This window comes from Cnephaeus nilssonii, assembly GCF_951640355.1.
Source record: "Cnephaeus nilssonii genome assembly, chromosome: 1".
Classification (NCBI taxonomy): domain Eukaryota; kingdom Metazoa; phylum Chordata; class Mammalia; order Chiroptera; family Vespertilionidae; genus Cnephaeus; species Cnephaeus nilssonii.
In genome coordinates, this window is record NC_137072.1 from 84,165,574 (window position 1) to 84,235,938 (window position 70,365).

Sequence of the window (70,365 nt, forward strand, 5' to 3'; positions counted from 1 at the left end):
CACATAGCAAGCACATTGAAAAAGTAGATATTTGAATGTAGATCCAGGGGCGGGGGGGGGAGGAGTGTCCCAGAAATGACAACATCAGAGTAGTATCTAATAAGCGGCACAAGCAGCATATCCAAAGGAATATCTCAGTAGGCACCAAATCCTGCTGAGGCAAATTCTGCTTCATGTGGTCAGCACCTACAGAGCAGATGGCACACCATAGGTGGGGTTTGAGCCTCACAGTCAGCCAGGTTGAGGGTCGATCCATGCATAAATGCCAATAGCAATCAAGACTCAATTACAAAAGAGGGCTTACATAACCCACACAAGGGATATTCCTGGATCAACCAGGTCAGTGATCAAGGAGACTGCACCACTGGACCCACTGAAGTCATATCATATCTATCTAATACATACAAAGAAACACAAAGAGGCAGCCAAAATGAGGAGACAAAGAAACAGGCCCCAAATGAAAACAGAACAAGAGAGAGAGAGAGAGAGAGAGAGAGAGAGAGAGAGAGAGAGAGAGAGAGAGAGAATCTCCAGAAAAAGAGCTAAATGAAATGAAGGTGACCAATTTATCAGATATGGAGTTCAAAGTAATGGTTATAAGAATGCTCAACAGCATGAAAAATGACATAGAATAGATAATAAAGGACAAGTTAGAAATGAAGACTATAATATCTGAAATGAAGAATATACTGGAAGGAATTAATAAGTACCACAAGCCAAGGATTGAACCCATTCACATACAGTTCAGGTGTTCAAATGGTACCAGCTCCCCCTCCTTTCTATACTATTACCCTGGCTCATTATGTCATGCTATAATTGTTGGTCACATTATTTGCCTTCTAAATGGCACTATGAATTCGTGAAAGAACTGAAGACCAGAGAAAAGTGTCTTGGCCAAGGCTGCACAGCTAGGAAGAAGCCAGCATGGACTTGAACCAAAGGTTCTCCAGATTTGACCCTGGGATATTTTACTTCTATTATAGTCGCTGTCTCCATTCCATCATTCTACTTCTTTCTCTATCTAGGAATTGAAACATATTTTTAAAAATATACTTTTTACTTTGGAATAAGTTTAGACCCACAGAAAAGTTGCAAAGATAGTACAGAGAGTTCTGTATATCTTCGTTCAGTTTGCCCTAATGTTACCATATTTCATAACCATGCTACATTGTCAAAATTAAGAAATTAGTAGTACTATTATTATTAACCAAGCTCCAGACTTTATTCAGATTTGATAGGTTTTACCACCAATACCCAATCTAAAAAACTACCTTTAGTTGAAACTATCTTTCATATACTAAAACATCAAAACCCACTCTTTAATTCCAATAGAAAACACTGCACAATTCTGGCTGTGCTTTTCCAAGTCCTCAAAGAACTTTTTGCCTTTTCAATGACCATCCTCAGGGACATGCAGTCTAGTCAGCTCTTTAGAGTACAAGGAACAGGGAACCCCTCAGACTAGCTGAAGTAAGGCAATGGGGAGAGCCCACAGGAAGTTATGCACAGGAAGCAAAGAATCAAGAAATCAAGAACAGCAACTGGAATTTTTGTCAGGAATGGAAGCTATGCTCTCAGGCTTGTCTCTGAGTCTCTCTCTCCTCTCTCTCTCTCTCTCTCTCTCTCTCTCTCTCTCTCTCTCTTTTCTTCCTCTCCCTCCTCTTTGCTTCCCTTTGTACCTCTCTTTTTTCTTCTCTCTCCTAACCTAGTTTCTCTACTTAATTACCCTACAATGCCCACACTGGGCACCTTAGCCCACAAACCACATAGTTTAATCATGTGCCACCATCTGCAACTTTACTCTGCTTAAAGCCCAGCTCCTATATTTCAGCCAACCCCTAGTCACATGGGTGCTAGTCATTCAATAGTCAGTCAATGGATGGTAGTAAAACTTGGGTCTGTTTTCCATCCCAATCAACCTTGAAATATATCTACTATATTTTTTTTTGTTTTGTTATTGTGGCAGAAAAATCTATCTTGATGCAGGTTATCACTAATTTTTGACAATAGCATTATTAAAGTCTACTCATAAAAATTGGAGGAAGGAGATCATCAAAAATTGAATTTGTAATTGTTGAGGGGGAGCTAGAGAAGAATGAAATCTCTAGGCATTATTAAACACAGGGTTGCAGAGACTCTATCGCAAAGGATTTGGAACAATCCATATGAAATTCAAACATTTCCCAGAATTTCAGTGGAAACAGAATTTATCTAATGCCCTAAAAAGGAAAGTACACAGCTAATCCAAATCTGCTAATTCATAGAACACACTGGCTCTTCCTGGCTCTTTGCCCTTTGGGAGAGAAAAAATAACCCTGCTTGTCAATTCATGTTTCCTTAAACAGACAGACTGAAATTTACTATAGTTCTTCAGGGAGTTCAGACTTTAATTAACCAATGGGAAATTTCTTTGAATGCACACACACTTCCTCTTCCCCCACTGCTGCTTTCCACCCTTCCTCTCCTTCCTTCATTCCCCCCATAAATATGCACAGAACACCTACTACCAACTTCTAGGTCTTGATGAAACAGCAGTTAACAGAAAGTAGTGAAGGGGTTCAGAACACATCACCCCAAATTATGCTGCTTTGACATATTGATTATTTTGAGCTAAAGTCACTTGAGAACAACCGGTACAAGAAGAGCATTCTGACCTCCCCTCTTCCTTCTGAAAACAGGAAATGCAACTCCCATCTGAAAGATGCCCTCCCTGTACCAGAAGAAAGACAACGTTCTTATCACCAGAGATGAGGAGTTGAGACAAAGAGAAATGTGTACAAATAGGCCCTGTTAAAATAACTCTCTGTTCCTTCAGTTCCCCATATATTTTAGTTACTCTTCTATAATTGCCATTCTTTGTTCAACCTAGTGTATAAGATTTAGGCCTAGACATTTCTTTGATTCTTCATTTTCCCCCTGAGGATGTCCATGACATGTAAATTTTTAATGAAATAAAATGTGTACACTTTTCTTCTCTTAATTTGTTAAGACGGTTTCAGAAAGAAACCCTAAGAAGGTAGAGTAGAAATTTTACCTCCTATACAGTAGTAAATAAATAAAATAGAATATTAAATGTGCTTTGGGGAAATATAAAGCAAGCTGGTGAGGGAGGGGGTCAGGGAGTGCTGGTGAGGGACACTGCAATTTTAAGTAAAGTGTCAGGGAAAGCTCATTGTGGAGGTGATATTTGGGCAAAGACTGAAGCAGGTGAGGCAGGAAGTCTTGCAGCTATCTGGGGCAAAAGCAAATGGAAAAGTGCTGCTGGTGGAGTGTGCCTGGAAGTTTGAGAGCACCAAGGATCAGAGACTGGGGGGTGGGGGAGGGTGAGTTGTACAAATGCAGGGTTGGATTCTATTTTTATATTTCCAAATTTTTATATTTTTGTATCTTGGTTTATTCTCTGAGTAGGATGGAAAGTTTCTGGAGGGTTGTATTCATTTTCCATTGCTGCCATAACAAATTACCACAAATTCACTGGCTTAAACAACATAAATTTGTATCTTACAGTTCTATAGATCGGCAGTCCAACACAAGTCTCACCAGGCTAGAAATATGAAGCATACGTATTGTAGCCCTGTCGGCAGGGCTGCATTCCTTACTGGAAACTAGGAGGGAATCTGTTTCCTTGCTCATAGGCTTGTTAACAGAATTCAGTCCATGCAGTGGTAGGACTGAGGTCCCCTTTTCCTTGCTGTGGTTTGTGGCCCCTTCCTCCATTTTCAAAGCCAGCAGTGGAGGGTCAAGTCCTCACAGCACATCTCTCTGACCCACTCTTCTGCCCCCCTCTTCCACTTTTAAGGACGCATGTGATTTGATTACTCCCACTTGCATAATCCAGGATCATCTCCCCATCTCAAGGTCCGTACTGGAGGCACATCAGCAAAGTCCCTTTGTTAAGTAAGATAACTATTCACAGATTCTGGGCATTAAGATGTGGGCATCTGTGGGCAACCATTTTTCTGCCCACCATGAGGGCTTTGAGCAATGGAGCAATGGTCACTCTAGCTGCTCTGTTGAAATTGTTGGGGTAGGGGTGAAGAAGGGGTAGGGAGGACAAGAGAAGAAACAGGAAAGCTAGTAAGAGGCTAAAGCTATGGGGAGAAAAGGTGCTGACTTGGACCAGGAGAGGGCCTGTGAAGGAGAGATGAAGTTAGATAATGTGATGGTACATTTTATGGGTCAACTTGGCTAGGCTACAGTCCCCAGTTATTCAATTAAACACTAATCTGGATGTTGCTATGAAGATATTTTGTGATTAAAGTCTCTAATTAATTGACTAAGTGAAAGAAATTATCCTTGATTCAAGGGAGGCCTGATTCCATCAGTTGAAAGGCCTAATAAGCAGAGCTGAGGATTTTTAATGAAGAAAATCCATGTATTGAAAGCAGCTCCAGCTTGTGCTGAGAATTCCCACCTGCCTTTCTTGAGGGCCCACCTTATGGATTTCAGACTTGCCTAACCAACCCCCACAATTCTATAAGCTAATTCTTTGTAAGAAATCTCTGAATGTGTATATCCTACTGGTTCTGTTTCTCTTCTTGAACCCTATATCGATATACTGAATAAATCTTGTGATTTAGATTGTTAGAGACACTGACTGATATAGATACTGAATAAATTTTGAATGCAGTCCAGCAGGTGGACTGGAAGTGGGATGTGAGAAAGAGAGGAGTCAAGAATGACTCCAGCCCTAACCGGTTTGGCTCAGTGGATAGAGCATCGGCCTGTGGACTCAGGGGTCCCAGGTTCGATTCCAGTCAAGGGCATGTACCTTGGTTGTGGGCACATCCCCAGTAGGGGGTTTGCAGGAGGCAGCTGGTCGATGTTTCTCTCTCATCGATGTTTCTAACTCTCTATCCCTTTCCCTTCCTCTCTGTAAAAAATCAATAAAATATATATATTTTTTAAAAAGAATGACTCCAAAGTTTTCACTCTGCTCAGCTGGAAAGATAGTTCACTTGTCTCCCTCTCATGTAGGAATCGCTTCATCATGAAAGCCACCCGAAAGAGCCCATTCAAGTAACAGTGAGTTACTTACGCCCAAGGAACCCCCTTGGACATGACAAGCAGGAATGGGTGAGTTAGCCTGGCCAGGCCTGACGTAGGCAGGCTCCAATCCAAGGGGCAAATAGATAATAAACACACTACTGTGCTCCAGACTCATCCAGACTATTGTGGTTTTCCATTCTTTCTGGAAAAGCAGAATTTTTTACTGTTCTCTACTCTGAACCCCACCTCCCCCCATTGGTCCACACTGTGTGGGACCAGTTAGCTGAACCCTGCCAAAACCAAGCAAGGACAGTTGAATAGAGACTTTATGAATAACTGTTGCTCTGTGGCTTTTTTTCCTTGTGAAGGAACAGGGTGTGCTTGAAAGTAGAAAGTGAAGTGGTTCTTTTGTTTGTTTTTTTAAAAAAAAATCTTCCTGGAAGGCAGAAAAGAAAAAGAAAAACTGGAAAGAACAGTGTTTGTCACTTGTACTGCTCTGGTTTACACAGTGGTTGGGCCCCTGACCCCTCTCTAGGCCTCCCAACCTGGCACTGACTAAAAACAAGAAATGAAAGGAACTTTTCCATTAGTCTGGCAGCTATGACAGATGCTGAGGTGGCAGAATTGTGTGGTACCAGCCCACACGTGGAGGCCTGCATCTCCTTGTGCCTTCCAGAATGCAGCAACCAACTTTCCACAAACCTTCTGTCCTGTTTAGGCAAACCTCAACTGCACATCAACTTCACACACAGAATCTCAAACCTCCACTCTTGAAGGGGACAGGGTGCGCTCCTCAGTTTCTAGCCTAGTCATTTCTTAAAAAAATATATATATATAAATTTATTAGAACATCTGGAAACCAGATGGGCTAAGCCCCCAAATGGCACCCGCCTAGTCTAGTCATTTCTAATGTAAGTGTTTGAGTGGCTCTTGGATAAATAAATCAACAGAGCAACTTTAATTTGAAGGGTGCCAAATATTGTGCTTCTTTGGTCTCATATGTCAACAAAAGTTCCTAATCTGAGATACTGCAAGAGGAGAAACTTTATTCAGGTGAAAAGGTTGCAAACCTGGGAAACTCAGCCACCGGTGGAAACCAAAAGTGTGCTCCATCTAGAGTCTAGACAAAGGGGAGCTGCTTTTATTGAGAAAGTGCCAACCCTGGTTCCTGATGGGTCAATTTTTATGCAAATGAGGAGCCCAAATCACATAGCTCTGATTGATCTAAATTGCAAGGTCCTGATTGGTTTGCTTCCTGTGTTCTGATTAGTTGTTATTGAGCTATTCTGATTTCTCAGTGTAGATTAAATGAGGATATACTGTGGCTGCACAGTTCTAATTGGACAGGACAGGTCTCAGTCCACTGGTGGAAAGACAATACCAGGAGCTCCATTTATAATGATCAACTCAGAATGCAGGAGAACAGTGCAGGAGGTTGGACGTTCAGTCTGGCTTTTCCTTAAAATGCAGTATGCGTGAGCGGCTTCTGTCAGCAATGGCTGCTAGCTTCTGGTTATGAATGTGGGCCCAGTTAATCACGAGAAGTCCTTCTTGGCAGATGTATTCTTTCTTGAGGTTCACACATACAAATGACAAAAGATTTCATACCAGGAAGTACTTTGTTAAGCCAGCTAGTTTCCAGAGCTTTCTTCTTTCCTGTCCTTCTATTCTACATTGGACCACCAGTTAGAAGTCAGAACCAGATCCTGTACCCTGATAGGTATCCAGTGTTTGTTTTTCCTTCAAAAGCCAAACCCTCAAGTTTCAGGTAGACTTTTAGTGACTTCGGCAGCGTCTTTGCTCTCCTTCCCCCTGAACTACTTACTGCTGAGGTCAAACTAGACAAAGTCCAGATGGCCTCAGATTCATACTGTAAAGAAAGTGAAGTATTTTTGTCCCTCTGCCCTTGATCTCTGCAGGAAAGGGAAAAAAGGTCCCCAAGGACTCTGCTTTGGAATGGAAACATACTCCACACAAGATTTTTGTGAAGATTAAATAACTTAGACCAAAGTATTTTGAGAGCTGCCAAGGACTCCAAAGATAAGATATAAAGAAGCATTGGCTGAAACCCAACCTAGATTGACAAGCATAATGCAGATGTAAGAAACTGAAACAGCTTCTGCAGGCCCTGGGCATGGTAGTCAGACAGGGATCTCCAATCATCATTGATGGGAAAAGGGGTCTCCCAAGAGAAGAAGAAAAAAAAGAGATTCTTGGGCCAACAAAATGATAAAGAAAGTGAGAAATGGCAGGCGGAAAAGTGAAAAGTGATAATGATGTAAGAGGATCTGTGGGGTTTTCCCATTTCTATTCACTCAGGTTATAGAGGTCAGTGCTAAGGGCACACCCCAGAGACCTGTGGGAAAACCAATTCTGAGGAGCCCTTGTCACCCCTGTCTCAGTGCATGGGGTGAAGGACACCCAGCGCATGGGATCTGAGGAGTGTAGGGAATTTTTGTCTGGTGCTTTCAGACAAAATATTTGTTACTTTCTGTTAGTTCAACTTCTTTTCCTGATGATCTTGTGGTGTGCATGCTAGGAAGAGAACTGAGCTGGCCATGCTCGTCCCGCATTTCAGCTATTCCCAGGAGTGCTTGGCAAAGGAGAATGTGGTTGGAAAGTGTGACGAATAAATGCTTGGAAACATACAGAAGGGCGCACTGCTCAAGAGGATGAAAATAAAGCTGATATAAATGGACTGATGACTTGCTATAGGCCAGGCACTGTTCTAACTATTTGATATGTATTCACTCATTTGATCCTCAGTACAATCCTATGAGGCAGGATGGTTATTTTCCCCATTTAATGGTTAAGGAAATTGAGGTACAGAAAAGTTATTTGCCCAAGGTCACACAGGTAAAGCCACGATTCAAACTCAGATTACTTAGCTGTATAACCTTCCATTAAGTGGATATAGCATTTCCCTAGCCCAGTGGTTGGCAAACTCATTAGTCAACAGAGCCAAATATCAACAGTACAACGATGGAAATTTCTTTAGAGAGCCAAATTTTTTTAAACTTAAACTTCGTCTAATGCCACTTCTTCAAAATAGACTCGCCCAGGCCGTGGTATTTTGTGGAAGAGCCACACTCAAGGGGCCAAAGAGCTGCATGTGGCTCGCGAGCCGCAGTTTGCTGACCACAAGCCTAGCCTGTCTCCAATTAGAAAATGGGGGAAATAACATGCTAGCAAGGTCAAGAATCATTTGTGTTGACTAGGATGGCCTATAAAGATATCGCACTATAGCCTGGCTGGTGTGGCTCAGTGGTTGAGTGTTGACCTGTGAACCAGGAGGTCACTGTTGGATTCCTGCTCAGGGCACATGCCCAGGTTTTGGGCTCGATCCCCAGTAGGGGGCATGCAAGAGGCAGTTGATCAATGATTCTCATCATTGATGTTTCTATCTACCCCTCCCCCTCCCTTCCTTTCTGAAATCAATCAATAAAATATATTTTTAAAAAGATATAACATTATAGCCTAGAATGTTAAAATGCATTTGGCCACTGCATCAGTAAGGATGCTTTTGCTACAAGTAACAGAATATCTAACTAAAATTAATTAAGCAAATAAGGACATTATTGCACAGAGCAATAAGCTGGATTCAGTTCAATTGAGTTCGATCAATTTTGTCCTCAGGACCCAGATTTTGTCCCTCTCCTGGCTCTGCCTTCCTCAGTGTATCAGCCACGTCTCCCTCCTACTAAAAAGATGGCAACAGCAGTTCCAGGCACACATGCCAACCAGATTAAACCCAGTGAAGAAGGAATTTCCCATAAGACCCTCATCAGACTTTACAGGTCAGTTAGATCAAATTGGGTCTCGTATCTATGCCTTAGCTGCAAAGGAATCTGAGGATATGAATAGCTAGAATTCACAGCTACCTTAAAAGGACAAGCTCTGCCATCAAGAAGGGGGTATTGTGTCACTGATTTATCACCTCTCTGTCTCTCTCTGTCTCTCTGTCTCTCTCTCTCTCTCTCTCTCTCTCTCTCTCTCTCTCTCACACACACACACACACACACACACACACACACACACACACGCATTCTTCATTCTCATATCCTCCTTCTCACTCTAAAGAGTGAGATTGAAATTGGGTCATTCCCTGTTAGTAGAATTTGTGTAAACTGCTAGAAATGAAGTTCCTAATGGCCACTAAGAGAGAATTTCTACTATTTCCAGCACCAGAATGACAGTAATCATGCCTGCTAGAATTAAGTTCAGCTGCAACAGGGACATTAAACATGGCCTAAATGTGATTGGGGTATATTTCTCTCACATGTAAAAGTCCTGATTTAGCAGTTCAGGGCTGGTTATGGCTCCATAGCGCTGACATCCTATTACCTAATAGGGTTGTCATATAAATTAAATAAGGTAATTTTTGTTTGTTTGTTTTGTTAATCCCTACCCGAGGATATTTTTCCATTGATTTTTAGAGAGAGTGGAAGGGATGTGGAGCGACATAGAGAAACATCAATGTGAGAGAAACACATCACATCAATTGGTTGCCTCCTGCACATGCCCTGACCAGGGCCAGGGATTGAGCCTACAACCGAGGTATGTGCCCTTGACTGGAATGGAACCTGGGACCCTTCAGTCCAAAGGCTGATTCTCTATCCACTGAGCCAAACTGGCCAGGACTAAACAAGGTAATTTTTGTGGAGTCTAGACATCATAAACTTTCTCTTCTTATTTGATAATGAAGGAAATAATAACTAATATTAATTGAGATTTATTTATATTCCAGGCCCTGGGAAAGGGCTCTCTACATATTAATTCATCGAATCCTCACAACAACATTTCCCCTCCCCCCTCCCCCCATTTTACAGATGGGGATGCTGAGAAATAAGATGTCTTGGTAAACATTGCTTAGTCAGTAATTTAGTACAGAGCTGTGATTCAAATCCAGCCTGTCTGATTCCTGAGCCAACAAGTATAACCACCAGGCTGTTCAACCACCTCCCATGTCAGAGCCCTCCCAGCATCTGCCTCCTGCACTCCTTTGGCTGTAGAACAGTCACAATGTAACAGGGAAAGCAGAGCATATACCCAAAAGGGTGAATTTATAATATAAGGCAGTGTCAAATGAATGGTATAATTTAGATAAGGGAGAAGTTCCATTTCCCTGGAAGCGAGGAAGGAAGGCATCAGAGGAGGGAGGGTGACCAAGTTGGGTTGTAACGGACATACAGGATATTGAAGACTGGAGGAGGGTGTGCCAGGCATGGGGAATGGCGTAGGTAAAGGCTGGGAAGTGGGAAAGGAGATAGCATGGCTAAGGAATAACAAGGACACAATTCTGGCTAACTCTTGGTTTTCTGAGAGGAGTCCTAAAAGAGCAGTGTGTCAGTGAAGACAGGAATTCGATAAAGAAGGGATCTAAATGTCATTCTAAAAAGCTAACTGTATTCGGTGGACATTGGGTGGTTTTGAACCGTGAAATTATGTGGTGGAAGTCGTTTTTTTTAGGAGTCATGTGGTGGCTACAGAAGGGGTGGCTTAGCGACATGCAGGCTGAGAGACAAGTTAAGAGGCTTTTGAAATGATCTAGACATGAGGTAATGAGAACTTGAAGTGTTAGCACAAGGCATGAGCGGAATGGAAGGGATGTGAGCGACATCACTAGAGCAGAACCCAGGCCTTGGTGACTGGATCTGGGAGCGAGGGAACTGGAGGGGTCGTGGATGACTGCCAAAGCGTGGTGACTGGAGAATATTGTTATAAACAATCTCTGACTCTCCATCCTCCGCAGGTCTCTGTAGCCCCTGAGCATCTTCACGTGCTCACCATGCACCAAAGGTTCTTGGACCAGCTGACCATCTTCTCTCTTTTCTTTGCTGCAAAGTATTCCCTGTAATAAAACAACTCTTTCTTTAAAAAATATATATTTTTATTGATTTCAGAGAGAAAGGGAAGGGAGAGAGAGATAGAAACATCAATGATGAAAGAGAATCATTGATTGGCTGCTTACTGCACACCTCACACTGGGGATCAAGCCCACAACCAGAGCATCTTCCCTGACTGGAAATGGAACCTTTACCTCCTGGTTCATAGGCTGACACTCAATCACTGAGCAACACTGGCCAGGCTAAAACAACTCTTTAAAAAATAAAATCATTAAGCTATGGGTAAATTATAAACATTGTGAATGTAAACATATTATACCTGAAAACCTAACATAAGAATGCAAAGTAAAACTGAGCACTAAATTTGGTTCTGAGGTTCCTAGAAGCCAAGATGAAATGAGAAATAGAATGTTTCTTGGAAATGATTATGAAAAGAGACCTAAATGCTTACATCCTTGTGCTTAGAATTTAAGTGTGTAGGATCAAAATAGCATTTTGATGAGAAAAGAGAAGCTTCAACTTGTATTCTTGCTCACATGTTGCTCCACATGACTATTATACAATCAAAGTGAAACATACCTTACTAGCTATACGTACACTGAGTGGAAACCCAACTTTAAAGCAAATAACTAAATTAAAAAAAGCAGGGAAAAGGATATGCTTGGTATCTCAGGAGAGGAGAACATTATTTGGGTTTGCTTTTTGCTTCTTTGGCCTGCCTAAGGGTAAATGCTATACAGGATGGCATCTTAAAATAGACTAAATCAAATAATTTGCATGTCCTTGATTTCCCTCTATTCAAGTATTGAACCAAACAATTACATGCAATTTTTTCTCACCAGAGAAAAAAAAATAGAACTTTGTAAATAATAGAGGGCATCATGGTGTCTCCCATTCTTCCTGGGAGGCAGCCATATAAGATATCTGGGATTCTTTCCTATAGCACCTTCCTAGAATGAAGCAAAGTCCTTAAAGGTTGTAATTATTGTTTATTGGGTTAAGACTCCACCAAACACTACACCAAATTTCAGGGGGCTTCTTTCTAATAGATCCTATGATCAAGAAGATTAGTTTTCCAGGACTAGAAGGAATACCTTCTATACCTTTTCCACTATTGTTCATGTGACCGGAATATCTCAGATCTCATCTTGTCCTTAGCCTGAGAGCTGGCCCTGGGACAGAGCCCAGTGGGTACAAAAGAGATTCTGCTGGGATGTCCAGCTGCTGACTCAGGGCTTCAGATTTTAAAGGTTCCCCTTAAGATTTCTGGGACCCTCTAGGGAGACCGATAGCAGGGTCGCCTAAGACCATCGGAAAACACAGATATTTACATTACGATTCATAACAGTAGCAAAATTACAGTTATGAAGTAGCAACGAAAATAATTTTATGGTTGGGGGTCACCACAACATGAGGAACTGTATTAAAGGGTCGCGGCATTAGAAAGGTTGAGAACCACTGCTCTAGGGAGTGTTTTACAAATAATAACAAGCCTGCTCCCAGTGGGTATCTGCCAAGCATCATCCGAGTTTGCTGGGCACCTGTTAACTCCTGCCTTTCCTGCTGCTCCCTTTGCAAAGCAAAGGAAAAAGTAGACGTTTGGCTTCGGGAAAGAGGGGAAAGGGATATGGCTTGCACAGGACAAAGTGCTTGTTCACGAGACAGCTGACACCTGGGCCTGCTCCTGATTTATTATATCACCCTGCGCAGGTCACTCTGGTGCTTTAATGATCGAACAGCATTTTGAAAATGTCAAATGCAAGGTAAGTGCTAGGACAAGAAAGCCAAAGCCATGTGGCTTCCTTAATGAGGCAGCAGGATGTGCCTTTTTTCCTGTTCACTTTAAACCTCCAACAAAAGTAAAAATTTGAATGCCTATATAATACTGAGAGAGGACAACCTTGAATCCTCAGAGTCAATAAATTGCTCTTTGAGCCTCCTTAATGAACTAGGTTGCTGGCTAGGTGAGCCCCAGGTTACAAGGAGGATAAAGTCTTGGAAAATCCTAGCAACTTGAAGATATATAACCAGGGGCATTAGGACTATAGAAAATTTGGGAGGGAATGTGACTCCATAACCAACATTTGATAATTACATTTTAATACGAAGGGTATTTAATCCTAAACTACTCTGATGGCATTAATAGCCTTTATGAAAATCTGTGCTTAATTTTTAAAGAAGGTGCTTGGTAGGTAAGAGAGAATGGAAAGGAGAAGACAGACATACATTTTGAAAATTTTAGCTGAGATTGGGCCCTGCTCCCCCATTCATTCTCTCAGAAACTGTATCAAAAGAAGCTCCTTCCATCCTAGCTGGTATGGCTCAGCCAGCCTGTGGACTGAAGGGTCTCAGGTTCGATTCCAATCAAGGGCACATGCCCGGGTTTCAGGCTCTATCCCCAGTAGGGGGCATGCAGGAGGCAGCCAATCAATGATTCTCTCTCATCATTGATGTTTTCATCTCTCTCTCCCTCTCCCTTCCTCTCTGAAATCAATAAAAATTATATATATATACATAATAAAATTATATATATATACATAATATATACATATATATATAATTTTTATTGATTTCAGAGAGGAAGGGAGAGGGAGAGAGAGATGAAAACATCAATGTATATATATATATATATGTATGTATGTATATGTATATAAGAAGCTCCTTCCTTCAGGAAAGAAGAAGCATGTTATGGCTTGACTTGTGTCCCCTCAAGATTCCTGTGTCGAAGTCCTAATCCTCAGTACCCCAGACTGTGACTTCATTTGGAAACAGCGTCATTGCAGATGCAATTAGTTAAAATGAGGTCATTCTGGAGCAGGGAGCGTGCCCTAATCCAGTGTGACTGGTATTCATATATAAAGGAAATCTGACACAGACACAGGCACTCAGGCAGAACAACAGGCGAGGTGAAGGCAGAGAGTGGGGTGATGCTTCTACAGGACGAGGAACAGCAAAGATGGCCAGCAAAGCGCCAGAAGCCGGGGGAGGGGCATGGAACAGTTTTCTCTCACCGCCTCAGAGAGACTCAACCCTGCTGACACCTAGATCTCAGACTTCTAGCCTCCAGAACTGTGAGACAATACATTTCTGTTGTTTAGACCATTCAGTTTGTGGCCCTTTTTATGGCAGCCCTAGCACACGAATCTAGCACACCGTATCCTAGAGAATCAGAGGTAACATGGAAAAGAAGAGGTTAAAGGTAGCTAACAATATTCTTTAGTACTTTTAGAGATTTATTTAGCTTAATATATTAATTTCTTAAAATACAAAAATGTCCGTTAAAGGCTGTGATCCTCAGTTATTTATACCTTCTGGCATATTGTACTTTTGAAAGGTGGCCACAAGGTCTCCCATCCTACACTTCCCTTCCAGAACCACACCATTTCTCCATTAAGTAGTAAGATTAATTCCCCTTGGATTTAGGTGGGTTTGTGACTTACTTGTAACCAACACAATGCCGTAGCAGTGACTTCTGAGGCCACATCATAAGAGTTGATGCAGCTATTGCCTTGGGAGCTGAAATGCTTGCCCTGAAGCACCTAACTACCTGTGGCTGCCATGTTGTGAGGAAGCTCAAATCAGTGCTTATGGGGAGACCACCTGGAGAGAGATACCCAGCGAGACTGCAACTGCTCAGCCCCTCTGCTGTTCTAGCTCCCACATAACAGACTCCAGACCAGAATCTTCCCACTGAGGCTTCCTAAATTCCTGTCCACAGAAATGAGGACAGACAATAAAGTGATTGTGGTTGATTTAAGTCACGAAGCTTTGGGGTGATTTATTATGCAGCAATGTCTACTGGGCATGCCTTAATGCAATACTCTGATAATCAAATTTCTTGACTTTTAAATGAGCTGTTCCAGAATTTAATTTTCTTTTAAAAAGGGTGGGAAACACAGGAGAAAAGATGATTTGGTAACCTAGAAACATCTACTTTGCAAATGTCCCCGGAGTCTGGCGGGAAGTTTTGTATGCCACCAAAACCCAGCAGTGTTGCTCTCCTTGGCATCCTGCCGCATGGTTAATTTAGAATGTAAATGTGAAGGGGGCACCATAGGAGTGGAATCCACTGATCACACTAATGTTTATGTAAATCAGTGAATTCCTGATTGGAGAGTCCTTTTTGCTCTACTCCGAAAGGTGTCCTGATTATGCAAAATTGTGCATCAATTGATTTGGACATGAGCTAGTTAGTGATCACTGGTACCAGAGTCTTGCATGTTGGATTTCCAACTTTTGAAGATTTCTATTTTCAATCAGAATCTGGCACTAATTCTAACGATTCTTACGTTATGTGTGCAGGGGGCGGGAAGACTGGGATGGTGAAGATATGTGCACTTTGAATAATCCCCAGCCCTTGGCATCTTCCTACTAAGAGCCCCCTCCTGTTGTTAGTGCTGACATAGCTCTGCTCAATTATGAAGGACCATCTCCCCCAGTCATTTCATCCCACTCAGAAAAGACCTGGATCCTTTTGAGACCTCCGTGTTCCAAATACTCCTTATCAGCCTGCAGCTTGTTTTCTATGGTGTCTTGGATTAAGGCCCTCTTCTATCGGGGCATTTGAATAAGTAATTCCCCTCCCTTTTTGTTATTGGAGTTCTTGCTTGCCACTTCTGGTCTCCAAGACAGCCCTCCGCCTGTACTGCCGGGATTCAGATGCCTGTGAAATCCACGCTTGCTTGCGCTGCAAATGCCTTGCAAGGGAGTCCTTTGGAAAATTGACTTCTTTTCCCCTTTCAGCCCTGAAGCAGTAGTTAGTGGCAAATAGTCATTCAGAACACGGCTATTAGTTAAGCATCTCTGCAGACAATAACTGAGGGGCAACAAAGACTCTGAAAAGAAAAGGCCCATAATCCCTTATTTGTGACGCCCAAGAAGTAGCTGCTAAAAGTGACTTTGGCAAGCAGGCAGCTGCTTCTGCCATTTACCCTTAATCAGATAATCATAGGGCCTGGAGAGTCCTTAATCCACCCTTCTGCATGAGCCAGGACCTGCCAGGCTTTCTGAAGACTGTTCCAGAATCCTCAAGTGCTGTCCTCACACCTACACTTGGAAAATCTTAGGGGAGGTCTCAGGAAACACATTGGGGGTCTAAAAACACATTGGGGAGAGGAGACAGCTACTCCTTTTTGAGGCAGAGGCAGAAAGACATTCTTTCCATCACCCGACCCTCCCGTTTCTTTCTGAACCATCTTTGAATAGATATCAACCTTACTCCTCAAATACCCTATGAGGGTATCATTATCCTCGTTTCGCAGGTGAGGAAATTAAGGTTCAGAGAGGTTAAATTACCAGCTGTGAAGTGACATACCTAGGACAGGGTGACCAACCAACCACCTGGGACTGGGGAGTTGGGGGGATGCAGGACTTTCAGCGCTAAAACCAGGACAGTTCTGGGGAAGCCAGGAAGGTTGGTCACCCTAGGTTTGAACCAGGTCTACACTGTCCCCAAAGCCTTTCATCTGATCCCTGACACCATCCTAACTTGTCCTGAGCCTGAGATCTGGCCCTGGCACAGGTCGGGCAGCTACTGGCAGCACCATGAAGAGTTCAGAGAACAAAGTCAGGGGCATCAGCTCTGGGAGATTAACCAGGACACCAGGGCCTCTTGTAGGTTCCTCGGAACCCACTGGAAATACTAGTCTTGTTATAGGCAGCTAGACAGACATGAACAGAGCAAGGACGGTGGGCCAGGTACAAAAACTCACCAGGGCAGGAAGCCCCAGATGCCTAGCAAGGGGCAAAACTGGGAAAACAAGAACCTCGCCCCCCAAGGTAACCTATCCTACTCTAGCAGATCACTGGTCATGCAGGCTGGACCCCTCCTCTTTCATATCCCTGGACATGCGATTTAGACCCCTGACCTATTCCTTCCTAAAGATAACACCTAGGCCGCAATTGTATTTCAGCTCCAGGCCCAGAAAAGCAGCAAAACCAGACAAGTGATGCTGTCGCTGCCTCAGGACCAGCTGCATTGACTAATGACCCCCTGCAATGGCATCAATCAATCAGTGGAAACCTGAAAAAGCACATCTGGAAAGCTGATGAATAGTCAATTGAGACCCTGTCCTGAGACCTTCCCTAAGATTTCTATCTGCAAGAGATAAATACTCTCAGGATGAAGGACCCAGCTCACGCTCTCCCCCAGGGCACACCTATGAGCTATTCCATTCCCCCTTCCTCCCCCTAAGGAACCCCACAAGACTTGCAACCAGGGGAGCAATGGGCAGTGGAAGCTCCTGGGCTAACCCCCTGAACCTGTCTCCAAGGCCCCTTTTCTCTGACTTCTCCGTGAGCCAGAGCAGCCCAGCCCAGGCTCTCCTGTTATTTCCTCTATGCCCTTCCTTGTCTCACTGTCCTAAGTATATTTTTGTTGCAGCCAATAAATTCTTACTTACTTTGCTACACTTTGTCTCTTGATTGAAATCTTTCTTTCATCTTGCCAGTAACAGCCTGGGAGCTTATTCTCCAGAGATGTAAAAGCCAGATGCAAGGGTGCGTACCACCATTTATGGAATTCACCACATCAGAGGACATTTTACAAGAGACCTCAAGTCATTACCCACTGCACTGCCAGGATCTCACTACAGAAGTCTCAGAGAAGGCCCTGAAGGAGGCAGGGTCTTCCTGAAATGCACAGAGCAGAATTGCGCTGAATTAGTCAACAAAATCAGACCGGGGCATTTTTTTTTAATTTAATAAATTTTTATTGTTCAGATTATTACAATTGTTTCTCCTTTTCCCCCCCCATATCTCCCCTCCACTCGGTTCCCACCCCACCCTCTGCCCTTACCTCCCCGCCGCTGTCCTCATCCATAGGTGTATGATTTTTGTCCAGTCTCTTCCCGTACCCCCCACACAGACACCCCTTTCCCCCTGAGAATTATCAATCCACTCCCATTCTATGCCCCTGATTCTATTATATTCACCAGTTTATTCTGTTCCTCAGATTTTTAATTCACTTGACTTTTAGATTCACTTGTTGATAGATATGTATTTGTTGTTCATAATTTTTATCTTTACTTTTTTCTTTTTCCTTTTTTTAAAGAATACCTTTCAACATTTCATATAATACTGGTTTGGTGGTGATGAACTCCTTTAGCTTTTTCTTGTCTGTGAAGCTCTTTATCTGACCTTCAGTTCTGAATGATAACTTTGCTGGGTAGAGTAATCTTGGTTGTAGGTTCTTACTATTCAGCACTTTGAATATTTCTTGCCACTCCCGTCTGGCCTGCATAGTTTCTGTTGAGAAATCAGCTGATAATTGTATGGGTGCTCCCTTGTAGGTAACTAACTGTTTTTCTCTTGCTACTTGTAAGATTCTCTCTTTGTCTTTTGCCCTTGGCATTTTAATTATGATGTGTCTTGGTGTGGTCCTCTTTGGATTCCTTTTGTTTGGGGTTCTGTGCACTGCCTGGACTTGTAAGTCTATTTCTTTCACCAGGTGGGGGAAGTTTTCGGTCATTATTTCTTCAAATAGGTTTTCAGCATCTTGCTCTCTCTCTTCTTCTGGCACCCCCATAATTCTGATGTTGGTACGCTTGAAGTTGTCCCAGAGGCTTCTTACACTATCTTCAACTTTCTGAATTCTCTTCTCTTCTTGCTTCTCTGGAGGAGTGTCCTTTGCCTCTTTGTATTCCAAATCTTTGACTTGATTCTTGTGTTCCTCTAGTCTGCTGTTGGGTTTCTGTATAATATTTTTTATTTCAGTCAGTGTATGTTTAATTTCTAGTTGGACCTTTTTCATATCCTCGAGGGTCTCATTAAATTTATTGGCCTTTTCCAGGAAATTCTTGAAAAACCTTAAAACCGTGGTTTTGAACTCTATGTCCAGTTGTTTGTTCTCCTCCATTTCTTTAGTTTGTGATCTGTTTCCTTGTCTCCTCATTTTCGCTGATTCCCTGAGTTGGTAGGGTAGCTTTGTGTACTAGGTGTCCTATTGGTTCAATGGGTCAGCCTCCCAGTTACCTGAGGTGGACACTCTTGGTGCACCCCTTTGTGGAATGTGTGTACAGCCTTGTTGTAGTTAAGTCTTGATTGTTGTTGGTGTCACTGGGAGGAATTGACCTCCAGGCCAATTGGCTGTGAGGACCCGCTGTGTCTATAACGGAAGAATTGCTGTGCTGGAGACACGTTTATGGGGCAGGACTTGTTCCAGTAGGGCTTTGGTGTTCACTGAGTCTGCCTCTTGAATGTGTCCCTTATGAGAGTGATTGAAATCTGGTGTCATCTCACACCGACCACTAGATACACTAGTTACTGTATCTCCAATGGGGTGCAGGTCCGCTACTGTCTGAGGCCCACCCAGCAGGAGCTACAGCAAGAACTACAGTTTTCTCCTCTTTGCTTGGGGTTTGGAGGTTTTGGAGCAGTCTGACTGGAGCTGCAGTTTATTTGGTTAAGCTTCCACAGAATAGGCCATTTATATGCAAAAACCACTGTGTGGAGCCTGGGCGGGTTTGTAGAATGTGCGGGGCGGGGTCTCAGGGCAGGGCGGGGCGGGGTCTCAGGGCGTCACTAGGCTGGGGCGTGGCAAACGGCGATGGCTGCCGTCAGCCGTCTCTGCCTTTCTGCGTTTCCAAGTCCCCGTGTCCCGCACTCCAGCGCAGTAAACAATGATTGCTGGGCGCACCTCTGCAAAAAAGTCACTCTCACTTTCCGACCCGATGGCCGACAGTCCAGCTTCTCCCCGTAGGCGTCTGGGTCCCCCGCGTGTCCCCAGAAACTGGATTTCAGAGTGATCGGGAGCTTGTCTCCCTTCGGGTTGAAAAAAAGCTGCGCGCCCAGTCGCCCACCACCACCCGATTCGCGCGCCTCCATACCTCAGCTTTTCAGCGTTTGTGCTCCTTTCTCTTTCCTTCTTAGTTGTAAAATTTCCACTCAGCCAGCTTTCCCGTGGTTCTGGGTGGTAGACGTTTTGTCTTTTAGTTGTAGTTTTGAAATTGTTGTGTGAGGTGGCAGTTTATTTGTTTACCTTTGCCGCCATCTTGGTTCCTCTCTCCTGGGGCATATCTTTGCCAAAAGAAGAAACCAAGACATTCAGACCTCTTTTTTTTTTCTTTTTTTTTCAGGGATAATCTACAGTTCCTTACTCCCTCCATCCCTTCCCCTTGAGTCTCTCCCTTCCTTTCTCTTTCCCTTCCCTTCAGCTGATCCATGGCTTTACCCCAAATTATTTTAAAAACTTTCTCCACTATGTCAAACATGCAATATATCCTATCTAATAATAGAGTACCATGTAAATTACCATCACTCTGCTACGCCCACGATTGGGCGGCGGGAGGCTGGGGGGTGGGACTTGGGTGGCCTATCCGGCCATTGAGAGGCACGGATCCACTGCCACTGAGCGGGGCTACGCTGCTGTTGAGAGGTGCAGGGGGCGGGACTCCCGACCCCTGTGCCTCTCAACGGCCAGATCCGGGGCCGCTGAGGGGGTCCAGCCCCCTGCGCCTCTCAACAGCAGGGTAGCCCCCCTCAGCGGCCGTGGACCATCAAAAGTGGGGGAGCGAGCTCTGGCCTCAGTCAGCGAGCCACGGAAACCCGGCAGAGGATGGAGAGCAGCGACGAGGAAGACATGGAGAAGCACCGCATCCACCTACGCCCCGTCGCTCTGCGCACACGCTGCACCTCCTGCCCTGTGAAGTCCGGGTTAACTGGCCCGCCCCTGTGGGGCGCTTTTTCACCCGGGCCATCCATCAGGGTCCCGATGGACTCGAAGTGTCGTTTCGGGGCCACAGTCTGAGGGGTGAGGAGGTGGAGGTGCCGCCTGGCCTGCTGGGATACGTGATGGTGATGGAAGAGAAGTCGGTGGGGAAGCAGGACTTTTCAGCGGGATCCGACAAGGACAAGCAGGAGCTGGTGGAACCCCCGGAGGCGCTGGAGCGGGACTTCGACTGCTTTATTCGTGCCTCCGTCAGTTTCAGCCGCTTCACCCTGTGGGGCCTGGAGAGCATCCCTGGCCCGGATGCCAAAGTGCGTGCAGCCCTGACCTGGCCCAGCCTCGCCGAAGCGATCCATAAACAGGTGCCGCAGGACTGAGAACCAGCGTTTGAAACTGGAAGCCACCGATCCCTTCACCAGCTCTCCACTTTGGATCCACTGAGTCCACCACCCCAATAAATGAGCTCTTTCACAGCAAAAACAAAACCCAAAACAAAACAAAACAAAACAAAAAAAAACAAAAGTGGGGGACCTGGGTGCCTGTCTGCTCCGGCACCAGGCCTTTCAGAAGCCTCCGGCTCGCGGAGGCTTCTGAAAGGCCTGGTGCACCAGCGGACAGGCACCCAGCTCCACCGCGAAAAGTGAAAGCGTGTAGGGGACCCTACACGTGCATGATTCAATCATGCACTGGGCCTCTAGTATATATATATTTGTTTTGTCTTCAAACTTTATATTTCTGTTAGCTCTGTTCTTTCTTATTCCTCTCTGTTCCCAAGGAAAACCATTTATAGAAATCGAGTGTCTGAAATAAAGATGCTCAGAGTTCCGGGTTGGGGGCACTCCACAGGCAGAGTGGATCCTGCTCTTCCTCTCTTGCCTGGGGCTCCTTGAGTCTTGGCACAGGTCGAGCTCGGCAGTAGTGAGGAGCACGAACTGTGCCTGGGTTTGAAGCCCCATCAAGCAAGCTTTCTACCAGAGAGCTCCCCACCCCCTGCCTTCTGAAAGCACAGGGCCCATCCCTGAAAGTTCAGGAGTGGGTGTGGGGACACTCTGTCCTCACCCTGTGTGTTAAGGGATTACAGCCAGGCTGTGGTAACCCCAACTGCAATATCTTCCCATCACTCATGGAAGAGGCAGCCTCTCAGGTGAGACTCCACCCCCACCCCTCTGGAGAATGTCACCATGCTGCTTCGGGCGCAGCTCTGCCAGCGGCAGCCAGTCCTGATGCTGAGAGTGAGAAGTGAGGTGTTCACGGTGAAGAAAGACGCCTCCCTCCTTCCTCCTTCCACAGACAGGGTGATACTCGCTGTTAGCAAAGGCCTTCTTCCCCTCTTCCCACCAATAGCACGAGTGGGTTTTGGAAGGAAAACAAGGTTTGTGACCTCCTTGTTCATTAGACTCCAGATGAAACGAAATGGAACAAGAAGAAACTGTGGTTCTTAAGTCAAAGAGCAAAGGCAACATGGGTCACACCCGATGGAGCAGCCTTCCCCAGGCACCTTCCGTAACAGCGTTGCTATGGGTGACTGTATCCTAACGCCCAGTCACCAGCTGACTCAGACGCCACCAGGACACATGGGTTAGGTCAGATGATGGAATCCATGCTTAGAATGAAATACCTATAGCTTACCGAAAGGATGACCTCATCATTATTAGATATACAAAAGCTACAAAGAATGCAGAGAGGTGATGTTAACACTTCCAGTCCCCCTCCACCAGGGAACTTGTGAAACCCTCCTTCAGGATCAGCCAAGGGAAACATCTCCAGCCTAGGCCAGGTGGCATCCTCTTCTGTGGCCCAGATCTCTGTCATCTGCTGATCCTCTTCTATTTCCCACATGGCTCCTCAGCCCAGCACGCTGGGCGAGGAAGGGCGCTCAGGGAGTCAGAATTGCCACGCCATCTGCAAAGAATTCCCAGTCTTTCTATAAGTTCATATCTTAGGACAGAATTTTCATCAACTATGCTTCTATATTCTGGCTACCCCACTTCCTAATTTGCTTCTTTACAAGTCAAACCCCCTTGGGGGTGGGGTTATATCCTTCACAGTGAGTTTTCTTAAATGCCTTTGGTGGTTTTCTGTCCACCAGGGAATGGCTTTTCTATCTCTGCACCAGTGCTTGGTTCCATGTGTTCCCCATTCATGAAGTGGCTCTCGGCACTTCAGTGATGTCCAGCTCTTGGCAGGACAAAAATAGCTTCTTCCACTGTCCAGATATCACTGCCTTCTCTGTGGCTCTACCAAACACCCCTGTTTGCTGTAGCCCTTCGGGGTTTTAGGTTTAACTATTTCATGCCTACTATGTGTGCATTGCACAAAGATGACTTGAGGAAATCTGGCTTCTTGTAACTACCATTTAGTGAGCATATACTATGTCCTAGGCATTATGCTAAGTCAGTGGTCGGCAAACTGCAGCTTGCGAGCCACATGAGGCTCTTTGGCTCCTTGAGTTTTTAGCAAAGGCCAGCTCAGGAGTACCCTAATTAAGTTAATAACAATGTACCTACCTATATAGTTTAAGTTTAAAAAATTTGGCTCTCAAAAAGAAATTTCAATCATTGTACTGTTGATATTCGGCTCTGTTGACTAATGAGTTTGCCGACCACTGTGCTAAGTGACTAGCATATATTATCTGTAGTCCTTACAGCAAACGTTTAAGATAAGCATCATGGTTCCCATTTTATAGATGAGGATGCTGAATCAGAGAAGTTACATAACTTGCCCTCGATCACAGAGATGGTAAGTGGCAGAGGTGGGACTTGAATCCAAGTCTGCATGATTCAGAAGCCTGTACTCCTTTCCTTCCCACCATTCTTCTGGTCACTCAGCAGATGCTTACTGACCACATACCATCTCCCAAGTAGTGTTCTTTCTTTGTGGAGTATAACATCTAGCTCACCTCATCCTTCATCCTAATTCTCTTGACCTGTGGCAGTGGAGGAGAAAGTTCCTGAAGCGCATTGCAAGAACAGCAAAGAGAAGGAAAATAATTATCTAACTGCAGGTGTTAATTTGAAACTTGCTAACCACCCAGAGGAAAAGAAGTATGTGAGAATTACTGTATCAGCCATATGTTTCTAGTTTATACATCCCAGGCAGTAGCTGGAGCTCCCAGGCAGAGACAGATGTAAACATGTGGGATTATGGAAGTCCACTGAAATATAATAGTCAAGAGGAGGAGCAGGAAAATGAGCCTTCAAGCTTATAGACGGTTTTGCAATCTTTTTATAATTACTTGCAGTATTGGAGTTAATGTTTCTAAGAAATCAACAGCATCATGAATCCCATCTGACATAAGAGAAGACAAGAGGCTGATGATTGTGTGTTATTCCCTGGACATACAGAAAACCAGTAGTGATATAAAGACCCAGTATCTAGCCTGGCCAGTGTGGCTCAGTGATTGAGCATAGACCTATGAGCCAGGAGGTCATGGTTCAATTCTCAGTCAGGCGCATGCCCGAGTTGTGAGCTCGATCCCCAGTGGGGGCATGCAGCATGCAGGGGCGGGGGGTGGCTGATGAATGATTCTCTCTCATCATTGATGTTTTTGTCTCTCCCTCTCCCTTCCTCTCTGAAATCAATAAAAATATCCTATATAATAAAAGCTTAACATGCTAAGTGTCCAGTTGTCCGGTCATCCGTTCAACCAATCAAAGCTGAATATGCTAATGATATGCTAAGGCTGCTCAACTGTTCTCTATGACATGCACTGACCACCAGGGGGCAGACGTTCAATGCAGGAGCTGCCCCCTGGTGGTCAGTGTGCCTCCACAGGGAGAGTGCTGCTCAGCCAAAAGCCAGGCTCAGGTGAGAGCAGCTGCCGTGGTGGGAGCCTCTCCCACCTCCATGGCAGCGCTAAGGATGTCTGACTGATGGCTTAGGCCCACTCCCCCGCCATCAGTCAGACATCCCCCAATGGCTCCCAGACTGTGTGAGTGTGCAGGTTGGGCTGAGGGACCCCCCCAAGTGCACGAATTTCATGCACCAGGCCTCTAGTATTTTTTAAAAAGAAAAGAGCTAGCATCTACACCTGCAGAAAAAAATCACTGTGACCAGCTACTTCCCTTAATTGTGGGTTGTTGAAATAGTTTTAATTTTGCTCAGAGCCAAAGCAAACTTTTTTTATTAAAAACAAAGTGCACAGAAACAGAGAACTGATATAGTGAAACCCAGTAAGTAGTGATGGCTAAATTGGTGGCCAGGCAATAAAGCAGTTAGGTTGTCATACTTTAAAGGACTTCTTGGATTGGCTGTTGGTAGCACTTTTCTACTTCTTCTCTCTTAACTGAATCCTGTGTTGTTTCACATACCACAAAATTTGTCTGGAGAAGGTGGATCCTTCTCTTGGACCCATGAAATGAACCATGATCAACCTGATTCACTTCCTCTTTGCAAATGATGGATTTGACCAATGTGGTGGTCATTTGGTCCAGTTTTCAGCAAGGAGACAAAACTGGAATTTTTTTAGTAGCTTCTAGAAAGATTTTTCTCTCTAACAAACAAAAAGAGATACTAAGGAGAAATTCCATGTCCCTTCCTATCTGTCTCTGGAGCCAGAGAGTGTGAGTCTGAGTAAGTCTGTGTACAGGCCCTTTAAGAGGAACTGCCTAGGACACTAGCAGCCTCTGTCTCCCTCAGCTTCAATCCCCACTGGTTTTTAGAGCCAGACATTATGGGAGACTTCTCTTCCTGCACTGGAACCCTAATGTGGGGCTGGAAACCCCCGCTCCTCAGGGGATACCTCTGCAGCCAAGATATCCCTCCTAATTTTTATCTGCCACATGTGGGTGTGGGACCAGCCTGTTCTGCATTTCCACCCCTCCTACCAGTCTTATTTTATTTATTTATTTTTTAATTAAATTGATTGGGGTGACATTAGTCAACATGAACATATAGGTTTCAGGTGTGGGTTTCTATGTTACAAGATACGTATATTGCACCGTGTGCCCACCACCCAAAGTCACCTTATATTAACACCCCCTTCTTCCCCCGCCACCTTTCCTCTGGCAACCACCACACGGCTGTTGGTATTCCTGAGTTTCAGTTTTATATCCCAACATATGAGTGAAATTATATGGTCCTTAGCTTTTTCTAACTGACTTATTTCACTTAGCATAATGTTCTCAAAGTCCATCCATGTTGTTGCAAATGGTGCTATTTCATCCTTTTTTATGGCTGAGCAGTATTCCATTGTGTACATATACACAACTTTTTTATCCAGTCCTCTACTGTGGGGCACTTTGGTTGCTTCCATGTCTTGGCCACTGTGAATAGTGCTGCAATGAACATAGGGGTGTACATATTTTTTGCGAATACATGATTGAGTTTTTTTGGGTATATACCCAGGAGAGGGGTTGCTAGGTCATATAGTAGCTCTATTCTTAATTTAAAAAAAATATTTTTTATTGATTTCAGAGAGGAAGGGAGAGGGAGAGAGAGATAGAAACATCAATGATAAGAGAGAATCATTGATTGTCTGCCTCCTGCACGCCCCACACTGGGGATCGAGCCCACAATCCGGGAATGTACCCTGACTGTAAATCAAACTGTGACCTTCTGGTTCATAGGTTGGCACTCAACCACTGAGCATGTTGGCTGGACTATTCTTAATTTTTTGAGGAATCGCCAGACTGCTTTCCATAATGGTTATACCAGTCTGCATTCCCACCAGAAGTGAATGAGGGTTCCCTTTTTCCCACAACCTCTCCAACACTTGTTATTGATTGTCTTATTGATAACTAGAGGCCCGGTGCATGAAATTCATGCACAGTTAGTGTCCCTAGGCCTGGCTGGTGATCAGGGCCAATCAGGTTCCCCCACCTCCCCACCTCCCCACCTCCTCTTTCCCTCGCCACCCATGCTCACCACCACCATGCAGCTCCCCCCTCCCCCCGACTCCCCATCTTCCCACCTCCCTGCCTCCTCTTTCCCTTGCTTCTTCAGTGCCCCACTACCACTGCTGGTCACCCATCATGTTCTGCACCGCCCCCTGGTGGCCAGAACACGTCATAGCAAGTGATCGAACTCCCATTCTCCCAGTTGAACTCACGAGGGGACACTATGCATATTAGCCTTTTATATATATAGATGGCCACTCTAACAGGCGTGAGGTGGTATCTCATTGTAGTTTTTATTTACATTTCCTTAATTGCCAGTGAGGCTAAACATCTTTTCATATATCTATTGACAGTTCATATGTCTTCTTGGGAGAGATGTATTTTCACATCCTCTGCCCACTTTTTTTTGTTTTAAATATATTTTATTGATTTTTTTACAGAGAGGAAGGGAGAGGGATACAGAGTTAGAAACATCGATCAGCCGCCTCCTGCACACTCCCCACTGGGTATGTGCCCGCAACCAAGGTACATGCCCTTGACCGGAATCGAACCTGGGACCCTTGAGTCCGCAGGCCGACGCTCTATCCACTGAGCCAAACCAGTTACAGCCCTCTGCCCACTTTTTGATTGGGTTGTTTGTTGTTGAGTTTTACAAGTTCTTTATATATTTGGGAAATTAAACCCTTGTTTAATATAATCTCCCATCTGGTTGGCTGCCTCTTTGTTTTGTTGTCATTTTCTTTTGCTGTGCAGTTTTTTAGTTTGATATAGTCCCATTCATTTATTTTTGCCTTTACTTCCCTTGCCTTTAAGATTATGTTCATAAAATGTTCTCTACGAGTCTCGAGCTGCCAGCTGCAGGGCTGTGTCTGTGGGCCATCCTCCCTTCTCATCTCCCCGTTTATTCCCCTATGCCCACTTTTAGATGTTTCTGTGCGTGGGTCTCTCAGGCGTGTATCTGTGTTGAGCAGGAATTTCTTTGTTGAATTATAGATGGTTAACTTGTTGAAATGTCAGGGGGAGAGGAAAAGACGCACCTCTATGCTGCCATTCCTCTGATGTTACTCTCCTACCAGTCTTGAGGTGGCTTCTTCCTTAATTCGCTAGTTGTAGGACTTTCCTTCAGCCAGATTTCAGGTGGTTCTGAATTATGGTTGTTTTGTAGTTTAATTGTAATTTTGATGTGGTTGTGGGAGGAAGTGAGTACTGTGTTTACCTACACTGCCATCTTACCTAGAAATCCCAGAATTCTTAAGTGACATAAAGCTGCTCTATGGTTTTTGCCACCTTTAGTTTCAGCTCCATAATACACTGGATAAAGAGAAACAGCTCGAAGCAAACACAACACACAAGAGTGAAAGAAATGTGTCTGAACCAAGATGAGACTCTGATAATGCTAGGCCCTCTGTCTGGGGTTACATAGCCTTCAAAGGAATTTAGAAACTGAGCAAATAGCACGTATTTATAGGGCACCTACGATGTGTCACACACTGTGCAGGGTGCTCGGGTCACAAGAGTGGACAAGTCAGGCACGGCCATTGAGATCATGGATGTCACATTCTGGAAGATAGAGGATAAACAAGCAAAGAAATAAGAATAGGTGAAAATATCCGTAGGCAACTTTCTTGGTGCGTGTTCAAATCAGTCCTGTGTGAAAACCCAGACTCTAGAAGCAGATAGATATGGATTCAAATTCCACCTCTACCACTTGCTGTGACCTTGGGGAAGTGATTTAAAATTTCTGAGAATCAGTTTCCTCAGCTTTAAAATGATGATAATAAAAAACTAACTCCTAGAGTTGTGAGGATTAAATACACAAAGAAACTCCCTGTAAAGTGTTTTACATGGAACCTGGCTTATAGTCAGTATCTCAAGATTCTAGATGACGGTCAGGGTGATGATGGTCACCCTCATCCTCATCCTCGTTTTCATTGTCATAGTAATGTGTGCCAGGCACTGTGGGTGTCAAAGGGTGAACAAGACCCTGCATTCAAGAAATCTGGGAGGCAAGAATTCAAATTTGGCCATAGAACAGTCACAAGTTAGGCAATGAATTAGGCAGGAAACAAAAGAATTCCTCTGGTAACCAGGGATGGGGTCGGCTAGGCCTCCTGTCTACTTTTCTCCCACACATGTTTTATAACCATTATCCCTTTTTGCAGGAAGGAAAGAAATATTCTGAATGATTGCTGCTCTTCTTTTACAGACAGCTGCTGTTCCCAAGAGAATCAAGTGGGCTTTTTCTTTCTCCAGTGAAGTGAAAAATACAGGACGTGTATATCTGGGTGGCACTTACCAGTCTGTGTCTGTGCAAACACTCACAGATACTCCCGTAAATGACCTCACCAAGCCCCGTCTCCCTTCCTTCATCCTCTTGAAATCATGCCGGCATAACGCGTTTTAGTATTCTGCAATTGACTATTAACTGCCATATTTAGCTAGAAACTACAGATAAACATTGACTAATCGGGTCCCCACACCCACACACATACCCTCACCCTTAGAAACATTTCCTCGGATGGTCACACGAGCCACTGAACACTCTGTCACCCTTGGAGAGCATCTTCCCACAGGCTTGCTCACACACTGGCTTTTTATTTGAGCTCTCAACTCTCAGATAGGAATTTCATTAACAAAGGAAGGGGAGGGGAAATGAGGAGGAAAGGATAGACGCTGGGGGAAAGCAATGACAATCGTTTTCAAAGGGACCTAATATTGTGTCATCCCGGGCTGGACCTCCCTTATAACTGTTCTTTATTTGTACATTCTGTGCCTGAAAACAAAATAACTTTTCATTGATTGGGCCATTATCCAGGCTCTTAGCTTGGCACCCAGCCCCCAGAACTGTGAAATCGGCCTCACCAAGCCTATGCTTTGAAATGAGAAAACATCTAACTGGAAGCCCATTCAAAGTAAGGAATTTGGCTCAAGGCTCCAGGGTCCTAAGTGTCTTCCTTCTCTTGGCTGCATCTCTCTCATCCAATCTTGGTGCAGAATCTTGCTTGGCTAGGAAGCAGATCAGGAACAAGGAGTCAGTCGTGCTGAGAACGTCCCATGAGACTCTCAGAAGTCACCGCCTGAATATCAAACCTGAATAACCAGAGAGATGTAACCTCGGCATACTTGCAGTTGTTTTCTTCCTGCCCACGCTGCAGGCTTTTCAGGTCCTTGCTTGAGAGTGAACTCACAGGCGTAAATAACGTGCTGTCAACTGCCTGTGTCAGGCAGCTCAGCTATTTAAGCAGACCAGCATCAGAAAACTCAGCTTCCCAACCCAGCCTTCGCCACTTCCACGTAAGTAACTTTCAGAGGTCTGCCTTTAATGTAGGAGGAATGAACTTTGTGTAGAAGCGACTGAAATGCTCCAGAATATTTGCTATTCTGTTGGGAAAGGTGGAGGTGTAAGGGAGAATGAAAGTTAAGAGCTGGTCCCAAGCAGGGAGCCAGAGAATGCTGAGGGATGTAAGTTGAGGTGGATTTGGAGCAAGGGGCTGGCTATGTTGGCCTTTTGGCCAGTAGGTGAGATGTTTTTCTCACTCTCTCCTATTTCTGAAAGACACTTGGAAACTAGCGCTTGTATGACTGTGCTCAGTTACACATGAGTTTATCATTTAAAGCCACTATGGCTGTGCTACGTCTCAGTTTAAAATTAGACATAATATCATTTTAAAATATTTTTTGTGTTCAATGTAGTGGGGAAGGGGAGGTATCTCTGGTTTGAGTAGAGGTGGCTCGACTGTAAATTTGCAGTGCTATTTCTTGTTACTTCTGGTTCTCATAATACTTATCAGTTATGAAAATGAAAACATTGATCTTGTTTGAGATGAAAAGGAACCCCATGCTCTGGGGTTTTGAGAAAATGTAGGTTTGTGATATTTGAGCACAATGGTATCCAGGTAAACTGTTAAGTAAAGTGGAACAAGAATTATTGGGGGAAAAAGGGCACAACATACCACAGAGCTCAGGTGAGACGATCTTAAAGAGAGGAGGAATGCAAAAAGTTCCCATGAAGTAGCACTTCACTCGACAAGGTCTGTAGTGTATTTAGTTAAGAAGGGTCAGGATAACCAGAGCAGGCAGAGGACAAAATAAAGGTACAGGGGAGGAGAGAAGGGAGGGAGGTGGAGCGGATGGTAGCGGATTTATAATTAGACACCATAGTCACAAAATGCATATAGGAATACAATAAGGATGACATTGATTCCATAGTTCCTGCCTTGGGTCAAGAACCAGTGACTAAGATTAAGAATCTGGTGAAAGTCAAGAGCCTTTTGAAGGTAGTCCCCCCACCCCCACCCCCTTATCCCCAGTACACACCATGATGTTCATTTTCTGGACCGCTAGAAGTCCAAACCCTAAATTCCATAGTTGAAACCAAGGCTTTTTTTTTTTTTTTTTAACTGAGCTGAAGCTGCTGATTTGAGACCCTTAACCTGGCTGGCAGGCACTTCTTAGCCACCAAACTGAAGCTCAGTTAGAAGGTCATAAAGGTCTGATTTCAATCGAGCAACTTATGATGAAGGGGCTTCTCTGAGCAAAGATAAGTTGGGGGCCAGGAGGAAGAGGAAACAAATGAAAGGTAGCTCCTGTTCCCACAGAGCTGACATCTAAAGTACAAAAACAAAATGATAAGAGGCCAGGCAAAAAGTAGCACACACTGTGTGATTTCATTGATAGAAAATGCAAACTAATTGATAGTAACAGAAAACAGATCAGTGGTTACCTGGGGAAGGAGGGCAGGAAGAAGAGGGTGGCAGGGTTACCAAGGGCACAGGGAAATTGGGGGATGGTGGATATGTTCGCCATTGTGATTGTGATAACCATTTCTTATAAGTGAAACTTTATCAGGTTGTACACTGTAGACACGGCAGTATTATATGCCAATTACACCCCAACAAACAATACTTGAGCAATAGATCTTTTTTTAAATAAACAATTTTTTTTATTTTTTAAAAATATTTTTTTATTGATTTCAGAGGAAGGGAGAGGGAGAACGAGATAGAAACATCAATGATGAGAGAGAATCATTGACTGGCTGTCTCTGGCAAGCCCCCGACTGGGGATTGAGCCTGAAACTGGGGCAGGTGCCCTTGACTGGAATCTAACCATGACCTCCTGATTCATAGGTCAACGCTCAACCACTGAGCAATGCCAGCCAGGCAACAGGTCTTTTTTTAACCATTAAAAGCATCTCTAAAAATCATCCTATGCAACATACTGAAAATAAAAAATGAGTATGCCTGGAAGATATTAATTCAATAAACAAAGTAGAGGAGCAGACCACCAGAATTGTGGATTTTTGTAGAACTTGGAGGGTCCCAGGGATCATTTAACTCAGTTTTGAACCTGGGACTGGGTCCCACCTCAACCAATTAAATCAGAACCCCTGGGCGTGTAGCCTGACACTGTATTTTTGAAACTCTCCAAGTGATTCTGATGTAAAACCCAAACCCCTCACTTCACAGGTGAGGATAGTGAGGCCCAGAGAGAGGAGGGGTCACTACCCACTGGACCACACACCCCAGGGCCCAGGGAAGACAGCAAACAGGACCTCAGAGGAAGAAGGACCCCCTGAGGCCATCGCTTCTGGGTCCTCAAAACCACACTTCCAGCTCTAGCTAGGATAGGGTATTCAGTGTGTTTCAAGCACATTCTTGGAACCCAGACATGCTCTGGGGCGGTCAACAGGAGGCATTACTCAGAGCCTCAGAGGTGCATTATTTAAGGACTGTGCTAGCGCATGAGAAGGGATGGTGAGGAGGGATGTTTCAAAACTAAAGCTTCCTTTTGTTCCCTACATAATACCTAGGGTAAGCCAGAGGATTGTAATTACTAATAAGAACCGTGGCTGACGCACCAGGCGCTCTGCTCTGGCGGACAGCCAAGCTGCTCTTTCAGGAACTCGCCTGAGTTCTCAGCATTGGGGTGAGTCTACCGGGCACTACAGGGTCTTTTCAAAGTGACTTCCAGATCTCAACACGGGGCAGACGCGTGAGTGGGTGACGTTTGTTCTTGTGGCTCCTGTTCTTCCTGTCTGTCCCTCACCTCAGCACCTGTGTGGGTGCAGGGGTGCCCACGGCCTAGGACACCTGGCCATGTTGTTCATGGTTTCCCATCTCTCCGCCAATCCAAACGTGCCCGGTTTCCGGGGTGTAATATCCTCAAAGCTTTACTTACTCATTTTGGAAAACTAATTAAAGTCATAATGTTAATAGATAAGATTGCTTAATGAGTTATGTCTCTCCCTGGTATAGTAAGTAGGTTCCAGCAAGATAGCGCATCTGAGAGTTTTCCGAAATGTTATATAAATGTAATTACCGTTTGGGACAATCAGGAAAATCAAAGTTTCAGGCAAAACTCATAAACCCTACCAGTCAGAATTCCAAGCACCTTGCTGGGGGAAAATATACCAAGATTGGGAGGGGTGGGGGGTTCAGTAGAATTCTTCAAATCACATCCCATAAGGAATTCCCTACAGACTATGGGCCCTGAGAGATTTCTTTTTCTGAATTGGTTTATTTATTTATTTATTTAGTTAGTTAGTTAGTTAGTTAGTTAAATGCATTCATCCTCATAGGAAGTGGCTGCATTTATCTTTCTGGGGGGGAAATGGAGCGCCACCTTAAGGTTACTAAAATGTCAAGAAATTCTTCTCTGGGGCTTTATAAATATCACCTGGTTTCTCCTTTGGAACAGAAGGCTGCCCCTGGCAGAGCAGTTTTCCCTGCCTTAGTGACAAGGAACCCCCTTCCTACAGTCTGGGGCAAGGGGTCCCCTAAGTTCCTGCGACTGTGGGCCCTTGACAGCCCTTTCTTCCATTGGGGAGCTAAGCCTGTTGCAGCTCCTGCTGGCAAGGGGCAGCTGCCTGTGGCACCTCCTGCCCCCGGAGGGGCGTGGCCAGGTGTGTAATTAACCTCCCTCGGAGCCGAAGCAGCGTCTGGGAGCCCAGGGCCGCTGGGCAGCCAGGGGAGAGGGCACAGTCTTGACTGGTGAGAGCAGCAGCGAGGAGGAGGGGCGGGGAAGGTAAGCACCACCCTGAGCCCCAGGCGACAGGGACACCGGGAGACGGGGGACTCCAGCTCTGGGGGACAGGATTAGGCTGCTGGCGTCAGGGTGGTGGCCAACGCTGTTTCATGCTGCAGTTTGGAAGCCAAATGTTTCCTCTTTTTGCCAAGGTTTCATTTAAAAATTGTTTTATTTAAAAAGTGAGTGATGGGTTTGCACAGATGATAAAACAGGTTTGTGTAACTGTGACAGAATGCCTGCCAAGTTCTCTTAGGGTGGAATGGCTTAATTTACATAGACCTTTTTTTTTTTTAAGGCCGCGTCATAACCTAACCTGGATACATTTTTAGAAAAATGTTGATGGCTTCCTCAAACTTTTAAAGCGCCAAGTGAATGGGGTTGTGGATGGGGCTATGCAAAGATGAAATGGTTAGCAGGTGGGTGAGCTGTGGCCCCGAGTGATTTATAAAAGACTCCCCTGCCCATTTAAAAACCAACACCTGAGGATCCTGAGGCAGCCCCTGGATCACACCCATCCTGCCTGCTGGCCTTGGGTGGGCTGGTGCAGAATAGCCTTGAGGCTGCAAATAAAAGGGATTCTCCTGATACACAGAGGTGGTGGTGGTGGTGGTGGTGGTGAGGTGGGGTGGGGGTGGGGGGGCAGGTTTTCTTCCTGGCCCTTGCTGCCTTGGCCGCCTCTGCCTTCAATGACCCTGGTATGGATTTGTTATTCCAGCGCTATTGATTGTGCACACACGTGGGTTTGGGGTGTGTGAGTACATGGGCAAGCAGGTACAGGTCAGCCTGTCCTTTTTATTTGCTGGGAAAGTGCCTTCGTGGATCCTTATGTTGAACACACCCTTCCACAGAACCCCAGTGTAGATACGTCCTGGCAGAAGATAGCCTGTCTTGGGGAGCAGAGTGTGTGGCTGGTGATCAGGAACCTGGGTTTTATTTGCAGCTCTAACTCAGCTGTAATGGAGGCATAGCCCATGGACACGGACAATAGAGTGGTAAAAGGCCTGGGAGGGTCGCGTATGGGGTGAGGGCGTCAATGGGGGTGGGGGGGGGGAACATAACAAATAAAGCAGGAGGGAACCCAAAAGATCAGTTGTCCAGTGGATTATTGATAGCACCTCCTTTTATTCTAAAAAAATGCATGGCCTGAGAAATGAACTATGTGGTCTCCTATGAATGCAATTCATAAGACAGTAAAGTGAGTTGCTCTAAATCAGGCGTCCTCAAACGACGGCCCGCGGGCCACACGCGGGTGTTTTTGCCGTTTTGTTTTTTTTTACTTCAAAATAAGATTATGTGCAGTGTGCATAGGAATTTGTTCATAGTTTTTTTTAAACTATAGTCCTGCCCTCCAACGGTCTGAGGTTCAGTGAACTGGCCCCCTGTTTAAAAAGTTTGAGGACCCCTGCTCTAAATGTTAGGATTTGTTGGTGGCTGAGCTGACTCTGGACACAGGCCTGCCCATGCCTCATTCTGGCCTCTCTGCCAAGTCACTCACTCCCACCATGACTCAGTTTTCTTATGGGAAGCTTTGTATCTGTCCTGCCCAGACAGAAAGCTGGTGTATTTATATTGTCTTGACAAAAATAAGTTCAGTATAAATGCTGGGGGAATTATTCATCACAAGGCCAAGTTACTTTATTTGTTTCATGTTCTAAAAAGCCCAGTGGTTGGTGTTAGCTTATGGCCATGTTTGGATAGCAATAAAAGCACTTTTAAAAGTAGAGAAGTTAATTTTTACCCATCCTCAAATAATTTCTTGTAATTTGCTTCCAGTAATTTTGATAAAATGTTGATCAAATATTAAAACCCTGCCAGATCTTTCGGAACTGCCTTGATCTTTTATGATAAAAACAAAGCTGCCCTGGCCAGTGTGGCTCAGTTGAGTGTCGTCCCATGCATTGGAAAGTTGCAGTTCGATTCTGGGCCAGGGCACATACCTAGGTTGTGGTTTGATCCCCAGTTCCAGCACCTGCGAAGGCAAGCGATTGCTATATCTCTCTTTTAAAGTGCCAAGTGAATGGGGTTGTGGATGTTTCTCTCTCTCTCTCTCTCTCTCTCTCTCTCTCTCTCTCTCTCTCTCTCTCAAAATCAATTAAAATAATAACAAAATTTTAATATATATTTTTTATTGATTTCAGAGAGGAAGGGAGAGGGAGAGAGAGATAGAAACATCAATGATAAGAGAGACTCATTGATCAGCTACCTCTTGCACGCCCCACACTGGGGATTGAGCCCACAATCCAGGCATGTGCCCTGACCCAGAATCAAACCATGACCTCCAGGTTCATAGGTCGAACCTCAACCACTGAGCCACGCCAGCCAGGCAATAAAATTTTAAAATTAAAAACAATCTAAGGCAGACATCTACCAGTTCTAATCTCTTAGGGCATACTGGGCAGGAACTAATGCCAGTCATTCTATCTATACAGATTATGATTGAAGTTTCCTAGAATTCTTAAAGACATGACAGATATGCTTAGATAGTTAGTCTTTGTTGATATATTTTCATTTCCTTCCTGTATGGTTTCTCCATAAGGAAATTTACATAAACAATCTTCTTTAGCTCTTATATTTCCTCACTCCTTTCCAAATTTCTGGTCTACCGATGCCCAGGAGTGAAATCTGTTTGTTGTTTTTTTAAAATATATATATATATATATATATATATATATATATATATATATATATATATTTTATTGATTTCACAGAAGAAGGGTGAGGGAGAGAGAGATAGAAACATCAACGATGAGAAGGAATCATTGATTGGCTTTCTCCTGCATGCCCCCAACTGGGGATTGAGTCTACAACCTGGGCATGTGCCCTTGATGGGAATCAAACCTGTGACCCTTCAGTCCATAGACCGACGCTCTATCCACTGAGCCAAACTGGCTAGGGCTGAAATCTGTTTTAGCAAAACTTTAATTCAGTAACCTATGCCTGGGAATGTTTACACTTTATTATGTATTCTTCACGCACTGCCTGGGGAGTGGCATAGCACTGTTTGGAGATGGCTAGAACTGGGGTTTATGAAGCAGGAGCATTGTACCTGATTCACATTCCACAACTTGAAAGGGTGGAGATTCCTAGGAACTAGCTCAACAGGGCTCCTAGACGACTAAATAATAATAAAATAAAATCTGTAAGGAACAGCAAGAGAACCTAATGTTATTTCACTTGGAGAAGATAAGGCTAGAAAGCTATTTGATGATGGTGTGGGAAAGTATGTAGGGTAGTCATGGAGGTCAATGGCCAGCTATTCACCTTGCCCTTTGAAGGGGAAAAAAAAGCCCAGCAATTGGTGTAAGCTGCAGCATGAAGGGTATTGAGTGAGCCATGAAGTATCCCACATCATGCAAAAAATACATTGGAAAGAATTATGTACTCAAGCTCCAAAAGATGGGGCAGACCAACAATTTTTTAATTTTTGAAGTCTTTTTCCTTTTTTTCTTCTTTTTTTTTTCTTGAAGAGGAAGTTATGCCTGCTTGCATTAGTTAGGTCACAGTCTATTTTTTTGGCACTCCTCTATCTCTTTTGCTCTCTTTAAACTCAACACCACATTTTTAAAAAAATTCTTTATTGTTTAAAGTCTTACATTAGTCTCCTTTTTTCCCCATTGATCTCTCCCCCTCCACCCCATCCCTTCAATACCATATTTTTAAGATCTACATGGCTGATTATATTTCTAATATTTCTAAAGAATTATGTCTAACTTATTTTGAATAATCTGCTATTTATATACACATAATCCTCTAGTGTTGGACATTTCTGCTGTCTCCAATTCCCATAAATAATTCCATAATGAATAGCCTCATACGTATACTCAACCACCCTTTAGATCTGGTTGTTGGGAGACAGGGGAAGGGAAGGGGTGGGCTAGATGGCCTATATTTTCTTTAAGCAATATGAAATACTGAGTTGTCCTTGAGAAATGGAGACACATGACATCACAAGTCCTAGTCTAGTATTTCAAACTTTTAGAGTTTCTCTGGGTCCTTTAGGACTTTACTAGGACTTTCATAGTGACTGAAATAATTTTCTGAGGTCAGTGATCTCCCCTTCTCAATGTTATTTTCTTAAACTTGAGCTAGTCAGTTTTAGAAGCATTTTATTTCTCCACATTGGTCTTTTTTCCCCCCTTTTAAATGCGTTTTTATTGATTTGAGAGAGAGAGGAAAGGAGAGGGAAAGAGAGATAGAAGGCTTGATGAGAGAGAAACACCAATGCCCCCCTGCATGCCTCCTGTCGGGGATCGAGCCCACAACCCAGGCATGTGCCCTATCCGGGAATCAAACCTGTGACCTCTTGGTGCACCAGTCGATGCTCAACCACTGAGCCACACCAGCCAGGCGCTCCGTATTGTTCTTTGATTACCCTGGCAAAGCAAATAAAATGTTCTAAGAAATCTTATTAGTTATAAGGTTGAGTGGAAGATTCTAAAATGTTCCCCTCTTTTAATGATTACAAAACCTGATGTCATACGGTTGCCCAATATTATGTCCTGAGTCACTGGGAAAGCTGGATTAGAACCTTAATAATGGTACTTTGTGCTTATATAGTGTTTATAACTTAAAGTGCTATTATAACATAATCCATCTCATTGACCTCTACAGCAACCCTGTGAGATACGTGGAGGTAGGATTATAGTTTCACTTGTAGCTGAAGAAATGAAGGTTCAAAGTAATTAAGTGAGTTGTCCAAAGTTACTTGGAGATCAAAGTGATGTTGCTGGAAGGAGAACGAAGGTTTTCTAAGGCTCCATCCATCCTCCTTTGGCAACATTATGTTTGATGCTCAGGGAAACAATCTACTGTAGGTTCAGCGTTATCCCCTGAGCTGGACTTTCGGTGTATCTGTCCTTTTCAATGATTTTGTGATATTAATGAGTAGGCTAGAGCTGCATAGCCAATAACAACTCAATAAGGCCCATATAACTGAGCCACATGGCAACAGACAGCATGTATGGTTGGACTTTGGCATAGTATGGGGTTCTACAAAGGACCAGGTGTGTATCATTTTATCCATTACCTAATTATAGTAATAAAATAAGCATGGTCGTTGGACCATAAAAAATAATAATTGATTCAAGTATATTTGTGCAAAGAGATAATTCCATATTTCTCAAAGAGTCTTTTTTGTACATTTCACAAAGGAAGTTATGCCTGCTTGCATTAGGCAGGTCGCAAAGACCTATGAAAGGGCCGCCTAAACATCTACTGGTCGTGCACATGCCATATTGCGAAGGTCTCTAACTGCTGTTCCTTACTAAGCAATTAGGGCCTGGGCAAACATATTGTAGAACACAGCATACATGAAAAAAAGCATGATGACATGCCCCCAGACTTACAAATGAACAGCCCTTTTCACAGGCACTCGGAATGAGTACATTTTCACAAAGAAACTCTCTTTTAACATTCTAAGGTGACTGAACGGCTGCAGAGCATTATGACAATTCTGTATTCGATTTTTAAAATACCAGGCTGATTTCTATCACCAGTATTTAAGTTTTTGAGCACCCCTTCTCTTCTCTGCAACCAACACATATATCTTCCTAGCCTACAGTCTGTGAATCTAATTAATCTAATTAATGCCTTCCTAAATAAAGTATAATTAGGAAGCTAAATGGGTGACCAAAAATTAATAACACACTCTAAAACATAAAAGGAATATTTATTAGTTGTCATTTCGACTCATTTGTGCCATTTTTTCTCTTCACTAACTGCTTAAAAAGTTGATCTTTTTGTTATTTGCTTCTAAGCTTAGTAATGCAAATTTCTTTTTGTGTTTAATGGTTTTCTTTAGAAAATACTGAGATCTCTGCCCTCTCCATAGGAAAAAAAAAATCTTTCTGTCAAATTTGTCGTTGTGTTAGGGCATCAGATATTTTCAAAGAAGAGATCTAATCATTCAGTGTACTTCACAAGTCTCACCTCTCCTGCATTATCTGGTTTGAAAAGACCTGCGCACATGGGTGTGCTCCATGGAAATCTCTAGTACAAACCGTTGTTGTTCCTTTGTTTACATTTGATCCTAGGATGGGACTGTGTTTGAGATGTAATGGATATTCCCACTTAATAAGCATCAGCACAACCATACTAACAATACCCAAAGCAGGCAGAGGCCCAAGCATTATTCATCCTACCAGACAAATTTCTACCCTGCGTATTCAAACTGCAATAAAAATGAAAGGTCAGGAAATTGGAAGCCATCCTGTATCCTCCTTACTTGTAACCACACAGAGTTGCAACAATAGGCTTTCTTCAGAGTAAAGAAAGAACCTGTTACTGTGGTTTTATTCTCTAAGATCCCAACAGACCTGCATCTTACTAATCTGTAACAGCATTACAGATGCCTAAAGTCAACAGGAACGTTTCTATCTTTCTACACCTAAGTGACAAACTTAACATTTTACCTAGGATAAGGGGACCAGCTGTCCAGGTTTGCCTAGGGCACTTGTGATGTGTGCCTGGTATCTTGGTGTAATTACTCATAGCACCTCTTTTAAACTTAAATGTTCCATGTTAGATGGCAAACTGTACGCCATGTTAATTTAACAGGTAGACTGAATATTAAAGAGCACGTTGGTTGAAAATGTTTCATGGGCTCTTTAGTTGTCCTTTGAAGTAGAAAGTTGGCACAGAGCGTTTGGCAAATCAGGGACATGGCTTAGACTGGACCCATGTCCTCCCATTTCTCAGGCCAATGACATCAGTAAACATTGATAAGGAATAACACGATAAATTAAAACGCAGGCTATTCTGATCATAGGCATTTTAGAGGAGAAATAACCTCAGAAGTCATCTGGCCCAATATCTTCACTTTTCTTTTCTTTTTTTTTTTATTGATTAAGGTATTACTTATGTGTCCTTATCCCCCCATCTTCACTTTTCTGAAGGAAGAAATAATATAACATTCTGGAAATGTCTGTATCACTTTAGTTTTCTAGGCTGTTTCATGAGCGCTATCTCACTGGACCACAACTGCAGTAAACAGGCAAGGAAGGAAGTTCTCAGCCACATTTTACAGAGAAGGGAGCTACATTTCAAATAAGCTTAAAAACCTCAGCCATGGGTGTGTGACTTTTAAAGAGGAGTTAAAATAGAAATCCAGGTCTGACTCCTTGCCTCATGCTTTTCTACTACTCCATACCAGTGTAATATTTTCATTTAGAATGGAAATTTAAAATGTATCCTCTATTGCCCTGCCAGCGTAGCTCAGTGGTTGAGCACTGACCCAAGAATCAAGACATCTGGGTTTGATTCCAGATCAGGGCACATGCCTGGGTTGCAGGCTCGATCCCCAGAAAGGGGCGTGTAGGAGGCAGCCAAACAATGATATTTCTCTCTCATCGATGTTTCCATCTTTCTTTCCCTTTCTCTCTCTCTAAAAATCAATAAAAACATATATAAAATAAAATGTATCTTCTACATACAATTTACCCATTAAAGATATACAAACATCCCCCCTGTAACTAATACTGTATATTCAAAAACATTTTATTTCTGCTTCTCTCTTACTCTTCCCACCTACAAAGAGCTCTGGCCAGCAACTAAACTGTTCTTGTCTGGCAGCGCTGCTTGGTGGCTGGCTCGGGAAATGCGACGCATAAAATCTCTCCTCCTTGTCCCTTGGGTAGAAGGACGAGGAGAGGACCATGGGAAGTAATCTCTGGCTTCCTCTTGATTGTTCATTGATTCTGTCTCAAACAACCTGCTGCTCACATCCATACTTTTCAACATTCCCCTTCTTCCTCTCTCCCCCTCTTTATTTCATCTATGACACAAATACAGCTCTGATTATTATGTCTTTATACGATAAAGGGAAGTCATACTTTTTGCAGTGAAAATAAAGTTCAATCTACAGGCATTCAGTAAGCATCCACTGGACACCCAACAATGTGTCAGAGACTATTCTGGACACTTGAAATACATCAGAGTTGTGCTATGATCCTCTAAGATCATCAAAAGTCTCCTGAAAACCTCTTCAATATCTGCACCAAAACCTCTTTCTCTAAGCCAATTTTTAACTAAAACTGCTTTTTCTTCAGCATTTGCTTTCAAAATAAAATGATTTCTTATTAAATTTCACTAGGATATTTGAACAGGATTATTTTCTACCTCCCTCTCCCCCAGTAACAAATATGTAGTATTTTAGTTACACTCCTTTTTGTGGGTTAGCCTTGGAATCTACCTACAATTTATAATGTTCTTTCGAAATAAAACTTTTTCTGACTTCCAAACCATCATCATAGAGGTAGACCTTTGGAAAAGCAACCTGCTTAAAATATGGATATCTTCTATAAGGAGATAATGGAAATGACATTGTCCTCTTTCACTAGCCTATTTATTTCTAAGGAGGTAGATTAATACTCCACTTTATCATGGCACATTCAAAAAAGAAGCCTAAAGTTTGATTATTATCTTTCACCACTTCCTTTTGTTTCCATATATAAAACTTTGGATTAGAACATGAGTTATCAATAAAAAGAATTCAGTGTAAATACAAATAATTTTATGTCCGGGATTAATTTTTTTCTCACTGCTGGTAGTCATTCACAGACACTCTCCCTTCCAATAGCTGCCATAATATCTTGCTATTTTCTGTAAGTGGCCATAGAAAGTCTGGGCCACCGAGAGACCTGTTGCAACCACAGTTTTAAGAAGTTCCTTCATCAACTCAACCAGACTCTGTACATCTAGGGATTAAGTAGAAGAAACAGTCATTAAGATCCATCTGGTCTGGTTGAAGCCCAGCTTTCTATTCCATTCTGTCGGATGCAGTAACTTTTCTCATTTGAATACTACATCATTAACATAATGTCATCTTTCAATTAACTCTGTGTCAATTACAGACAAGCATGTGGGGAAGGAAAGCCGGTCAGGCTAGTGGTGCTGGTGACATTAACTGAATCACTGGCTTGTCCATTTAGCTAGGTCAGAGATGTGTCTGGTCACCAGCCATGAGAAACATGCCACAGGGAAGGAGAGGCTGCTCCCAGACTAGCCCCACCCCACAGGGGAGCCAGAGCAGACACAGGACACCACATTGCTTTACTGCCCCTCTTTCCACAACCACCCATGAAGGCTTTTCTGTCTGCTTAACTGCTCAATGCAAGGAAGAAATACAGAGTAGTGGTTAATAATATGGATGCAGGAGCTAGACTTGCTGGGCTTAAAACCCTGCTCTGCTACTCATTGGATTTGGATAGGGGGAAAGTTATATACATCCCCTTGGGAGAGTTATATACATTTTCATCTATATCACTTTCCATATGTGTAAAATGGAGCCATTCAGAGCGCCTTATTTCTCTGATGATTAAATGAGTTAATGCATTTAAGACATTTAGGACTGTGTCTGGTGCATAGTAATCACTCAAAACATATCTGGTTGTTATTGTTATAACAGGGGTGAGGTTTCTGTATGCAGTTCAAAAATATGAATCAACTCCGTACTGTTTGGGGCAGTGAGGACCAAGACATATTAGAAGGTTGGAAAGTTATTTTTTCCAATGTTGTGTTTTGGTTTTGAACATGGCCAGTCCTAGTTGTGGAAAACACCGAGCAGTGTCTTCCTAACTTGTGTTCTAAATCAAGTCATGCCAGATGGCATCATATAAGTTCAGTTTAACAGGCATTTAATGAGTACCTATTAAGTGCCAGGTACTTCTAATGAAAGCTGGAGAGATTTAAATGTATAAGAGATGACATATCCACCATAGAATATAATTTAGTGGGGAAGACAGGCTCATGAACAAACTATTTCCAAAACAATTTCCATTTGGTCATTATTCTCATAGGACAAGACAACCTAGAAAAATGTACTCACCAATTCATAGTATATTTTGTTCCTACTTATTTTTAACTTTCTCACTACTCATCTTCTTTCCTATTAATGTTTCCTCATCCTACCTAATAATAGACAAATATGCAAATTAACCGTACCTTCGCTATGCCCGCAATTGGCCAGGAGGCGCGGGGGGGGCGGGACTCGGGGTGGCCGGGGTGGCCGACTAGGCTGGCGGGACGCTGAGCTCACGTCGCCAGCAGCGGCTCAAGCTCAGCGTCTGTGCCATGGCTGTGCTGCGGCACAGAAGGGGCCTCTGGGGCAGCGAGCTCACGTCCCGCCGCGGACCATCAAAAGCGGGGGAGCTGGGTGCCTGTCCGCTCAGGCACCAGGCCTTTCAGAAGCCTTCGCCGCGCCGGAGGCTTCTGAAAGGCCTGGTGCACCAGCGGACAGATACCCAGCTCCCCTGCGATCGAAAGCAAAAGCGTGGGAGCTGGGTGCCTGTCCGCTCAGGCACCAGTGGACAGGCACCCAGCTCCCCCGTGATCGAAAGCGAAAGCGTGTAGGGGACCCTACACGTGCATGATTCAATCATGCACTGGGCCTCTAGTTAATAGATAAAAGGATAAATTGGGGAGTGAAGTAGAGGAATGAGCAAAGAAACCATTAAATTAGTGAAAATACCAATAATTAAGTAGAAATCAATACACAATGTGGAAGTGCTAATGAGAAAACATGCTTAAGATATGACCCCAACCCCCACTTTGTTAGTCTTCAGAAGTTCCACCCAGGGAAACATCTTCTCATGAAGCAATATATACAGCATTTTATTTTTTTAAAGGTTCCGGTTTCAGATATTGTCCTTTGCCAGCCGAGAAAGCTTAAAAAGGGGACTGTTACCCAGAAAGAGTGAAACTTAAAAGCTCTTCTGATCAGTTTGCCACCCAAGAGACACCCCACTGAATGCTTAGTTCACACTCACTTAAAGAACAGTATCTTCTGTAAGCGGGCACCTCACAGTTTGGAAGCACTGTCCCTATAACTATATATGAACTTTTGCTCCATTAACTTAAATTTCATTTTGCTCTTAATTCTGCTGGGTTTCCTGAAATGGGGGTGGGGGGGGGGGGGAGGGAGGCTTCTAGAAACGAGGAAAGCGAATCCAAAGACGAGGGCCTCGAAAGCAGTAAGCTGAATTCGCAACAACACAGAGCACATACCATCGTGCACATCAGATGTGCAGAACTCCAAAGCAAAGAAGGCAGCACTTCCTATTTTTAAGCCTTGGATTAACCACGAAGCAATGCAATCCCAGAGCAGGGATGAGACATCGAAAAACCAAACCTCATGATTTCTTTGCCTGACAAAACTGGGGGGAATAAGACTACGTGGGATGAGATGGTCCCTGGCGACCAGTTGGAATGGCATGAATTCAAGTATGAGTTGGCATCTCAGTCTTCCTGCCTCACTGAGTCAAGTGCAGCATGTTCTGGGAGAATTCTGTGCTTGTCAGTGAGCTGGCAGGTGGTTCTTAGCTTTTTACACTGAGCTCCTAACCTTTTACACTGGGTCAAAAGTTAGGAGCTCAGCTCTTACTGGACAGACTTGAACCAATCTCCCCAGGTTATCTGCACCTCCAAAAATGGAGTCAGAAAAAACTTGAAAGGGGCGATTCCATCATCTCTGTTGCGTTGGTGGGAAGTAGACACTAGGGCTTCCCAGGGAATGTGTGGAGGTCTGTGAGAAGGCTGCAGCCCCAGCAACGGGAATGAGGCTGGAGAGACCACAGTAGGACTGGCCCACACAAGAAAGACCAGCCCCCGGCCCAATTCTTCACTAAAAGTGACAACGACTAAAATTAGAGCTCAGTGGTCCAAACCGGGGATTCAGAGATATCTTAGAATTTCTGACATCAGTAGAGCATGAGGAGAATATACAGTATTTTGTAGGTCTAAATCGATCTTGATGCTAATGACATTACAAACTGCCTTTACTGCTGTAGCCAAAAGAAAAGGTAGACTTCTGAGCCTTCTTCTGACTCTGTAGACAAGTTAGTTAAACTTTCCTGATTGCAAAACAGGACTAATCCCATTCTACTTCCTAAGAAAGGAATGCGAGAGAAATGAAAATATCTACCTGCTATTGAACTGTAGCTCAGCGCCCCATGATTGTGGTATTGCAGTTCCAACACTTGAGTACATTATTCAATTTTACATGATTATATCCTATTTTAAACTCACAGCCTAATAGTCCCTCTCTTTTATACTTCCTGTCTATCCCAACATCTTTTCTCCTTCTTCATTCAATCATTTTAAATTCACCTCTGCGGTTTTTATTTGGAGACTTCAAGATTCACTTTTTTGGAGAGGGCAATAATTTATATGATTAACACAGTTTGAAGTGCAGAATTAAGTTCTGACTTCTGTAAACGGGGAAATCGTAACATTTTTTACATAATACAGACAAGGTCTGCTGTAATTAGTTTTCCATACATCTTTTGTATTGTTCTTGGTCACCAATGGAAATAATGAGCTAGCCTGGAGACAAAGTCTAAATTCTTTAAAAATACCTCAAATCTCCTAAGCTGGAACAGGAAATACTCTTATAAGCAAACAGTAAACATTTGGAACCTTTTAGCCCCAAGAAGTTAAACAGGGTGAAAATATAAATAGCTTCAGGAAGGTTTAGATATTATTCGTGGATAACAAGAATACATAAAAATAATAGTACCCTGTCCAGTGTGGATAAGTGGTTAGAGCGTTGGCCTACACACCAAAGGGTCATGGGTAAGGGCACATACCTGGGTTGCAAGTTTGTTCCTGCCTCGGTCAGGGCATGCAGGAGGCAACCTATTGATGTGTCTCTCACATAAACGTTTCTCTCTCTCTCTCTCTCTCTCTCTCTCTCTCCCTCCCTCCCTCCCTCCCTCCCTCCCTCCTTCCCTCCCTCCCTCCCCCCTCTCTCTCTCCCTCCCTCTCTCTCTCCCTCTCTTTCACTGTTATCTACAAACAATGGAAAAATATTTTCCAGTGAGGATTAACAAATTAAAAAAAAAAATAATAGCAAAAAATAAAAATAAATTAGCAATACAAGTGTTGATGAGGATGTGGAGCAAAGGAAATTCTATGCACTGCTGGTGGAAATGTAGTTTTGTTCAACAACTTTGGAAGACAAGTTAAAATTTGTTGTAAATTGTATAGCCACATACCTTAGGACCAGTCCCACTCCCTGTATATATCCTAGACAAACCCTCCTAGATGTACCTCAGAAGGCATATATGAAAATGTCCAGAAAGAAAATGTTCATCATAACAACAACAAAAAAAATGCAAAAAAACTGGAAACCCCCAAATATTCACAAAAAGAAAAGAGCTCTGAATATGAATGAACTTCTCTAAATGTAGAAATATGGATGAGTCTTGCAAGCATGTTGACCAAAAAAAAGCAATTTACAAAAAATTATATGTAGTGATACCATTTTTATACATCTCAAAAACATACAAATCTTAAAAAAAGTGCTCTTTTAGGGAACCGTACATATGTGATAGAACTAATTTTAAAAGCAAGAGAATGATTAATACAGAAGTCAGAGCCTTGGTTTCTTCTGGAGGCAGAGAAGCCAGAGGGTGGGATTGGGAAGGAAATACAAGCAGCTTCCATAGGCCTGGTAATAATTTAACTTTGTTTATTTAATTTATGCTTTATAACTTATATATACATTATATATATATCCTTAGATATCTAATAATACTTGAGTGGGAAATGAAAATTCTTACCTCCCTAATCATCTAGGTCAGTGGTCGGCAAACTCATTAGTCAACAGAGCCAACTATCAACAGTACAACGATTGAAATTTCTTTTGAGAGCCAAATTTTTTAAACTTAAACTTCTTCTAACGCCACTTCTTCAAAATAGACGCGCCCAGGCCGTGGTATTTTGTGGAAGAGCCACACTCAAGGGGCCAAAGAGCCGCATGTGGCTCGCGAGCCGCAGTTTGCCGACCACTGATCTAGGTAGACTTGACAGAAAGCAACTCTCATGCTTATTCTGAAAATGTAATTTGGTACAAAACTCAGATGAAACAGAAAACAGACAATTGATCTGATCAAGGGTGCCTTTTCCTAAGAAAAAGAAATCAATGTCTAATTTCCAAGTAATAAATGTGAAAAACCAGAAAAAAATATATAAAGAAGAAAAAAATTTTAGGTCATCTGAAGTCCACAATCTAGATATAACCACTGTTAACATTTTGTTATATTTTCCTCCAGTTTGTTTTTTTCACTATGTAAAATTTGAATCAATACAGCATTTAAAAATGTGTTTTCTCATAAAGGCGTGGAATCTTGTTTCCCTGGAGACAGCAATGACATTATGTATACATAGTATATTCATAGTCTAATGTTCAGTTTTAAGTTCTATTATATAAGTTGTCTGTATAAATGACAACTTAACTTTTAGCATTTCCCTCACTGGAACATTTAAGGAATTAGAGGAAGACAATCAAACTCAAGGTTGCCAAATATTTTTCACTGTGATTTTTAGCTTCTAAATCAATTATGGAAATTGGTATGATGGGGTGGAAGAAATTTTTCTTTGGGTGACCTGCTTTCTTAAACTCTGATCTCAACACAAGAATACATTTTTTCTGAAAGGTTTTAAAAAGGGTTTTACATTATTTCTAATTTTTGAAACCATGGAAAATAGTCTTTTGATAATTCATAATTTTAAAGGCAATTTCCCTATTCCTGACCATATATACAAAAGATGAATAGCAGGCTGTTTACATTTCCCCCCATGTGTATTTTTAAAACCTTATTCCTTTAAAACTACCTCAACTTACCTTCTCTTCAACAGCTGAGAGGATACACAGTGTTAGAGTTAGAAGATATTTCAATGCATCTTTATAGCTATTAAGATATGAGAAGCTCTAAACATTTATAGTTGATTATAAGGATTAAACTGCAAAATCTTATAAGAGCTGGGAAAACTTTTTATGTCTCTCCCATGCTGGATTCTTAAAATGTGGTTCTGATTCAGGAGATCTGGGGTGGGCCTGGACCTTCCGACAGGTGACTCAGAGGCCCAGTCAAGCATGGGAACTACTGCCCTCAGCTGAAAGACCTTAACCAATCAAAAAACAAAATAAAACTCTCTCCTTTAACCAGACCTGTGTTAGTGTGGGGAGGCAGATCAATATTCCACTCCTATTGGTCAATTTCTGAGAGACACAGCTTGCGTGATTTCTCTCCCACCTCATCCAGAGTAGTTAGTAAGTGATGAGTGGCAAAACTCTAGCCCCTTCCAAAGACCAACCACTTTTTTTGGGGAAAATGGCAGCACATCATTTTTTTTTTTTTTTCACTTAAGAAAATACAAAATGCTTCAAGAGTCCATTGCTTCCAGGAAGTTCAGAGTGAACATAAAGGAAATTCCAAGCTAAAGAACATTGGGAGACGGGCCTAAAGGATGATTCATCCGCCTTTTTTTGCTGTTGGCCAGCTCACCATGGGAATCTGTTTCTGAGGAGTATCTGCCACTGGTCATCTTTTTCTCCTGGTTTGATATTGGTGGCTTTACAGAGAGGTCAGAACGGCTGGGAGAGGGAGAAGACAAGTGTGAGTCCATGGCAATCTCTACCAGGTACGGTTGTAGCAGCTCCTGTGAACCAGTTCATCTAGGACTGTGGTCGGCAAACTCATTAGTCAACAGAGCCAACTATCCACAGTACAACGATTGAAATTTCTTTTGAGAGCCGAATTTTTTAAACTTAAACTTCTTCTAACGCCACTTCTTCAAAATAGACTCGCCCAGGCCGTGGTATTTTGTGGAAGAGCCACACTCAAGGGACCAAAGAGCCGCATGTGGTTCTCGAGAGGATCTAGGTAAACACCTTTAACATAAATAAATAGGATCAGGGAACACGGCCGAATGTCAACGAGGCATTGGACTTGGTTTAGGGAAAAGCCAGCAATTTTCATTTAACCACTTTGGAAATGTTTAGGCATCATCTCCCCCCGCCCCCCCATCCACAAAAGAAAACACAGCCACAAGACCAATGACTCTTTGAAAACTTCATAAGACATTAATAACCACAGCAACAATAGAACGTGTGCTAAAATTAAAGTTTAAGAAGCTTTAAAATGTTTTTAGTTCTTTTCATCTAAAATTGTTTAGACTACCTTCAGAGAAACTTTTCAACAGTTTCCTTACTGGCAAGAGTTGAGAAGCTTTATTAAGGCCAAGGTCACTAGGATGATTTGGTTTATAAGTTTCCTTTAAAAGAAAGAGAGAAGAAACAAAGCAGCAGCAGCAAGCACTTGTCATCCAAAGAGGGCTGGCATGACAGAGTTTTGTGGAGAAGTGAAGTAGATCTCACAGTAGAGGTTAGATCTTTCAACTTCATTTCTAGAATCCAGCTCTGTTTGAGGTACCTTGGAGAAGTAGGTGCTTTCAAATGCTCCTCCCACAAATCTCCTCAGCAGCCAGCCAAGTCCATCCAATGCTCCTCAGCCAACTAACCCAGGGGATACTTTAAACTTTTAAAGTCAACTGGGGCCTACCCATGAAACCTCTTACTAAGTCCTGTAACAGGAAGCCACGAAAATAGAATAAGAGAAAACGCACCTGATTAAGTCGAAGAACACTAGCCCGCCCGGGAATGACATAACAGCAATTCAATTTTAAGAAGAGGGAAAGTACATGCATAACAGTCCTTGCATCTGAGTCCAGTCTAGAAACCTGTTCATTTGATTAATCGTTCTGAAGGACCGAGGGCTCCACAAAGAAGTAGCACATTTTCAAGGAAGAGCCAGCGTAACTGTGCCAATGGAATTTAGACGACGGAACCTTTCCAGGTCAAGAAATAAAATCAGGGGCCGCAGTTTCCCGCCTCCTGTGTTCTTTTAGGCAGAATGAGCAGCGGTGGGTGGTTCCAGTGGGCGGCTGTGGCTTGAATGGGTATCCTAAGAGGGCAGTCAATGCCCATTCAAAGTGGCAACAAGCCCTGCCTGCATTAGACTGTTGCCCTCATGATCTTTCTGGCCAGACTGGAGATGGAATGGCCTGTTGGAAGAAGGGTAGCGGAGCATGGGACTGAAACTGAAGCTAAGGCTTTCCATTCGAGGGTGCTGGTCCCCAACGGGGTGACACTGGGAAAGTAAGTCTTCCTGGCCTCGTTCTCCTGGGCTGTTACAGGAGAAAATGGAAGTTCTGTGTCAAAGAAACGGGGAGATAGGTGCCCCCAGGACAGGAGGCATTTCTGACCTGGCTGGACCCTGCCTGACTCAGCACTGTGACAGGAATCACTGCTAGGGATTATTAGGAGGAGGAGCACAGAGCCCCCTAAAAACACAGGCAGATTTAGCATATTTATAGCAGCGGCTATTTGCCTAAAGCCCAAACACAGGGCGATTTTACAGTGACCTGACAGGTGGCTTGAGCCCAAGATTCTCTCTTACCAGAAAGCCTCTTCAAATGGCCTAGCGGAGAGGGAAAGATGTTTATGTAGGGAGCCTGGGATGCAGGACACTATAGAAAAGGCACAGGTAACATTCTGCAGGCAGAACTGTGGAGGGTGGCCCTTCCCAGGCACAAACCACATCAGAACGTGCTCAGGATTGTAGCTGATGGTTTTGCAATTGTTTGTTACAACAACAAACCAATGCGATTTCCACACTTGCACTTGTTTTTCACTGTCAGCAAGGTGAGGTCCTGGCCTGTTAGTACCAAACCCACCGCCAAGGTCTTGACGGCTCTAAACTTATACCTCCATATATTTTCAGTTGGGGAGAGGGAGTGGAAGGGTGCACAGCTGGCTTTTTCTTTTCTTTCTTTTTTTTTTTTTGGGGGTGGGGGGGCAATCAGAGGCTACTTAGGAATGCAGGAAGTCATGTGGCCCCAAATCTGCTAGAGCAATGTCTGGTTCTAAAGTGAGGATATACAAGAGACCTTGAAGCTTGTCATTGACTTTACAGAGTACTTTATGTTAACATATTTTTATTGATTTCAGAGAGGAAGGGAGAGGGAGAGAGAGATAGAAGCATGAATGATGACAGAGAATCATTGATTGGCTGCCTCCTGCATGTCCCCTACTGGGGATCAAGCCGGCAACCTAGGCATGTGCCCTTGATCAGAATGGAACCCAGGACCTTTCTGTTAGCAGGCGGATGCTCTATCCACTGAGCGGAACCGGCTGGGGCAGCCGTGTATTTTAATACAATCACAGGGGGAGTCTGAGCTTTTAAAGGACAGCTGCTGACGATTCTCCTCAGTTGGGTTTTGGCTCTGTCTTGGGGTCCTTACCTAGAGGGCACACAACGAGGTGGGCTCTCTCCCGTGTCCCGTGGAACAATGGCCAGGCCACGCGGGGCAGAGGGCTCCAGGCCTCAGCCTCATGCCTAAAAATTGGGGTGCAGGGAGGGAGGAGGAGGGTGCATTGCAGTGACTCACAGCAGCCCTCAGGTGGAAATGTCTCCTGATGCTCCTCTCCGTGGGCCCATCGCCACCTCTGCAAAAGGGAGCGATGCAAAGCGCCGCCCAGTTCGGAGCAGCCCCTCTGCCCCACGGGCCATTCGTCGGGAGCAGGAGGCGTGGGGTGCACGGCCCTCCCTGCCGAGGGCTCCTCCGAGGCCGAGCGACGCGAACCGGTGCGGCGGCCGGGCACCCACGCCCTCCGTCTCGCCGCCCGCGGGCAGCTCCCTCCCCACGAAGCTCTGACGGCGGTTTTTCAAAACCCGCGCCGCTTCCTCCACTCCTTCCTGAGTCTCAGGGCGAGAGGCGCGCGGCGTCCCCCTCCTCCCGGCCACCCAGACCGGGACCCCCGGGCAAGTCCCTGTAAGACTCCCGGCAGGTTCCCCCGCCGCCTGCGGCCCCGGGGACCCCGCGGGGCCGAGGGCGCCGGCCGCGCCCCATCCCCGTCCCCGTCCCCGTCCCCGTCCCCGTCCCTCCGCGCGTCCCGGCGCCCGGCCCCGCTCACCGCCGCCGCCTCTCCTTCCCCCGCAGCCGCGCCGGGACCATGTCGGCGGAGACGGCGAGCGGCCCCACGCAGGACCAGGTGGAGATCCTGGAGTACAACTTCAACAAGGTCAACAAGCACCCGGACCCCACCACGCTGCTGCTCATCGCGGCCGAGGCCGGCCTTTCCGAGGAGGAGACGCAGGTGAGGCCCCGCGCGCGCCCGGACCCCTGTCCGGGGGGCCCCGTCCCCGGGGCTGCGCGCCACCCACGTGAATATAAGGGCGCCCCTCGCCCTCGCCTCGCCGCCCTCCCCCGATCCTTCATCGCTCTCGCACGCACTTCGGGAGCCCGTTCCCGGGAGCCCCGATTCTGCATCGCTCCGACCGCTGCGCCCCACCTTCCCGGCTCCCTGGCGCCCCCCCCCCCTTCTCCCCGACTCTAGCCCGCGGGGGCTCCCCAGGAGCGGCTTAGAAATCTCACGTTCGTCCTTCCTTCACGCTCCTCTGCTGCCGGGACAAGCGCTCTCTCCTTCCTCCGGGCTGGGAGGAGCGCCCCCATCCACTCCGGCCCCGCTGGCCCGGGCTCAGGGTCTCCCCTGGGCGTCAGCAGCCCTTCCGGAGGGCGCCGCGTGCGCTCTGAGCCCAGCGCCCTCAACTCTCTCCGAGGCCGTGTCAGAGCTGGAGGGGACCTTGGAGATCGGCAGTAAACGCAGTCCTCAGGTTTGACAAAGGAGGAAACTGAGGCCCAGAGAGAGGGCCTTGCCAGGACGGCAGGGGTCCTTCATTCCGCGCCATCGCCTCCCAGCTTCCCCGCAGCTGCAGAGCTAAGGTGGCCCAGAGCCCGGGAGCTTTGGTTCGGATATTTGAAAACTCCCGGGCTCTCAGGTTTAATCTTTGAGGGAGTGGAAGCAGATGTCCCCTTCAATGCATGGATTTTTAAATCTATTTTAAAAACCTCCTACATTATCCTGAAAATTGTTTAGGGCAGCGAATGAAACACTGTCCGTGATTATTAACCTGCAGGTGCAGTGTTTGTTATTTGGTAACTCTGACTTTATTTTCCCTTTGGTCATGGAAAGGCAGTCGGTTATGCATGATACGTACTACTACTACGAGCTGCTCTAGCCTCTCTCCCATGGAAGCCCAAAGCACTCACACCTCCAGTCTCCGCTCTAAAGCAGAGATACTCATTCTTCCCACTGCATACCCCAGAGCATCATCAGACACCTGTCCGCTCCTCACCGTGAACCACACTCTCAGATGAGGCTTCAAAGCTTGTCCTGGGAGCTCCGGTGCAGCCTAGATCTAAGACCCTCCACCCCAACCCCAAAGTGATTTTTATGAATTAAGCCAGGCACACTTCGGACACAACTTGCTTCTAGAAAATCCTTTCACTCCTAGGTCATAGAGAAAGTCAAGCATCCCTGTTTTCGCAAAGGGAACAGCAGAACGTAGTAGGAGGTGATTTGCTGTAACCCAAGTCTTACAGCTCATGTTTCTTGGAACCCGTGAGGAGGTGGCCTGCTGAAGTTTTATTATGTAAAATCCCATGCTATATTTAGAAAAGAAGTGTGATCACAGAGACAGTAACTACTCATCGTTTAAAGAGAAGGCTGTGGGTTTATTGTGGGCGCGGCACCAACTGGCGGTCTAAGCTCTTCTCAGCCTCTGATTCTCCCGAGGTGAATTGCCACCATCCCCTTACCTGTAAGACGGAGTAATTATGTGGACCTTTGTAATGGCTGAAACTTGCAGGTATTGTTCCAGGCGCACCCTCCAAGTATTAAATCGCTTATTTGTCACAACTATTAGCCCTGTTGTTCGGGGAAGGGACCCGAGGCACAGAATGGTTAGATAATTTGCTCCAGAGCACAACGACGACGTAGCAGAGCTAGGATTTGAGCCCTGGCAGTCTGGGCACCATCCAGACTCCTCACCGGGATGCTATGTTGTCTCCACAGAGGAGGAACGCAAACGCCTCAGGGGGCTGGGAGGAAAAGACTGGAATTCCATTTATATTTCTTCCTGAGTAAAATCCATGCATTAAATGACAGCCATCCCAGCTATATCCAGTCTTCCCTCAAGATTCACCTTATATTACAGAACTGACAGGAAATCAAGTCCGGGCCAGGAAGCAAGTAAGGGCACCTGCTTCTTTTTGTGATTGAGGTCGGCCAGTTCAGACCCCTGCACGGCAGGTGCCTCTGCCCCTTCTCCCGTTTCCTCGCTTCCGCCTTCCTCCAGTGAACAGATGGCAGCCCCAGCCCTGAAACCAGTGGGTGTGGGGGTGAGTCAGCCTCACAGCAGGGCCCCTGGCTTCCTTTTCCTGCCGTGGGGTCAACACCTCTTCCTCCCCGGGCTGCCATAGCTAGGCTTGCTCTCTGCCTTCCTTTTTAGACCCGAGGGAAGCATCTGAGAGCCCAGAGCTCAGAGAGAGGCAACAGCAAGTTGGGGGAAGAGGCTCCCAAGGTATCCCTCTGTCATCAGGTGGGGGCTCACCTTCCAACTCCCCATTCTTTCCACCCCCACCCTCCTGCCCCCTTCAACCCCGGTGTGCACTCGTATGTGAGAATGGTTTCATCTTTAATCTTTCAAACAGTATTTACATTTTTAAAGTATCTTTAAAAAAAAACAGTGTCTTCTGGAGATACTATGCCAATGATGAACTTTCAGCCATAAATAACATTTTTATTTATAGCAGGCTTTGCAGGGGCCCTTTAAATAACTCCTGGGGGCCAGGGGTGTGCTAGGCCTCCACATAAGCAGGGAATCAGCACACCCTGTTTCCATTCTTTATTATTGTTGTCCCTTTACACCACTAATAAAGGCACCAAAGTAATTTTTATTTCATATCCTGATTCCCTCATCCCTGACACCCCCACCTCCAGAATTTGAATCATATTGTTTATTTTCCTAGAACAAGTAATGCGTCAGTAGAGAAAATAAACAGGAGATGCTCCTAGGACAGTGGTCGGCAAACTCATTGGTCAACAGAGCCAAATATCAACAGTACAACAATTGAAATTTCTTTTGAGAGCCAAATTTTTTAAACGTAAACTTCTTCTAACGCCACTTCTTCAAAATAGACTCGCCCAGGCCTGGTATTTTGTGGAAGAGCCACACTCAAGGGGCCAAAGAGCCGCATGTGGCTCGCGAGCTGCAGTTTGCCGACCACGGTCCTAGGAGATAATAATCATTGCTGATGATCTGGCAGGGGCAAGAGGGGCTAGAAGGTGCCACCTTCTCTGACTGGGGGCTTTGATGACCTCTCACTGACCGTCCCACTGCAGGACAATGTTCTCTGCTGTGGGAGGGGTTCACCTGTGGGAAGCCAGAATGACGTGAAGGGTGACCTAATGGAAATAACTTTTTAAGTTGCATCTCCTGAAGAGAATAGGTTTTTCTCAGGGCAGTAATTTGATATCGCCTACATTTAACTTAGATAAACCTGACAGTACCGACCCCTGTGCCTTGCATTGTTTTGAAGTCAGGGTTAGAAGCCTCTGGGAACGCTCTTTCATCGGCCCCTTGGGAGGTCGAGATGATCTGGCGCTTTCTATTATCACTAACTGGAGCCCAGTGTAGCTGGCACTGGTTCTCAGAGAGGTTTCCAGTATTTTTATCGGCTCTTCGTGTCCTGGGACTGTTCCCAGAACTCAGTGCTTTTTAGTTGTAGACGTTTTATCAGTGGAATAAAGACCTCTAAAGGTCTCCTCCTGAAAGGGATGAAATGTTAGTTACTAGAGAAAAGGACAGGAACAATGTTGTTTTGCCTCAGCCCCTCCCCATCACAGTGTCTAATTATCATCTGTTCGCTTGGAGTAAATAAATCTCCATCAATGGGTGAGGGTAATGAGGGCATTCGTTTATACGCAAGCGAGGGATGAATGTCTTTCCCAGGGGATGCCTGAGACAACGGAGAGCCAGGTGGAAAATTAGTATTGATGTGAGTGAGATGTGGAAAGATTCAGCTCTGCGGGGGGGGGGGGGGGGGGGGGGGGGAAGCAGGCAAGGTGTTGAATGGTTTTTGTTGGACAACAACTGCTTTGCGAAATTATTACTAGTATATACATACGTGGTTTACAATACATATCTTTAGAAAATAGTCGGGCTTTTCTTGAACTTTGTCCCATCCCCTGATGTGAGGGTTCATCTGGTTAAGCATCTAGATGCCATCCCACCAATTCACCACTGTGGTCCTTGCCGGTTGTTTTCGGTAGCTGTGCATTAATATTCTGCCTCATGCATAGTGTAAAGATGTGGGTGGCTCTTCTGAATGAAGCCAGCTCACTCATTTTGTCCTAAATGAATCCTGATAAAAACGAGACTTTCCTCCTCCAAGCTTTAATTAGTCTTTAAGAACGCTGCCCTTTATTCAGCTCTGGCAACTGGAAATCCTATTGAATCAGACCCTGTAGCCTTGAAAACCCCCCATAGAGCTACCTCATTAATGAAGCCGGAGCCATGCTGCCCTCACATGGGTTTTTGGAATTAACTAAACACACACGGATTACAGAAGAAATTGGTGCCCACCTTTAGCAGTAGAACTTTGACTAAAGCCGCCAAAGTTACATGAGCTCTCCCTTCTCCTTAAGGTTCGTTATCCCCAGGTGTGAAATACGGCACCCAGACAGCAATCCCCAAGGAGAAGGCTTCCCTGCGGGTGGGTAGTCAGCTGTCCCAGGCTTTACAGGACTTTTCTCGTGGCCACCCCACAGTACCAAGGTGTATAAGACAACTGACCTTAACAGCTGTGTACAGCATTTCAGTGTGTGAACTCTGTTGTACCGTTAGTGGGGGGAGGGAGGGGCGTTGCAGGTATGGTCCCGTGCTGGGCAGCCAGCCTAGCAGTGGTGCAGAGCCCTAACGTGTCCTGTGGCCTCACTCCCTTCTCTCTCCATGGGCCTTGATCCTTAGAAACACTCCTCCTCCTGTGGTTCTCACCCTTTCTTCTGATCTTGAGCTTATGCCACACGGCCTTGCAGTTCCCTCGATCTCTGCAGAGAGGACGTCTTCCCCAGCACGGCCCTAGAGCCTGCCTGTTTGTTCTGAGGTTAAATGTGCAGCTGGGCAGGCGTCCATCTCTGCTCAGTCAGAACCCCTGCTTTCTTTCTCACAACACTGTGCCATCAGCACAGTCCAGGTCTAGCACCCCATAGCTGTGCTCTTTCTGCTCCCGCTCTGTCCCCTCATCTGCTTACTCCTAGAATAGGTAAGTTCTAGAAATCCCAGAAGGGACAACAGCGACCCCCTGAGCTTACCTCTCTTACAGCTGAGCTGACCGGGTGCTCTGTTTTTAGAAACTTCCTCAAGTTCTCAGAGCTAATTGGTCACAATAGAGCTCCCTGTTGGCAGGACGCGGGACTGCAGGGCCCCCCGGTGGTCATCTACCTGTGCAGCTTGCCTGTTTACACCAGCGGGACATGAAAATATCCGCTTTCTAAATGTACACCATGATGTGTGAAAGGTGGGGAAGTGCCACGGAGAATAGAGTCTGCAGGTCCCGACTCCCCAGAGAGTCCTCTAACTCATCCTCTCCCAGGTCCATCAATACTTGCTGCTTCTATTTCTCACTAGTCCCTCTTCCAAGTTTTTGTTTTGTTTTGTTTTGTTTTGTTTTGTTTTGTTTTGTTTTGTTTTGTTTTTTAAGTCCTCACCCGAAGAAATGTTTTCATGATGCTACAAAGTTCTAACGAGGACAGGGTGAGGTACACTTTAGAGAAGAGAGGAAGGGAGGAAGAGAAACATCGATGCGAGAGAGAAACATCGATGGTTTCCTCCCATACGTGCCCCGACTAGATATTGAACCCGCAACCTAGTTATGTGCCCTGACCGGGAATTATGTGCCATAACCTCCTGGTTCATAGGTTGATGCTCAACCACTGAGCAACCCTGGCCAGGCAATCGTCCTTTCTCTTTGGACTACAAAGGCTATCTTTTAGAAGGGAATGGACATCATTTTTTTTTTTCAGTATGTGACAGATAATTTTTCACGTTTCACTCCTCCAGAAATGGTTTAAGCAGCGCCTGGCCCAGTGGCGGAAGTCGGAAGGCCTGCCCTCAGAAAGCAGATCCGTTACGGACTAAGGAGATGGTGGGCGTGGGCAGCTCGCCTCCATGAAGACCACCGGCTGTTTCTCTCCTGGGCTTAACCAAGCTGTTTTGGTTTGTCAGTGTCGTGTTGTATGTTCACTGTTAGCTGTCCTGCTATGTAACACAATGTTGTATTTTTTTAATGTACAGAACTAGAAAATACAATAACAATAGGAAGCTATGTGCGGCTTCTGGGTAAAGCAGCGGCTTGACGAGGCAGGCGATGTGGCTTGCCTTTCCCTTTGGGTCACGATGACAGAGGGTGTGAAAATCACCTAAGTTTGCTTTGGAGCATCACCCCCCAATAACAATTTACTTTCACCATCCATTTCAGCGCAGGCAAGGCCTCTGTTGAAAAGATAACGTGACCAAGAGGGAGAAACATTTCCTTCTGACTCTACTTCCCTGAGTTGTTTGCCTTGTGTTTCATTGAATACATTGAAGGTGTATGAGAATACAGAGGAATATTTGAGTCACTCAGATTTCAGTAAGTAGTTCCTTAGATCAAAGCTGCATTAACTTAGAAAGAACCTGGTTGGGCTAAAAGACAGAAACTGCACAAGTAACAAGACAGAAAAAGCAAGTAACTGAGAAAGAAATGCACTAAAGTCTTTGATTTACTTTATTTAAATGCTTTTGTTAAATTTATTTTGCTAGCCAAAATGAACTGCTTTTTGTCTCTAAAATGATATTCTAAATAAAACATTAACGTTTTGTTGAAAATGCACTGAGTCCTCTGAATTTTTTTTTTACTGAACAATAAGCGTTTCAAAGAAAAACAGAATGACTCCACCAGAAGAGCAGACTGACAAAAGAGCTGTCATTTCCCACATTCTTGCTACTCAGAGGGTGGTCCGGGACTGGCATCAGCTGCAAGCTTGTGAGAAATGCAGACTTTCAGGCTCCAATGCAGACCTACTGAATCAAAACCTGCATCTTTCACAAGGTCCCCACGGGGTGTACATGCACATGAAAGTTTGAGCAGCACTGTTCTAAAGGACTCTGCAGTCCATTTTCACCCATCCTGTATGATAAAAGCATAATATGCAAATTGTCCCCTCTACCGAGTGCATCTGGGAGTTCAACCAGGGGGGCGGGGCCAGCCAGGGGAAGGGAGGAAGGCCCGGCGGTGGCAGGCGGCCGCTAGGGACCCTACCAGTGCACGAATTTCATGCACTGGGCCTCTAGTTTTCTATAATAGCACATTAAACATTTTAACAGTCTATCAATTAAGGTTGTGTTTGACTGTATGGAACAGATATTTGATTACAGTGAATTAACCAAATAGACTTTTTGCCTATTTCTTTAAATGATTATTGTTTTTACATAAAACACCAGCAGATAGGTGGCTCCCTAATGTTGTCAAGGACCTACAGTCATTCTTGTCTTCCTACTTTGCTATCTTCAGCCTGTGGCTCTTGTGTTCATGGATGCAAGATGGACGGTTGGTCATTGAGTCTGCATGTCAAGGGGGAAAATAAAGGAAGAGAAAAAGAAAAAGGCCAATGCCAGCTAAGACTCTCCCCCTTAAAAAAGTTTTCCTGGGAGCCCTCCCCCACCACCCAGCGACTTCAACGTGCATATCATTGGCCAGACTTGGGTCACATGGCCATTTCTAATTCAAGTAAATGTGGTAAGGTGAGTATTTTATGTATTTATTTTTAATATCTTTTTATTGATTTCAGAGAGGAAAGGAGAGGGAGAGAGAGAAAAAAAAAACCATCAATGATGAGAGAGAATCATTGATCAGCTGCCTCCTGCACACCCCACACTGGGAATCAAGCCCGCAACCCAGGCATGTGCCCTTGACCGAAATTGAGCCTAGGACCCTTCAGTCCACAGGCTGACACTTTATCCACTGAGCTAAACCAACTAGGGTGGTAAAGTGAGTATTTTAAATTGGGAGTATTGCTGCCTTGAGCAAAATCAGGTGTTTTTTTGGTAGAAAAGAAGCAGGTAGAGTGGATATTGGAAAAGCTATACGAGTGTCTGCCAACCCAGCCTGGAATGACACTAAAGGACACTTCTGAACTCTTACCTACACAGTCTTTTCAGTTCTTTAAAATAAAAAGTCCAAAATAAGAAACACGAACAGTTACCCAGAATACAAATGTTTACAAGATCTCCTTAAACATCCTTGCTACGCTTCCTCTTCCTCTACCTTAAAACATTTCTTCTGTAAACAATACACAGTGAACTAGGATCTGAACAGACCGCCTCATCTGCCACCCTCCCTTGCACCATCAGTAGTGGTGGTCTGAGCACCTGTCAGCAGCCAGGGCTGGATACTGACATCACTTTCTGGACAGAAAGAAGAGAGAAGGTGGCAATGAGACAGGAATGTGTGCACATACCAGACACTGACTAACAGAGAGGGAGGAAGAACTGTGCTGCCACTGTGACTGTGGGCAAAGAGGACACAGAGCTCGGTGATCTGTCCATGTCAAGCAATGGGAGAGATGATAAACCAGGTCTAAGACCCTTGTCAGAAGTCTTTCTAGAATAACAGAGAGATAATTCAAGAACAATCCATCCAGGACCAACTGGGCAGAGAGTGCGCCTTTATCTTGGTGCTGGGAAGAACTGTTTATGACAGAAGGATCGCTTTCTGTGCTTATCATGCCAACAAGCCACGAATCCTCGGATGGCACATGCTGGGAGGAAATGACGATTCATGTCCATTCATTTATTCTAACAAGAGCCGAGTTTTTTATTCACTCATTTCTTGCATTTGATGACATCTTTAGCCCGAGAGTTTTTACCATAATCCTTAACTACCACACAAGTGCAACCAACCACTTTAAGGGGTTTTCCTCTCTGTCAATATTTTCAGAGGGCCTACCCATCTCCCTAGTTTTTTGTGGTCATCAATATTAATGAGGTTGATTTGGGGCCTCCACCAACTTGACATACACAGGGTCATCACAGATAAAGCAAGCTCACTCAGGTGGTTTTGGCCTTTGTCTAGGCCAGTGATGGGCAACCTTTTGAGCTTGGTGTTTCAAACTTCGCCAAAAAACTGAGCATAACTCGGGTAGTGTGTCCCTTTGAGGAAAAAACATTATTTCGCGATATTTATAGTTTAAATAACATAAATGTTTCATCCTCGGCATGCGGCCGCCTCAGCGGCCGCGTGTCATCAGAAATGGCACTGACACGCGTGTCAGAGGTTCGCCATCACTGGTCTAGGCTTTGGCAGCTCCTCAAATTCCATGTTAGGCCATCATGGATGAGGCCGGTCTTCCACACCTCTTGTAAAGTAGTGTTCACATCCATTACCCCTCCAGCTGCAGTGCCTCCCTCAGCCATGGCCGTGGTGGTGGGGTACAGGTTGGTAGCAGGTGAGTTACAAATGGAGCCAGATCTTGAATGTCCCTGAGCTGCTGCTTCTGTGCAGCTGGACGGCAGCAGGGAAAGAATTGGTGCTTTTAAATAGGAATTTAACAACCTTCTTGACTTTACTTTTTCGACTGTAGTGCAAGGATAGCAATACTGTACTTGTAAAAAGGCACTTTGTAGAGAGTAAAAATGACTACTATTGCTACAAAGTTCTAACGAGGACAGGGTGAGGTACACTTTGACTCCTGAGATAAGTCTTAAGGAGAACCCAGAGCTCTTTGAGTTCTGTTATCAGGAGCCTCTTCTGGACACCCAGGGTCACACACCAGAGTGATAATACCCACCCCAGACTGAGAAAAACTCTGCACAGTCTCTCTTTCTTTGCCTTGTGTTGTCCGAATTTTACCATTGCAGACCCTGTTGCTTAGGCTGATATTTATCTCCAACCCCTTTCTCTGTCACCACCTTTCTCTATTCAAGGTTGTAGAGGCTGAAAAGCTGGAATACTTCTCCTCCATCCTCACATGGAAACATGATCTGGCCAAGGACATTTAGGTTGAAGACTTGTGGGAATGAGGGAGGCTTTGGAAAAGGGTTTTGCCTTTCTTGGTAAAAAGTACTGAGGCAGTGCTTGGCCAGCGTGGCTCAGTGGTTGAGTTTCAACCTATGAACCAGGAGATCACAGTTCATGGTTCGAGTCCTGGTCAGGGCATGAGCCCGGGTTGAGGGCTCAATCCCCAGTGTGAGGAGTGCAGGAGGCAGCTGATCAATGATTATCTCTCATCACTGATGTTTCTATCTCTCTCTCTCCCTCTCCCTTCCTCTCTGAAATCAATAAAAATATATAAGAATAAAGTACAGAGGCCACAGGCCCTGTCCTTTTCTCCTTTCTGGCCTTGAACCAGTGTAATTTGTTAATTGTAGAACTAGAGATAAGCAAAAAGATAAGACATACAATACAAGCCATAAAAATTACCGGACCCCACCAGCCAGAAGTAACCTTAATATGAAACTTAATTAGTATAGTATTATACTGAGAGGAGGCATGTTTTTTATTTAACTTTTAATCAGAGGGTCCCATGACCCTCTCCTTGGGTTTGATCAATTTGTTAGAACAGCTCACAGAACTTAGGAAAACAGTTTACTTATTATAAAGGACATAACTCAGGAACAGCAGATGGAAGATATGGGGGAAGGGGTGTGTAGCTTTCCCACCCTGTCTGGGCACCCACCCACATGTTCACCAACCCGGAAGTTCTCTGAATCCTGTACCTTAGAGATTTTTATGGAGGCTTCATTATGTAGGCATGATTGATTAAATCACTGGCTATTCAGGATTAAACTCAATTTCTAGCCTCTGGCTCCCCTACCTGGAGGTCCAGGGTGATGGGAGTGGAGTTGAAAGTTCCCACACTCTAAGTCAGTGATTTTTGGTCTAGATGCACCGCACACATTGTATGGCCAGTATTTTAAAAACATGAAATACCTGACTATTTAGTCAGGGGCACTGATCTCTTTTCTTTAGATTGTCAAATAAAAAAATGACAACAGCCAACACAACAATAGTCGTCTGGTGTGAATGAATCAAAATCATACCTATTTTTTGTCAGATCAGCAAAAAATATAATTTTTTTGTGCTGCAGAATTTTAGTAATTATCTTATGTGTGTCATGAGATGAAAAGGGTTGAAAATCGCTGCTCCAATCACATGGTTGGCTCCCTTGGCAACAAGCTCCCATCCTGTCTAGGCGCTTTCCAAAAATCACCTCATTAACATAAACTCAGAGTTGGTTGGAAGCACTTGTTATGAATAACAAGACCCTCCTTTCACCTTCATCATTCTGAAACTATTTCAGAAACTGGAGCTATTTGAGGGCAAAATACCAAATATTAAAACAAAAGATACTCCAGCTCTCTTATTACTTAGAACATTACAAGGCTTTCAGGAGCTGTGTGGCAGGAGCAGAATGAAGATCAAATATATGGATTCCTTAGTCTAAATCACAATGGCACAGATGGAAAGGTTCTTCCTAAAATAAAATTTGCTCTTTTGTTTATAATAACACCTTGATTTGTTGAGGGTTTTGTGGGTGTTTTTGTGTGTGTGTGTGTGGTTTTTTTTTTGCGGGGGGGGGAGGGTTGGCTGTGAAGCAAGTCTAGTAGGAGAAAAAAATAAAGAATTCAGTGGCTGTGCACAAAAAAGTAGCAGGAGTTTAGGATTGTGTCACGTGGAAGCTCAGGTAGGAGGATATTTGGGGTCCTTGGACACTTAGGGAAGGGATGGAAGAGAATGATCTGCAAAGGTCATGGGTCAACAAGTAAGCTGCCCCAGAAGGCAGATAGAATTGGCTCAGGGACTGTAAAATGTCAAATATTCTATTTTATTTTAAAATATATTTTTATTGATTTCAGAGAGGAAAAAAGGAGAGATAGAAACATCAATGATGAGAATCATTGATCGGCTGCCTCCTGCATGCCCCACACTGGGGATCAAGCCCACAACCCAGGCATGCACCCTGACTGGGAATCGAACTGTGACCTCCTGGTTCATAGGTCGATGCTCAACCACTGAGCCACACTGGCCGGGCTCAAATATTCTATTTTAAATTAACATCTGTGCAGCTCTGAGCCTGCTGCCGCCATGCTGCCATTGCTCCTTGTTCTCCTCGGCCTTTAGGAACGCTCTATCACACAGCATGCCCTAGCACTGGTGACGCTTTGTGGGGCGGGGAAGGAGCTGCTTGAGCCATGTTTGCAGTGTGCAGTGGACTGCAGAAACATTTATTTCTGCCTGCTGTCTTATTCTTGTAAAGGGGTAACAGCACCCCTTTCCATCTGGAGAATGTCCTCTTCATTGGGGTGTCCTGGAAGAGCAGTTAATCACAGTGCCCCAGATTCCCCACCCTAGTCCAAGTTAGACATGACCCAGGCTGGCCAATTACAATGCCATATCCCTTTGCACACAGGGACTGAACCAAGGCATGGACTCTTGACCTCAGCTGGGTCAGGGTTAGTTCTCTATTATTCTCTTGCACAGAGAGTTGTGGGGATGGGGGCTGGGGTCTTGGGCAGCCATCTACCCAGCCAGGTAGAGAAGGCCAGTCTGTAATGTGAGAGCGTGAAGCCAGGCAGAGATAGGAGTTGGAAAGAAAGACCAGGTCCTGGTTCCCACTCTTCCCTTGGGCTACCCCAGCCTTGCTGGCTCTGTGAACTAATGAATTCCCTTCTTAGTGTATATCTGTCATTTGCAAGGAGAATCCTAACTAATGGCAGAGTGAAGAAAAAAGGAGAAGAATTCATCAAAGGAGGAAGAGCCACTAGAGTAATTAAGCATCCAGAAGAAGCAGGACTATATAGGCCAATAAACCTTGAAAAGCAGACTTTTCTCAGTTGATAGAGATTGAGAAAATTTATTTTTGCATATCGAAGGAAAAGATGACAAGTAGATTATTCATAAACATCCAGTATGTACTTTTTTGAACTATGTACAAATGTCTGGTATATAGGAGCTGTCACCTTCTTGGGGACACCTTGCTACACTCTCTTCATCCTTGCCATCTCCATTTAGAAATCTTGTTCCATATTATTCCACTGTCCACTAAACAGTCATCAAAAAAACTCATGCCAACTGTTTCAAATGCATCCCTGTCCAAGCTCAGTGCCAAGGTAACTAGCAATAACAATGGTAATAAAAAAATAATAATTTGAAACTTCACATTCTTTCCCCATGATGGAAGTACTGAGAACTGAGAGGTAGTGAAGTGAACATAAGTCAGGCAAGGATCTGGGACACCAGCCACTGCTTATGTTGGCAAGACAGGAGGATAAGATCTTTTGGTTTTATGAAGCCTGGTGCTGGGATGTGTGGTTTATAGTAAAAACAACTGTAGGCATGAAGAAATGAGGATTTCTCGAGACCCTCTCCCCTCACCTCCACCAGCAGTTGCCCTGTATTTCAGCACAGCTGCACTGAGCATGGGCTCCTATAAACAGAAGTTTCAGTGCAGCTTCTTATAAGAGTTCACCATTTGCACTTAGGAAAACAGAAGAAACATTGGATTTGAATCTCAATCTAACTACTAACTACAGTGATAAACTGACTCATGGTTCATATGACTCATCCTTTGAGTTCCAGATTAGCAATGCAGACGGATTTTCTTTCTCTTTCCTCCAGATGGGAGCTCCTCTCCCTGCTCCCCACACCCCCCCCCCCTTTTTTTTTTTTTAATATGGAAACTTGACACCGTCTGGGAGTAAAGAAGGCAAATTTCTGGGGATAATGATCCTAAGGATAAGAATCCTCAGGGGCACAGGAACTATAATCCAGAAGCATAGACTCGTTATGGATACAGAAGTGTATTGACATATGAGAAGGAAAGTGCACCTGAATGCTGACATGGCCAGAGGGGAGAGCTGAGGCTGAGCTTCTGTTTGTCCCTCAGGCAGTCTCTCCTTCCTGTAGTTTTATCTGAGGAGATGGCTGCCTAGCTGAAGACCAAATTTTTTCACCTCTCATGTAAGTAGGTTTTTTAGCCAGCCTACAATAACCTCTGCCCCCGGTAGTCACACCTTTCTATAGTCCCTTCTCACATGTACTAGGTAGGGTTAGTCTGTGTGACAGGAAAAAAGGCAGAAATGGGGTATGTCACTTTTGAGATGAAGTTCTGAAAGACGCACTGTAGCCTCTCTCTCTCTCTCTCTCTCTCTCTCTCTCTCCCTCTCTCAGAAATTATTTACTCTGGGGGAGACCGGCTGCCATGTGAAGTAGCCCTATGGAGAGGCCCACATGGCAAGGAACTGAGGCCTCCTGGCAACCATCAGTGAGGACCAAGTTCTGCCAACGACCATGTGAGTGAACTTGGGGGATCTGCGGTGGCCAAAGGAGGAACCAATAATGTCATGGAAGATGATTTGTACCCACAGAGATATCTGGAATAGATATTCCTTTATGACCAAACAACACAGCTGAGAAGAAAATGAAAAATATCAGGTTCTTCATTCATTTATTAAAATACCCATTCCAATTCAAAACAAACAATGCCAACAAAACCGTGTGTATTTGTCTGGATGCTTTTGGCTACAAGGGATTGAATATCCAACTGAAGGTGGCTTTTTATTTTCTCATATAACAAAGGTAGGTGACTTCAGATTTGGCTAATCAACCACCTCACTAGGCTAGAGCTCGAGGTTATCCCCCTAAGATTCTCTTCTCGGTCTCCTCATGGTCACAATATGACTGCTCCAGTTCCACGCATCACATCCCACAAAACATCATCCAAAGGCAGGAAGGAAAAGCCCTGGTTGTCTCTTCAGGCAACTCTCATTTTATTTTACCAGGGAGGAAAATTCTTTCCCAGAATCCCCCAGCAGTCTTCCCCTTACCCCTCATTGTCTGCAATTGGATCACATGCCCTCCCTACTACTTGCCTAGAATTGGCCAAGATGGCCAGCACTTACAACAGATTGACACATAGCAGGAGATCATTAAATATTTATTGAATGAAAAAAAGGTGAACTGGATTACCATGGTTGCCTTACACTAATTACAGTCCATTTCCTAGAATCCATTTTCCTAGAACACATTGTCAGTTGATGGCTCAAGAAAACTGGCATTTTCTTATCAAGGAAGAAGGAATGGCTATCGGGCAGTCCCCAACAGCATATGCCACAGTATGCTATTTCTTCTTAAAGCAGAGAACAAGAGCAAACAAGGAAAGAGCTTATTATTTTCTAATGGTAATTCTGAAAATAAATGTTCTGGGATTTAAACAAATTGTTCTTGCAAGAGGGTATCTCATCAGCTTGGGCATCAGTTCCTTCGGGATATTCTCTCTCTGACCAAAGCCCGTCGTGACTAGGTGTCTTTCCTATGTATTACCACCCCCTTTACCTTCCTATAGTACAGCACTTACCACACCAGGTTATACTTCCCTGTTTGCTCTTCACCCTGGCAGTAGAGGTTTTTATGTGTTCACCAAACTGTTTCCTCTTCTTTCCGTGTACTCAGCTGCATTTCCTGACCTCCTCTGCAGTTAGGTGTGGCCGTGTGACTGAGTCTGGTCAATGCAATGTGGGTAAGGTGATGTATGCCACTGCTGGGCTTGGCCGAACAAACTAGCCATGCAACTGCCTAGCTTTCTCTTTCCAATCTGCTGGCTCAGTGGTCGGCAAACTCTTTAGTCAACAGAGCCAAATATCAACAGTACAACGATTGAAATTTTTTTTGAGAACCAAATTTTTTAAACTTAAACTTCTTCTAACGCCACTTCTTCAAAATAGACTCGCCCAGGCCGTGGTATTTTGTGGAAGAGCCACACTCAAGGGGCCAAAGAGCCGCATGTGGCTTGTGAGCCGCAGTTTGCCGACCACGGTGCTGGCTGAATGGAAGACTGTGGACAGAGAAAAATGTGGAAGGAGCCTGGGACCCAGAATGACTACTTGGAGCAGAATACCTCTTCTCCTGTCAACTTTCAACAGATGAAATGCATGAAGAGTACATTTTTTATTGGGCTAAGTCACTGAGAATTAGGGGTGTAGGGGTGTGTGTGTGTGTGTGTGTGTGTGTGTGTGTGTGTGTTACAGCAGTTATTCCATCCCAATTAACATCTTCCCCCATTAGAATGAAAACCTCTTCAAAATAAAAGCCTCTTCTATCTTATTTACCATGGTATCCCTTGCCCTAGCATAGTGTCACATTTTAGTCCCTTAACACATTTTTTTAATGAAATAAATGTAATTCTCTCAACTTGTACCTACAAAGTCCCAAAATAATTTTAACCTTGTACCTTCTCAGAGTTCAACATTGAAATGAACAGTAAATCCCTTCAAAAGGTGGCTGGGGTTACATGTGGTGGTTGTCCTACTTGGCAACCAGAAAGGAAGGAAAAAGCTGCCTCTCTCGCTTTTGAACCTGCCTTACTAGGAAGAAGAACCCCGGAGGACAAAGGGAATGGTGAAAGCTTTCTCCCAATGATTATGGTATGTTTAAAAGGACACTCAACAAAACATTTAAAGGTCGGTGTCAACAAGGTGTTGTGATGTAAAGTCAAGTGAGATAGGAACATTCTTGCTACTATCCCCATGTTTCTCAGTGGTTTTTGAAACACCAGTGACATCACCTGGGGTATCTCTTTAGAAATGTAAATTCTGTATTTTTAACCAGTTCTTTCCTGCTCAATAAAGTATGAGAAACACTATTACCTACCCTGCTTTTGTGTGTGTGTGTATTCTTATTTTTCAATAAGTTAACTGGAAACTATTTCAGCATCTCCCATTTCATCAAATCCCTCTCCTTTATAACCAGCTAATGCCCATGCTAGGAAACAACTCCAAAATAAAGCTGCAGGCTTTCCTTCCTGCTGGCATGAGTTGGGGTGGAGCAGTCACAGGTGTCCTCTCTGGCCTCCGATGTGATTGTTTTTCTTTCATCACTCTGCTGCAAAGCGTTGCTGGTTCCCTATCATACCGATCCTTGCAGATTTCATGCTGCCAGGAGCTTGGCCCAGGTTAAGAGAGTTGTTGGCTTCCTTTTTTATCTCAAAAATGACCACTAGAATTTTCATTGTTGATGTCAGTGTAAAATAATTCAACCACTTCAGAAAAACTATTTGGCAATATCTACTAAAGTTAACTTATGACCCAGCAAGTTCACTCATAGATATATCCCCATGAACAATGATTGTGTGGCCCTAGCTGGTTTGGCTCAGTGGAGAGAGTGTCAGTCTGCAGACTTAAGGGTTCCGGGTTCAATTCCGGTCAAGGGCACATACCTCGGTTGCAGGCTCCTCCCTGGCCCTAGCCCTGGCCCTGGTTGGGGCTCCTGCAGGAGGCAACCAATTGATGTGTTTCTCTCAAATCGATATTTCTATTGTCTTTCCCTCTCTCTTCCACTCTATAAAAATCAATGGAAAAATTTCCTTGGGTGAGGATTATTTTAAACAATCTTCTAATTTCTATTTCTTCATCCATTTCTATCTTTTCCACAAATTGTCTTTAACTTCTGGGGATGAATGAAAAAAAAAAAGTTAATACATTGGCTGGTGGATTTAATTAAGACCACATGGTTTGGGATACAAGCCCAGGTAGGTTTGCCAAACAGAGTGAATATGGTGCCAAAGCAACTGGTGATCTGCTAGCAATGGAGGGTTCACAACATCAGAAGCTAAGACTCGGAAGGCCAAGATTAAAGACTGTGAAATAAACCCGGTGTTACAGTGAAATAATAAATACCAAAGTGAAAGAGTGCAAGCCCATGGTAAAAGTCCTCACATTTTCAGCTTCTTGTATCATATTTTTTTGTTTAGAACTCCACAAACTATAAAATCCAGGTTTTTCAGGGCAAAAGTGCCAACCCATTTGGACAGAATCCAACTTTTGTTCCAAAGTGGAACCAATGTTCCTCTGCCCACAGTAGAATCACAGAAACCTAATCCAAAATGGGGGGGGGGGGGGGGGGGGCTGGAAAGCATAAAATATGCCCTCTTCAAAATACTGAACATTCTGAATCGCCCACAGAAAGGAACACAGTGCTGATTTCAGAAAATTAAGGAGCTGTCTTGACTTGGAAGAGGATTCTGTCCTTGAGGGCATGCAGGTTTCTTTGATGATTACTGCTAATGAAGACAGCAGGGCATGAGAATAGTCGATTCTTGAGTGAACTCAACTTGCTAAGCAGGCATGAGGCTCTGGGCCAGTGGCTCAAGTTGGCTGCATATTGGAGTTATGTGTGGAGCTTTAAAAACCACTAAAGCCTGACTTGGCTGGCGTGGCTCAGTCGTTGAGTGTTGACCTATGAACCAGGAGGTCATGGTTCATGACAGGATTGTGGGCTCAATCCC

At 44.4% G+C, this 70,365-nt stretch overlaps 1 protein-coding gene across 4 annotated transcripts; it reads left to right on the plus strand.

The window, feature by feature from the left end:
- The first annotated feature begins 29,261 nt into the window (after positions 1 to 29,261).
- On the plus strand, positions 29,262 to 58,644 carry HOPX (HOP homeobox). 4 transcript variants are annotated; one of them, XM_079774691.1, is made up of 4 exons: positions 29,262 to 29,630; positions 32,146 to 32,261; positions 52,143 to 52,299; positions 58,106 to 58,644. In XM_079774691.1, exons 3-4 carry the CDS (start codon positions 52,156 to 52,158, stop codon positions 58,181 to 58,183), a joined length of 222 nt encoding a protein of 73 aa, XP_079630817.1. In that variant the 5' UTR covers positions 29,262 to 29,630; positions 32,146 to 32,261; positions 52,143 to 52,155; the 3' UTR covers positions 58,184 to 58,644. The 4 variants fall into 4 exon arrangements, with proteins under 4 accessions (XP_079630817.1, XP_079630816.1, XP_079630818.1 ...); XM_079774690.1 differs by lacking the exon at positions 32,146 to 32,261 and having other exon boundaries at positions 29,266 to 29,630; XM_079774692.1 differs by lacking the exons at positions 29,262 to 29,630; positions 32,146 to 32,261 and adding an exon at positions 33,276 to 33,359.
- The last annotated feature ends 11,721 nt before the right edge of the window (positions 58,645 to 70,365 follow it).

What these genes read in the sequence shown, in the direction of transcription:
- HOPX (XM_079774691.1), top strand. Translation starts at nt 52,156, where the DNA reads ATGTCGGCGGAGACGGCGAGCGGCCCCACGCAGGACCAGGTGGAGATC. An exon ending in TTTCCGAGGAGGAGACGCAG is followed by an intron (nt 52,300 to 58,105) that starts GTGAGGCCCCGC and finishes TCACTCCTCCAG; the next exon opens with AAATGGTTTAAGCAGCGCCT.